Genomic DNA, 72,089 nt, shown 5'->3' on the forward strand with positions numbered 1-72,089 from the left:
GGAACAGTTGTCTCCCTTTGAAAATGAATGCCATTTGTAAAGAAATAAAGATAAACAATTGCTGAAAACTGTGTTCCACCTTGTTATGCGAAATTTTACCACTCGCACGCTATTGCAAATGCATCAAAACGAACATGTGTAACTGTTCTTTGAAAATGGTGAGTTTTTAAAGGCGTTTAACTGTCCGGAAGTGGAGCCCCTTTAGGCAGCCCTTTTCCGGAATTCAATGTTTATATCAGTATACTGACACTTGTTTCTTAAAGTAATATACATGTTTTACATGCTGTTCAATTTTCATGTCAAACAACTCTTTCTTTCTATGATTTGGTGTTGTTTGATTTTTGTTTCTCAAGGCCTCCATCGAAACCTTAACTAGACTTATAATTCGGTTTTGATGTCAGCGATGTTTTTGTACTTTTAATAATGGAATAATACGTTATTTAGGTAATGGTATCCAGTATAATTTTTAATAGGGGTTCTTTCTTAGCAGACGAGTCTATAAATTCAACTCACAAACCGCAAAATCAAACTATAGTGCCTTTAAGGAATATAGATAAGAATGTTTGTAAACATTTAGTAATGAAATAACTAATTCGGCGTGTATTTTTGCGTAAACGTGTACTAAATGTTATAGCAATATATTACGTCAAGATACAAGATTATGGCTCAGTTTGGTTGATATTTGGAAAAACAACAACTTTATATAGGCCATTTAAAGGCAAGATGATACTATACATTATTATATACATTTGATACATTTTCCATTTATTGTATCTTTATGTAGATATATTTTAGAAAATAAGAGTTTACTGTTCAGCTAAGTATATGAGCCGTGCCATGAGAAAACCAACATAGTGGCTTTGCGACCAGCATGGATCCAGACCAGCCTGGGCATCCGCGCAGTCTGGTCAGGCTCCATGCTGTTCGCTTTTAAAGCCTATTGGAATTGGGGAAACTGTTAGCGAACAGCACGGATCCTGACCAGACTGCGCGGATGCGCAGGCTGGTCTGGATCAATGCTGGTCGCAAACCCACTATGTTGGTTTTCCCATGGCACGGCTCATATTTTTTGCCCTATCTGCCTTATAAGGCATGACATTATCAATAAAACACGAAGGGAGGTTTCTTACCCGCATACATGAGGAGCAAGTGATTTGAAGCGAAGTCGTACACTTACTTGCATCCTTAAAGATATGAAAATCGTATTTTTTTATGTTTAATGTTTTATTGCACACTCGAGTTTGGGCTAGTCATTTTGAAATTATCCATGTTATATTTGACTTCCTCTATTGATGTTTGACTGAAAAAGGGTTATCGTCTTAGTTTTTAATTTGTACGTTAGATTTTATTTATAAGGGTATTAACCGTTTCCACTTTGTTCTCAAACTTCCCAGTAGTAATGTCCTCCCTTTGCAGTACACAAGTCACTGTCATTGCATATATCATGTGATGATTACTAGGTATATGTTTTTCTTTTATAAAATGCAAAGAAAAGCATACAGTTACAAATGAATTGTTATTCTTCATTTTCATTCAGTCACACGCATTTGTCTTGCCTTTAACTAGTGTGGTAATTATCTGGCTATTTCTAACCTCTTTTTCTTTCTACAGATTCACACAGAAACTCACTGAACTCCAATTAACACAAATCAGTGTAAAAATGTAGCGCGATGTTTAATGGATTCGACTAAGACATGTTTTACTTGTGTGAGTACGCATGTAGGTGTTTGCGTGTGTCCGTGTACGTCCGTGCGTGTGTATGTGTATGTGTGTCTGTGTGTGCTTATTTATAGGGGCCATCAGTATCCCATACAGGTGATTCCTCTCTGGGAGGATAGCGAAGGATATATGACTCCCCATTCCAGGAGCTTCCCATGATCTTAAGCGTGCAAAGTATAATGCACCAAAACACGGAACTCTTATCCTATGAAAGTAGTTTTAGTCTGAGGAGATAGGACTCGAAGTCACGATCCCAGATTTTGTAGTCAGACAAAGTCACCGCTGTTCCACAGAGTCTGTTCTATGTTTTTATTGACAAAGCATGGATTATCAACGACTTCCTTTGGTAGGAAATAAAGTTTGAACTCAAAGATAAAATATCGAATCATCATAAGTCTGAAAAAAAATTTTTTGTCTCTTTTGTATAAGTAAAGACTACTGCCAATGAAATTGCATTGGTTCATGCAGAATTCTAATCAAGTATGTCCAAGAAGTAAAGAACTTCAAAAAGCGAAACGTAGCAGGCTCTGTCACTTGATTAATTATGTTTGTGAAAAGGAAATGACCTAAACAAGACCCACTCCGCTTCTCTCGGCTAAAGTAAAAATGCTTTTATACAGTACCATAGGAAGGAATCTAGAATCCGAAAAAACCTGAAATACGAACAACACTTTGTCATCAGACACAGGACAATTTTATGGCTTCATACGGCATTATTATCAAGACATCAAAGCAAATAATTTATTCGTTTTATTGCCGTATAAAGGTTATTGTATCAAAAGGTAGTTTGTACTTTTGTCGCGTCGTTTGCATCTGTGCAGTTGTGATATCTGCGTTTGTATATCCAGATCGCATACGATATGCATGACTTCATTAAAATCCACCATAAGCCCACAAAGTCCCAAGAGATACAAAAAACACATGACTATCTTAAACTTAGTTAAGCCTTAATATATTGCGAAGCTTTGTGACATTCGATTGTGCAGTGCGGAAAAAATCTAAAACAGTTTCTTCAAATGATGCGAATTTGCTAAAAATAACAACGTTTAATTTTGAAATAACATCGTTTTATTTCATTAGCATTTATAGTTTACACAAGTGCAGGCTAATCGTGTACAACCTTTCTAAAAGATTATTAGTTTCAACAATTATTAGCCAATAGGGCACGACCTTACTACACGAATAAATAGTATACATAATTACTGGCCAATAGTATGCGACATTACTAAACAAATTAATATTTTCCAGATCAATAGCCAGTAGTGTGCCACTTTACTAAACAAAACAAAAAGTTTCCATATACAAACATATACAACTGGTATTAAACATGAGTCAGATATTGAAAACTGTGTATGTTTTATTTTGTATGTTTTATTTTGTATTATATATTCTGGATAACACCGCACAGCAGTGCAAGGTCCAAGTACTAAATAGTACTAAATTTAAATGTTAGTCGCCACGTTGAAAGGGACAACTTTTTTTATTTTTTTCTGGACTTTGACCTTTTTTCAGTTAAGACGTAAATAACTTTCGTGTCTGTTCTGAACATACTTTTAGAGGAACAAAGAAATAAGACCCATAAGAGCGTTATAAAATGAAAATGACGTGAAACAGATGTCAAACATTTTCAAAATTAAACAAACATCAGCAAACATTTCCATTTTTTACATGTCGACTAACAAACGGCCCGTCAGTATACGCCCAGTTAAATTATCACTTTTTACACAATAATATAAAACGGAAATTCACAAATAAATATTTTGTAACATTCATATTACATATATACACATTACTACTGTACAAAATTATAATATAACCTATATACATACAAATTAGTCGTTACTATTTTAACATTAAAATATTAAAAAGTCGTAAAAGTGACACAGTATGTCAAGACGAAATATTAATGTTAACGAGTTGGACAAGCAGTTCTGTTAATGAAATTATGAAAACTTGCAAAAAATTTTAGCCTAAGGGATAAAACATATTTATCAACGGTTTAGGTTCAAATGAAAAATATTACCAATTTTACCACATCAACCCATTGCCGAAAAACAACCAAAATACACTAAAACGTCTATGGAAAACGTTATGAGGGAGGAAAATAAAAACAAAATAACGCCCTTGTTGTGCCTTATCGAAAAAGAGCGTTTAATATAAGGACAACAATATTATCTAGTAAAAATGAACGTGTTCTCGTTTTCTAATACACTACTTTTATTTTGTGTATTTTGTGACTTTTTCTACAAGTAAGGTGTGGTAGTAAAACGGATAAAATTAAATCTTAGGGTAACGTAATATTTTTGAAATTTTGCTATATGTAATTTAAGCACGCTGATCAAATTTGTACGCTCAATTAAAAAAGTACATTCAGTATTTTTAAAGATATTGACAAAATAGCGAACGGCAGTTTAGCTGTTTTGATCAGTACATTTTTAATATACTATATTTTTGTAGACAACATAATATAATACAGTGTTTTCGACAACATACAATGGTTATAAGAGCCGCGTAAGTCAAGGTATAATTCTTAAACCTAATTCAGATATTTTGGAATGCCATGCATGAGAAAAATATCAAAGTAAAAGAAATAGAGTTCTCATACCATGATATATCTTGCAGCATTATACAAAAGAAATCAGGCCGCTTCTCGAAAATGGTTATAATGGAATAACATAAATATAATGATGAACAAATAAATTACAATATCCAGATATAGAGTAAGAATTTTTTTATCAAGCATTATTTTTGGGGTTTAAATATAATCTCATTGTTTCTTGAGTTTCACGACGTTTCAAAAACTTTTCAGTAGATCTCAGAATCCATTGAGGAATCATAGGGTATTTCAATTGTAAAAGATAACCCGTTGAGCTAAATTTTTGAATAAGTTATTGGCCTGTTTCATTTAGTATTTCCGCTGTATACGATTTTGCGTATAAATTTGGTTTATAATCGTTTCATCGAGTACAGGAGTATAAATTTTGGGTTCTCGTCTCTTCGCAGAGTACGTTGGTTTAAAAACGTTGATAAGTTGCGTATAAATATTGATTTGGTTGAACGCCGTTTATTATATACGATGATGCCTTGCATCTACATGTCAATTTTCATAGAGCACAAGTAAAGATTTGGTTAACAAAACTTTTCATAAAAAATGTCAGTAATATCCGATGATCGGTCAAGCTAGACAAAGTGTTACTAGATAAAGTGCCAGAACAAGTTTGGATTAAACTTGAACTCGCGGCACATTGATTTGAAGTTCTGTCCTCCCTTTAAGTTGTCTAAGACGGGCGGGCCTCTTCTGTAACACAGGGAGACTTTGGAATGGAGGATAATAAAAGTAAAAACTGTCGTGATAGTACAAGCACAGGACTGTCGATAACTGCAAAATGTTTTGCATATTTGTCAAAAGGAAAATGGAATGTCAGATGTGTGGTAATTCCCTGATCGGTTTATGTAATGTCACTGTTCTCATTCTAATACCGACATAAATATTCCATACATTTCATCCGGAATGCACTCTTCGTAAATGGATATCTGAAATTATACAAATGAAACACCTATCAAAATATATGCATGAATTATTATTTATTCTTCCGATAACTACAAAACGAATGAATTACAATATAAATGGAAACATGTTTTTATATAATCTAACTGTATTATACAAATCGCTTGGTAAGGTAAGGGACGGCTGTCATAGTGTCGTAAAAATGAAAAACAAATATGCTTGAAACATCAGGTTAAACCGTAATCGCGGCAAATATAATTGTTCATGCAGCTTGTTATTCACTTCTTTATGACCTTAACTATTTCAGGCTGCAAAACAAATCGAGTTACCTCTTTTTCAAAAGCAAAGAATGAAACGACTTAATGTATGTTACAGATACTTCTAATAGCTACAGATTTTATCAGTTGCTTAACAACAGAAGAATCTTTTTGACTGATATGTCTTTAAAATAACAAAATTGTATAATTTATTATGTTCGAAGATTTTTTTTGCCGCAAAAATACAACTTCCAGATTTTACAACATATTATATATGTCTGTTCAGAATGTTTCCTACAAAACATCACAGATTAGTTTGAATAAAGAATTCCTGATCTACCTACCAACCCCGTTGAAGAGAAATCAAGAAGACCCTTTTAAAAGTCATTTGCCTTAGGTAGTGTTATTGATAATCTACCTTAGTAAATCACAAGGGCAAAATCCAAAAGAAAAACATCACATTTGAAGAACGCAGTGCTATTAAATATGCATTTGAATAATTGCAAAATGTATTTATTCTAAAGGATTTACATTTAAAGGTTGCGACAATGATACATATTATTTGTATTCAATTTTGACGAGATATAAATAACTTTTGAAACCTCTCAAACGTGTTTTGTCAAACATAACTGCTCATAACAATAGCATTTAAATGAATCATGTACCATTCGGAAATTAGAAAAGTGCATCCTTCCGATTATACGTTGGATATCTATATCAAACCGTAAATTATGAGACCGTCTCAGATGAATAACCATGCATTATAGATACCGCGTCAATAACAACAGAAGTGATTTGAGTACTTACCAAGCGTTTATATGCCTAAATATATATATAAAAAACTTTGCTTACATCGTCAAGTAAACCTTTAAACCCGTCTTTCCCACTACAGCTTCCTATTCCAATTGGATTTGGCCGAGTCTCAATACCACCTGAAACAAAGAATTTATTTGACTGATGCTGATCGAAGCTGACCACTAGTGTATGTCTTAAATGCCAGAAAAAGTAGAATCAAACCATAGAGCAATACAAAAGCTTAGAGCGGCAAATTGGAGGAAAACACGTTGTTTACAAATGTACCTGTAACAAGCAATGTCTCATTAGAAATTCCGGTTTCAGGATTTGACTTTGGATTTTATGCTACTTGTTTAGTTAAGCAAAAACAGTAAATACTTTGTCCTTTTTGTGAGTAAAAACCTATTAGCCAAACATCAACCAGATTTTGTAAAGCAAATTTAAATACAACACCTTCACAAACTTTACCGACATTACTGAAACCGTTTTTCACAAACTTTAGCGACATTACTGAAACGTCTGAAGTCTCTGCTATAACAGAACTAGTGATATTGAGATTTGCCTAAAGGGCCTGGAAAGATGAGTGAAACGGTTGTTATATTAAATATGTCACTGGCAATCTATTATATAAAACATAAGTATACAAACCGCCAGCAAAAATATTTCTTGCCCTTCTGTCGACAGAGCCCACTATTCTCTCTCCATCATAAATGAAATCGACATTCGTCCACTTACTTGGCTGTGAAAAAAGAGAAAGATAAAAATGTCAAATTTTTTACAATGTCATGTTGGATTTGTTGGATTTTAAACAATTAATGGTGGTTCGTTACATTTAAGCAACATTTTTCTCCTGTAGTATATTCTGTTCGACATTTACTTAGGGAAAAAGAATCGTGATTACGTAGTGTAAGATCCCTAGCATACATAAATGATGATTGATTTCATAAAATTTTGTAATTTCTCCCCATGAAATATGATAGTTAAAACGTATTTTTTTTTTAGTTTTACATTAGTCTTTAAATAAGATGTCAGGATGTTTTAATTGACTGAATCAAAAGCCAAGTTTTAAGAGCTTCTGAATTCATTTACTTTGTTGCAAAGATGGCAGAAGTGGGTAGGGTTTTTCCACTTTGCATCTCATCTGATTAAATTCAATGCGCTATTACGGAACGTACTCAGACAAAGCAATTAGGATATTTTAATTGGATCAGTTTTGGCATACGGTGGAAGTTCATATGTATTCATTAGTGTCAGTTACGAAGTGTGAGCGACAGATGATGTTTGGCAATTGATGGATTACCTGGTATATTATAGTAAATCGTTTCGAAGGTCCTTTATACGTATTGATTTTAAAGACAACTTCGCTAAACATGGTATCTAAAGCTATTTCTATTGATGGCTCCTGACCACCTTTGGGGTTACAATTGGAGAAAATAATCTGTTTCCTTGGAGATGGCGTTGTACTATAAAACCGAAACCTAGAAATGCAAACAGAAACAGGATGAGAGAAATAAAAACAGTGGTCATTCTGATGATGTATTTTCATATTTAAACATATAAGCATTTACTTCATTCAAATCTTTCTTGACAGAATACCATTACATCGTTATCAGACCAACAGCCGTAACTTCTAATACTGTATGGATAAAGTGGTTAGTTTTGCGACGTGGAAACTGTTGGATTTCAGCGAATTTAAATACACGCAGAATTAGAAGCAGACATAGATTATTGCCAAACAAACCTTCATACAGAATAATTGGTATTTGCATACATTTGCCATTTCCAAACGTTTTGAATTAATTAAGTATGAAGTTATGACCTATTTCGCTTTTTCAAGTAAATTCTAAATAATTGGAAATATTTTTTTTTCTGGAAATTAGCAAAGCCCTAAACTAACTCAAATTGATCACATTTAATTTTAGGTGGTTTCGTACCCCAACGCAAAACAAGTAATTTCATGTTATCAGATATGTTGAAAGGTTGCAGCAAGATACAAGAAGAGACCCAACTAACTTATAGATAAAATGAAAACTCATCTGACCAACTGATAATTGCTTATACCTAAACAAAACATGCAATTTTCGCGAACCTTTCCGCAGGCTAAACGTCGTCCATGAGGCAAAGATTAACATAGTCAAAATTGTAATAGTTTCATCACTCAAAATATGTTGTGTTAAATATGTTGTGTTTAGTCTTATATTGCAATAAATATATAAGTTGGTAAGGATACATGAATGAGAACAACAATTTCTAACCTTATTGCAAAAACGACAGGGAACATGAGATTAGCATATCTCCAAAGTACAAGTTTTCCGCCTCCGTTATAAATGGCTTCTCCTTCCATTGTTGCAGATACACCATCTACACCTACATGTTGCTTTGTATTTGACGAGTCGACCATGCTGCCTCCGTCAAACGTTAAGGACAACATCGGCAAACAAGACGCTACTGTGAAGTAGAAATAAATCCTGGTTTACGGCACCAAAATACTTCCTATAAATTGACATGTCTCATACTATGTGTAGTACTAATATGAAACAAACCTTAACACCATAATTTCCTTAATTTCATTAGTTACAATTATAAGTTAAATAAAATTGAGTTTGATAACACCTTTTTGAAAATATAATAGTTAAACTGGATGGAATATGGTTGCCCGGAAAAATTATCAGTTTCAGTCTATTATCAACGTCTTGTCTAAATAAGGAAAAAACTGTCCTCTTTCTGAAATGAATTTTGAATCCGTTTCGTGGTTGTGTATGAATAGGTAGAGACCGAACGTTAAGACATTCATATTTTGTCAGAGGAGGGGGATTTATAATAAAACGAAGCCAACATTTATATATGCAATAAAAACATGGAAAGAAAACAAAGGTTCTTATCGGAGTCAGTAAAACAATAATTCAAAAAGTGATATAGAATAGGTATTAAGCTATAATAATATTAAGTACGAGCTGTCGGAGGACAGCAACACTCGACTATTTCACAGCCTTGTAAAAGTCGAAATCGGGGCATACTTTTGTAAAAATGCAAATCATAGTTATGGAACCTGTACAGTCCATGTCAGATCATTTGCGAAGTTCCAGTTTATTCCCATTAGTGGGTAATTGGTTATCAATTTAAATGCAAAACGTAACGAAATGGAGACGCCGACGCAGCTGCACCGTAATCTTATGTCATCACATCATGCATAACAGGGGAATAAAACAGCCTTATACAAAATGTAAGTGTATACATGTGACACCACAGTGATACAGTTTGTGTTATCTTTTATAACTGTGCATTTTTCATAACACTCACAATTGGAAAAGAGAGATACATATATTCCGAAATATGTGCTCCTGAAATATGTCTTCCTTTATTTGTCTAAGTACTTCTTAATGAAAGGGTATGCCCACATTTCAGCTAGAAAGAAATTCACAACTAGAGACAACTGACTGAGAACATAACCGGAACTTTATAATATGGACATAATCATTAAATTATATTTGAATTACAGAAAATGACAGTGATTTCCCTATTATTCCAGAAGCTGACATGCTAATATTGAAATATAATTTACAGCAAATAACAACTTTGAAGTACACTTTCTAACCATTATTGGCTTTAGAATGTAGCTGATATAAAAAGAATTAAACATGAACCTCTACCAATTGATTGATAGTTTATTTAAATACAATCACAACTACCTTTATTGGTTATATTGAAAAGATAAAGATATAGAACAGTCTGTCATACGATGTTATTTCTTAAATCATCAAGTATCTAAAAGTCGTTATTAAAGATTGTCACTTTAGCTGTTTGCTCAATAGATCAAATGTAACAATTTTAATCACTTCATTACAAATATTAGTAGCATGCAAGAGTTATAGTATATATAACAACCAATCACCAGATGAGTAAAATGCAAATGCGTGTGGAATATGGCTTATGAAATGACGCTCTGTTATAGCGCAGCATGCATTTCCGCACGTAACAAGTTACGAAAAGAACAAGGTAATGTATCTGAAAGTTTTGTATATTCGACCTGATAATTGTGAATTACATTTTGTACAGTTCATTAGCGATCATTTCATTAATTTTGTTGATTTGATTTTGCGGTACTAAACGTTAATATGTACATGTATATTGTTTTGTCTCTACTTGTGGAAACAGAATAAAAATGTTTGATATTTTGCAGCAGATTTATAGAAATTGACTTTAAGCATTATTAAAGACAATCGCCAAGCCTCATCTTTTCCGACAATTCTATATTAAATATTTAAAATTATGACCAAAGAAAACGTTGACACAGCAAAATAAGACGGTCTATTTTGCGTCAAAACTTCAAACAAAATTTTAAAGTGTTTTAAATAAACTCAATTATGTCCATGGTTATATACCTACGGAAACGTTAACTTTAACATTTAAAATATTACAATTATATAGACATATCAAAATGCCAATCAGTCTATTTAATTGCTTGTCGATATTTCTTAATTTGCATTTTGATTTACTTATACATTGTTCTTATTCAATTAAATGCCACAATCAATTTATATGCTGATGATATCACTTATAGTTGACATTATAAACAAGCAATAAAGCCAAATGGTAAATTATATAGGCTTATATTTTTATCGTTGAAAATTACGCCCAGACGGTAAAATTAATTTGTGTATATTCTTTAAAGTGTATATTTTACCATGATATGAATGCTGGTAATAAAGACCTAAAATTGAAATATCCTGGCCCACCAAACAAAAGTTTATTAATTCATTAACAGAGACTAATCGGAAAATTATTCAAATCTTGTGTAAATTTAGATATTATGACAATTTGATACGAAACTAACAAACTTTTCTAGAAAGCCACAACCGTCTATGCTCTTTGGCAAAAAATAGTATAATGCTGAACGGTTGCATAACGTGGAATGATATTAAATGCCTTCGGTTGTATTTAATGTATTATGATGTTATAAATATGTATTACATGCTTAATGTAATTATAATTATATCAAACTAAATTAAATTGAATTTGACGCTAACATTGATTATGATTAGATCTGCTGAAATTTAAAATTGCATCAGTAATACATAGGGTATGGATACACGACTATATCTACTATATTCGTTATTGGGTCTATCTACTTCATTCCCTAGAACTAGATACCCGTGTATATTCACTACATTTTCTTATTGTTGCGTTTAACATTTTTATAGGTAACATGGCTACTTTCAAACTTTTGATGGGGAAAAGTCCTAGTTGCTCTTAATGTCAGCATATACATTTCGTTTGCCAACTTAATGGCGTGATCACATGACATGAAAGAATTCAAAATCCCAAGCGAGGTTTGCAACCACAACATTTGTTAGGGGAAGCAAACGACTTAGAATAAGACATTCCCTCTCTCTATCTGTTGTGTGTCATACAACTCAGTTAAAGCAAGGGGTAAGAGGAAGGCGTTAAACGCGTTATTGACAACACTTTCAAAATTCTTTCAGCGATATAGGCTTGATGATGGCTTTCAGGCATTCATTGTGCTTTATATTGAGATGTCCTTCGTAAATAGTGTCAAATTACTTGTCAATAAATGGACAATTTTTTTATTGGACATTCTCCAATAGTGTTCTTGTACTTTTTACCAATTTGTGATGGAATGATATTTCATTAAACTTTAATTACGCGAAATATTATACGTCTAACGATATGCTATATAGAAACATTAAAACATTTAGCGCAGCATTAACGTCTTTCTGCCTTTTGTCTGAAGATGGCACTCATTGATATCCGTTCCGTTCCGTTTTATCCGTATTTGATTTCGACATTTTCGGGCTGTTACGTAAACCATTACTCGTATCAACTACATTAACGACCCAAGAAGAATGTCAAAACAATAGACGAGAATACGAATTTGCATGAAGTTCTAGGTTGTATCCATGCGACCCTAGCTTCCGTATCTAAGTCCTTCATCGAGTTGTCAAGAAAAACTAATCATTTTAAAGACGGGACGTGGGCAATGAATTGTTATGTTTTTAGATATCTTAATCTTCATTTTTTATTTCATTATTTTATTTTACCTGTGATTAAAAGTTGTGTAAATAATAAATTAAGACTAAGATATTTAAAAACATAATAAAGTATTGCCCTTCTTTACACGTCTCGTATTTTGTAACGCTGTGTTGAGAAGAGCAGTTTTAAATCTGTTAGTATTTTGTTCCGAAGCCAGTTATGAAATTCAATGTCTGCCTATATCTTTCAATATATCCTGACCTTTTCCATATTTAAAGTAATAGTGTACGTATCTTCTTCGCGTGTAAAAGCATTTGTATTACTTGTTCTCATGGCGTGCCTCGAGCACATACAGTTTCTTTCATCTGAAGCGGTGTTGAAAGACAACACTGAATTTGAATTATGTAAACCAAGGAACGTGTGTCTTCTCTTAGGGCAGGTAAGATTGTTTGAAAATAAATACTGGTAAATATGAACGTTCTGAATAGGAAATATCGCTGACTTAAGAAACGGAATAATAATATGTTTCCCGAAATAACGAAAGCATATTTCCTAGAGAAAAAACTAATAATTTTGTTATTACATACTACACGTATCTAAATTTAAATAACACAAATTTAGTTTATAGCCCTAGTAAAGTTGAATCATTTGTCATTGATAAGTTTGCCAACGCACCGACCTTCGAACAAATGTCGTCACAAATGACGTCATGTGACGCCGTAATTGACACCATTCTCGATTGAAACTGCACGTCATAATTCAAACTTGCTGACGTCTCTTGTAATGTTGTAAGTACATGGAGATTAAAAACCAGTATATAATAAACCTAAAATGACGATTTATAGCATTTAAAGATCAACAATATTGTTACATGCACCATGCAATATATAAAATTCAAACATAACTGTTCTGTTTTTCCTCCTATTGTGCCGTGCAATTCTACAATAATCTATATCTATCCATATTCAAGGTCCCACAAAAAGCATGGAATGCATTTTCAAAGATACATAGCGTCTTAGATTTCATATCAAATACCTCTGGCAGTAGCTTGCATAGCGCCGCTACAGGAGCACGATGTTTCGTTACTGCAAGTGCAATTGGTGAGGCCTCAAAAAGAAAAATGTAACTCATTAGTCAGCTGTTTGTTTTTCAAATTGTGTGTCTAAATCTAAATATGCCAATGCAAAAACTTCAAACCTGCTCTTAAATTATTCAAAATTAACTGACTGGAAAGCTCGGTTAATTGGTAATACTGTTTTTGTGTTGTTGAATGAGGACTGGCCAAAGTTTTTGCATGTTGAAATTGCTATCAAACCTTTGCCATTGACTAATCGTCACTTACGTATAACATATTTTGTAAACCTAAATTGGTTTCAAATCTAAATTCAAGGTTTTCATATTCCTGGACAAACTGCTAATTAGTGGTAAGCGAAAGCAATTAAGCTTTGACAAATGAATATTTGTCTTACAAGTATAAGCATTTCCTTCACGACAATGGCAAAGATTTGCTACGATAATCCAAATATTTTATATTCAGTAAGTGTGCGGTTAGTTTCCAATGGTACATCTACACGTGATCCAAATCTGTACCTCCGGGCCGTGTTTCACTGCGTTCAATTGACACATCTTGCACGCACGTGCATGCACGTTCATTGAATAGCGTTCCGGGTGCGCAGGGACGCTCAATATTAGCGTTTCCGTCAAAATATACTGTTGGAGAAGCTGTTTTTCGCAGTTGGCAGCCTGAGAATGGATTGATGAATAAGTAAGCGTTCCCAATGCTTCAGTTTGTAGCTTAATTCATCCATTACGTAACGATGCTTTTCTTTGATTTCCCGCTAAATAAGGACAATCCACTTTTGATATTATATATGAGTGTAACGAATCATTTCAAGGTTGACAAAAGAAACTTTCTAGTACTTTAAAAATTTCTTGTGGGAACTGATTTGAAAGGGTAGTTTTAATTGTATTTCTGTACAATCCATTCTGTGCATTTGAAATATTGCAACTTTGACTTCATTTGTTCTGTTTCTCAATTCTCATCTTTAGAATTTTAAAAAAAACACGTTCTTATAAATTGCGTGTGATTTTAACAGAACAGTATTGTGTGTCATTGGTCAGAATAATTCAGACGAATTGTACTATAAACAATGTACAAATGATAACAGATACAACATATATTAACGAATCAGATAGTGCGTCATATCATCATTGTAGCACAAACGGTCGAAAACACTGTTACAGAATTGATGAATCAAGCTGAAATTTTAATTCTTGTCTTGTTGTCATTTTACATCACACTATGTTTGTTTCTGTCGAGGTCGATCCAGAATTACATTGACATTACTTGTAATGATCATATCAGTCAATATATCTCAGGTAGATTTATTAACTTTAATACATTATTTACTATCCAATCCCTGCAAGAAAAATGCAACATTTCACCCAAACCACACTTATCTTACTTTTGTTAAAATATATCAATCTTTAAATTAGTGTATATAAACACAGTTATAGGCATCAAACGGTCACTATAAGAACATATTACAAATGAATTTTCAAACTCATGTAAAACATAAATACCAGTATTTGTATCTATTTATTTTTCATGAAAATAATTCTGGACCAACTGAAAAAAAAATATAAAGTATATGCCATCATTTGGCTTGGCTTAAATTATTTCTACCTTAAATTCTTAGAACAAAAAGTATGCCAAACATTTTGTGAAACAACTGACAATTAAAGTCTCTGTGACGCTTATCTTATTATTATATATCAAACTAAAATGAAAGAAATAAAGAATCTACATATGAAATAGAGTTTTAGAAAAATATTCAACGTTCATTTCAAATTAAAAGTGTGATATTCAACTATATTAGATACATAACCCACAATATGTTAACTAGCTCAAGAAAGAAAAACATTATATACATTTCTAAAAGACACTTTCTCACACTTTATTTAATCCTGAACGGTTATAAGCTTACTTCCAGTTATACCACTACTGTTACGCTATTGCATTTTCTTTATTTGACTTGAAAGGATACGCTTCTATAGAGATCCATTATCAGTATCAGTAGGTAAATGTTTAATATCATCAAGAAACTACTAAGTAATAATATTTCAATCCTTGTGTCAATAGACTGAGAAAGAACAATACCTGTTGGACCTTCCTTTATAATCGTACTCGAACATGTATCTGTGCAATTTGGATTCTCAACACATCCGACAGGCTCAACGAATCCACCCATTTGCGGGCAGCACTCGCTCTGCGCGAAAACGCCTCCACCTTCACGTGCTCCACAGGACCAGTAGTGCTTACAGTGACCGTGTATGGCATACCATTTTGTTCCAGGTATCCGGCAGCGATCTTTGTGTGGAAAACAAAGTCAGTGTTTAAAGATCTTGTTGATTTTATCAATACTTATTGCATAGACAATGACACTTTGAATCTGTGACGGATTAATTGTTCTAATCCTTAAAATACGATGATTACGTATATAAGAATATTGATTTATTGAGAAATAGCAAAAACAAATTTTCCGTCAACAAGATGGAATCTATACGCAATAGTAAATTAGGCAACACCATCTCTACCTGTTGGGCAGTCTGCATTCTTTGGATCTACACAAAGAAATGACTTCCTGTCAAAAAAGGAACCAAGTGCACATTCTCGACTAAATGCTCGAACAGATGTCCCTTGTTTTACGCACTCGATGTAGAAATGGCAGTGAACAGGATCCGGCAATAGGCAGCGGTCATTTACAAAAACGCAACCTTTGCAACGTTCTGTTAAAAATATAGATGATGAAAACATATAGAAACAGCTAAAAATCGTTTATAGTAAGTTGCACATAGTTAAAACAAAGTAGATTTTGAAATGAGTTTGAGAACATGATGCAAATATTTAGTATAGAAAGGGTATTGAATAAAAGTTGTCGCGAATAAAATATTTAGAGATGTACATGTAAAAATAAAAATAAAAGAAGGATGGATAAATAGTGTATAAATCTAAATTTCTCCAGACAGAAAGCTATTGAAATATTAATCAAAAATTACCATCTATTTGTAAGTTGTTCTGCTGATTATGTACTTGTGTGTCATCCCCCGTCGGTTTGGGCGCCTTTGTCGTGGGCTCTATGTTCGGCATTGGCATAAAGGTATGACGGACCTTGGTGTCGAATATCGGTGGTGGATTAGGATCGGCTGTGGCCGGTAATGTCGGTCTAGGCGAAGATGTAACTGGCCGAACAGTTGTTGCAATTGTTTGAATATAAACAACTGTTGTCGGTGTAGTAATGACAGGCACCGCTGATTTTGGTGTCGCTTGTGTTGTTTGTGGAGCAGGAATTGGATCTAACTTATATGGCACAGATAAATGGCCATGTAGATGCTGTAAATCTGAAGGTGCACGCCAGTGAGTTTGTGTCGGTTGCGGCATTGCTTCTTTTCTTTCTTGGTTTTTTCGTCTCCTCATCATTGCCGGTGCCTTAAATATTTGTATACTTGACACTTGTACATTTGGTTGATATCTGTGTTGCATTTTGCTGATTTGATTATTCCGGATTATTTCAGAGTGCCCTATTCTCGAGGCAAGTGGGAACTGATTACTTTGTCCACTGAATTGTTGTTGCCTGAGAAGTTCTTGTTCTCTTTGACGTTGTTGGTTCAGCAGGAGTCTCCGCTGAAGTTCTTGTTGTGAAGACCGATCTTGTTCTTGCTGCTTGAGTAGTAGCTTTTGATTTTGTTGCTGTTGTTGTTGAAGTAATCGTGAACGTTGTTCTTCTTGCTGCCTGAGGATTAACTGCTGTCTTAGCTGTGCCTGTTTTTGTTGCTGCTCAAGTAAACGTAAACGATCTTGTTCTTGTTGCTGAAGAAGAAGTTTGTTATTTTGTTTTTGCTGTAGTTGAAGTAAACGTAAACGCTCCTGTTCTTGTTGCTGCAGGAGGAGGTTCTGATTTTCTTTCTGCTGTTGCTGAATTAAAGCTAAACGATATTGTTGACTGACAGGAAGGGTTTTACTTTGTTTTTGTAGTTGCTTTTTACGTTGTTCTTGTTGTAAACGAAACACGGCTTGTTGTTTCTGCAATTGCTGTTGTTGTTGACGCAGTTTTTCTTCTTGCTGTTTAATAATTTGTCTTTGAAGCTCAATACTAGTACGCTGTATGGCCATATCACGGTTGGTAACTGGCCCTTGCAATGCTGAATTAACATTTTGATGCAGGCCTCTTCTGTTAAATAACGTATTGACAGGCGAAATTGGTTCGGTTTTCACTTGATTTCTGTTTATAGGCTCTTCTATTTGAATGTTTATATTTTTGATCGGCTCATGTTTAGCTTGACTTGCTCTTGTTGACACTGTTCCTTTAGCAGTTGTCTTAGCTTCTGGATGATACCACTTTCGATTAAATCTTTCTCTTAAACTAAGCCCGGGACTTTGTTTTTTAATTTGGAATGGTTTGTTGCCATAAACAACTGGTTTGAAACTCGCAGTTGTCAGACTTTTATACGGGTTGGATGTCTTTTGTTGACCTCCCCATTGGTTTATATTTGGCTTTAGATTTATGTTCATACGCACATTTCGTTCGGGATTTACGTTGTAATTGAGAACAGATTGTGGACTTATGTTTGACTTGAGATTTATTGGCCTTGTATCGACTTGACCTTGTCTTTGCTCCTTTAGAATTAACCGTCCATGTTCTTGTTGTGAACCAAATTCAGACACAGCATTTGGTTTTACATTTATATTATTCATCCAGGTTTGCAATGCACCAGGAACATTCTTTCGTCTGGGAAGATTTGCTGGTTGAGGTAGATTTTGAGACAGTTTAGTCACCGATGGTTTTGGGGGTAATGTAGATTGAGAATTTCCATTTGGTCGTTGAATTTCATCAAGATGCGACAATAAATATTTCGCATCATAAAAATGCCTGGCCGTTGTTGGTTTTATAGTACTTGCATAAAATTTTGGAACAACTGGTTTTGTGGGTGAAATATCCAAATGTGATAGAAGATACCTGGAATCAAATGAATTCTTCATTGTAGGTTTCTGTGTCGTGCTTTCAGGCAAGTGGGATAACAAATATTGTGCATCATAAAACTTTCGTTGACTTGGCAATTGTAGTGGTTTCATAGTGGGTTTGGCTGTAGTTGCATAATATGAATGCGTGGTACCAATATTGCTTATACCGTATTTCTTTCGCAGATATTCAACAAAGGAATTTGATCGCATATCTTTCTGTATGCCTTTATTTTGTTGTTTGTAAACAGATTTTAATGTTGTTGTCGGTTTTAGTGTTGTTGTTTCTGGATCTGCTTGAAAAAAAACTTGAATTCCTTGAAATGGCTGGTTGGTGAACTTTCTATTGTTTGACATGCGGAGGGCATAGGCAGCTAACTCCGCGACGTTCATGTGTCTGGGACTTAAAGTTGTTTGATGTAGTGGCATCTGCGTAGTCCATCTAGCATAAGGTGACGCCGTCGTTTCAAACCTCTGCACAGGCCAGTTAGTACGCCTGTCAGGTCGTGTCGGTACCTTGATCGGTGGAGGAGGGGCTTCTTTTGTTGTAGTGACTACCTTTGGCGTCGTGGTTTCAGGATATGGAAAATGACCATCATGGGGACCATATGGATCTGTATAAACTGAAGGTCTGCTTCCACCTGAGAATATTGGCGGGGGATGATCGAGCGTCAGGGTTTCACCTATAAAGATAAGGTAAAAGATATTTAAACTAAAAGCTGCCCATCGATTGCTTTCCGCAGTTCAGGAGCCTGCTGTTTTGAAAATTTGAACTAAGATAAAATGAGTTTATTTATAATCCCTTTAGTAAGTTTTGCTCATAAGTATGATAACACATGTATCCTACGTGTTAGTTTGGTTTAAATGCCAAGTAATTTTTTAAGAAAAATGTTTAGAATCTGTTTAGACTGTACCTTTGCCAAACTGAAACAGAACATCTGGCTATAAGATATTGCTTATATTTAGTTAGACCTTGTAATATAAGATATCTGGATTATCGAAGCTTTCGTAAATTGTATAATTATTTAAGAGTTTCCACGAAATCCACATAATCATAAAAAAGCGTCCGTGATGTTATGACAACACACAAAGTAACATGTTCCTGTTAAATAAACAAGACGCTTCCATATCAGTTGATACACGTCGAATGCATGGTATAGATGAAAACAATCGAAACTATTTGTTTTGTCACTAGATTCATACAATATTTGTTTTCCTTTTCGTTAGTATTGTCTGTCTAGCATATTTCTTCATGTATTCTCAGCTATGGAAATGTTACAAAACATATCTATTACATGTTTTTGTCAGTGAGTTATCGGATTATTAGAGTGAAATATATCTGGGACTTTCACAGTGATAAATATCAAATATATTTTTCACTGGTAAGAATCTATGAAATTGGTGAATTCAGTAAAACATGAAATAAAATAGATAATTTGTTTGTTTCACATGTAAGATCAAAATATCTTTCCTTCATGAACAGCATATCTTACATTTTCACTATGTCAATCGTGAAAATACTGCATCTGGTGTTATATATTTAAATCTTACACCGAAACAAACAAATATTCTCTATGTATATATCTATATGAACTTTTAAATTTACCAAATACTACTATTATTCAAATAGGATATGTTGTACCAGACTGCTTAGGCAAGTGTATAAGACATACCATTCAAACAAATATTATAAAGTTTGATGTTCACTCAATCTGACTAAAGTACATCTCCTATTACGCTACGCTAAGGATCTGAAGACTCGTTCTGACGACCCTTTTGCTAGCCAATCAGAGCTTAACTTACAACATTTTGCAAATCTATATTTAGCCTGGATTTTTCATATTTACAATGCTTATGACGTTAATTGTCAGATAGCCTGTTAGCTCAGTCGGTAGGGCATTTGCTTTGTACGCGAGGGGTCCCGGGTTCGAGCCCCGAACTGACCGGAATTTTTCTTGCTCTTTGACACTCGAACAAGTCGTCTGACTGGTTCAAATAAAAATAGATTTGCGAAAATAAAAATAGCAATATTGGAAATCCAAAATATACAGAAGACGAATGTGAATGGGTCATTCTCAGATCTTCGTTTAGAAATCAAGGACTTTAGTCAGATTGGATGTTCGCTACTCAATATAATTCGACCAGTATGATAAATAAATGCTAAAAATTTGAATTTCAAAACATAGAACTTAGTGTGTATAACATCAGTTCCTATTTTGTTTACTTTTTTAAAGACAAAGCACCTGGTAGTATAAACAAAAAATGCATATTTCACCGGACGTTCACTAACGCAGTAAGGTTAGCTGTATGCTGCGTTATATACGCACCCGAATAGAACTACACATTCGTACTGGTTTAACATTTTCATATATACTGATATCTCTGTTATCATGTCTCACAAATCAGAAGTGGCCGTTTAGTCTTTTTAACTGACTGGGACCAGAGAAGCTATATATTTTCTCAATGAAAGTTAACTGGTTCTCGAGGATACAATGCATTTTATGGAGATAGTGTGCATTTAGGGACTTGATTAAATTCAGAACTGTCGACATTGCCATACTTGAGATTCGCGTTGATACAAGTTCGCATTATAAATAAATGTAGGTAGAGAGAATTTATACTAGTAAATTACTACCAAAATATACCAGACAGACAACGGCAAAGCGCCTAGTAGTTCAATTTCTCCGAGATATTATGAATTTTATAGAGAAAGTGTGCACTTAGGGACATACGTCGCTGCATAATTATACAAACGTATGTATGTAATACTTACTTAAATTGTTCTTTGTTTGAATGTATGGGAACCACATAGATAATGTGTTTTCGATTAAAAAATAGGCAACTAGCATAGTTACAGATTTATTACTGTAGGCACTCAACGACGGTAAATTTGTGACGTTTTGAATAGATAGTTAATACTATATTTTTAGGCATATACATGCAAAAGGCTTGAGTTTAAAAACGACGATGAAGTGCATCAGAATCTAATCTCGATGGTCATGATGATTATGATGATGATGAAAAGTGCTGTATTTGCAACGAATTTCCGCCTCCAGGACTTGCGGAGTGCATCGATATTATTATAGTTAAGGAGGCAGAATATACGAAGTGCGGACACTTTTCAGTTAAGATTTTGTTCTTCAGTGAGAGTTGTTAGTTAGAAAACATGGAGAGTTGCTTTGTTCCAGTTATTGTAAATACGTTCCAAATAAGAAAATCAAAAATGTTAAAAATAGCAGTTATGTACAAATGTATTATTATCATTATTATTATTAATATTATTATTATTATTATTATTATTATTATTACCAGATTTATATAGCGCTTTACATGTAGCAAACGCAGCCACACAGGGCGCGAAATGTATCCTCGACTAGTACAGATACAGAGGGATCTGACCAGAAGGACGGAGTGAGATAAAGCCCCCAGAACATATAGAGGCAGACTTGTCCGGCTAACTTAGCCTAGCTCTTTGCGAATAGACAGCCTGGTTCTTTAACGTGCCCGGTGTATAGCACCGATACACGCAAAGCTGTCTTTCCCGAGAAGAATAAGTACAGGCCTTTAAGAGACACTCAAGAGAATCTCAGAAATTTCCAGTGTCTGGACCGGGATTCGAACCCGGACCTCTGGATTGACAGTCAAGCGTGTTACCACTAGACCACCGGCCCACCTGTAAATTGTTATTGAAAACAGTTCGTTTGACAAATTTAATGGTTTGATGAGACTTCTACCATATTTTTTTATTTTTGACATTCTGCAGTCCACGACTTAAAGAAAGACAGTAATCCCCAAAACGCAAAACTTATGATAGAATTGATAAATAACACAGGCTAGTTAAAAACACAGACGTATTACAATGGTACCAGCTGTAGACAAGAGGTGTGCTGTGATTTTTTTATAGAAAAAATATCTAAACATCATAATAGCACTGGGTTCCATCCTACGTCTCGCTCATTTCAAATACACCATGACTCATTCGCATGTAGGATCAAAACGAATATATGTCTGATATAGTTGTCGCAAATTGACCGCAATGGTTGACCTTAGGCTGATTATTCATATCGATTATTTCATTGTAAATATAAGGGGTGCAGTAAATCTATATCATGATAAATGTACGTCAGTTTGAATGCAAGGAAATGAAGCGTTAAAATGCGTACGCTCCTTTTCAATAATACGTTGTGCCTCATTATGTATTATAATACAAAGGTCAACCATCGGGGTCAAGTTGTGTCCACTATAAAAGATGATAAAACGAATATATAAACAAAAATGTGTGACAACATTAGGTTGAATAATTTCGTAAATCGATAGTATTATTAAAACCCCGAACATCAGGCGGAAATTATAACATCACAGACAGTTACGGTTATGATATATATCTGACTATAGCTACATTTATATAATTACGCTTATTTAGAAACAGGATTTCTTACCTTTTTCGGGAACATGCTTGTATATCGGATCCTTTGTGTCAAGCACGGGCTGTGTCGTAGTTGTGTCATACTCAACAAATGCAGTCGGACTTGTAAATACATCATACGGAATAACAGTGGTAGTTTCGTACGCAGGAACAGTTGTAGGGACATTATATTGTTCAGGAGTCATTTCTGTAGTTGTTGTTTCGGGTACGACACTGTCCATTGGAGGTGAAGACCCATCTAAAGTTCCTAAACCAGCTAAAAGATCTGAGATTTCAATTGTTGTTGAACCAGGCGCGTCAATAAAATCAACCGAGGGTGTATCTATTGGAGGAGGTGGTAGATCAACAGGCTCTGGTATTGCTGGAAGGTCTACGGGAATTTGAACTGTTGTAGGTACCGGACTATCTGTTTTCAAATGAGTGTGCTCAATAGACATATTCCCTGTATCACCTATATGGATATCTACAGGGTCAATGTATGTTTTGTTTATCGCGATGGTATCGTTTGTATCTGTAGGTGAAGTTATGTTAAAGTCCGGCAGAGAAGAAATGTCACTGACATTTGTTCCAATGTCACTAACTGCGAACTCAGATTCTAGTCCAGGATCAAATGCAATAGGTGGTGGTGGTAAATCAACAGGTGCTGTTTCTGATAATGGGTCTGATAATGGATCTGATAATGGAACAATAAACTCATCTAAAGATAAGGTTAAGGATCTATCTGCCGGAGTGTCTGCTGGAGTTAATGGAGGTTCACTTGCAGATACGTTTTGAGTTTCAATAGCAGTAATATTATCCAAACTTTCATTTGAAGTCAAATTATCATACTTATTATCGGTTACTACATTTGTGTTATTTGATACAGTATCATTTCCAGCCGCAGCAGCTAGAATATCTGATATAGCTTGATCCGTAGCAGCTATATCTGTCATATTAACTATTTCTGTATCATTAGCAACCGATTTAACACTAGATATGCTCGTGGAGGTATCAGAAACATTATTATCTGTAATACCGTCAGTCACATTTGCAACAATTGTTTCATTTGCTCCACTTATATCAAACTTATCACTAGGTGTAGATGGTTCAGGTAATACTATGACAGAACCGTTTGATCCGGAACTAGACACATTAATTGGCGCAGATTCGATTGTATCTAAGACTGGTGCGTCATTTACGGTTTCATTTGTTGCTGTTGAGTCATTATTCCTAGAAACTGTTGATGTATTGCTTTCTATACTTGCAGGCGGATCAGCAGGTATGTCTGCCTCTGGTGATAAGTCAAATGGCGGAGGAGGTGGAAGGTCGATAGCAGGCGGAGGATCTGTAAGAAATAAGTTACAATAAACAAAATAAATCAAGAAAAGTAAGTCATTGCAGTAGCGAATTGCATTAAATTGATAATTAATAAGGAAAATCAATGGATCAAAGTTGTAGCTTATTACTGAAATTCATGTCTTGAATTAATAGTAAACAAGTGAAAGGAAGGGTTTAAAGTAATATTTAACAATTGCAGTCAAGGATTTTATGTGGTAGTCAACAAGTGACATTAGCGATTTCAGGAAATATTCAACATTTAAGTAACAGTCAACTGCTGATAACAATGATTTTAAGAAATGAGCAATGGAAATAAATTAGTGAAATCAACTGTTATTTCTATTTTGAATCAATGTATATTGTAATTTTTAGAGCTATCAATTTATGATCATCTTCTTTAATGTCAAGTATGTTTACTTGCTATTACAATATAGTAACGGCAATATTCCTATTAGGAGCCACATCCAGCATTTTGTGCATGTTTGTCGGCTTGTGCCGATATAATTTACTCATACATACCCACCGAATTTTACAACATGACATTAGGGACACTGTAGTAACGCAAAATAAGAATGGCCAATATACTGAGTATAAGTATCAGTATACTTTGCTTAGATTTTTAACCATTTGTTAGCCGTTTCTACCTTGCTTTTATCTTTAGCAGTATCCATTTTATTCAAATGGCACGATATCAGTTTTGATCTCTTAGTCGAATCTTCTATCTCAAAGAGCAATTGTCAAAATATCTCAAGTTCAGCCCTTTAGGAACGTTCTTTAAATGTATATTGATCATCGGGAAAATAAGAAAACACTTTGTCAACAGAGAGAGGCTTAACTGACGTTATTGTTTACAGCTTTCTGTTTGAAAGAATATCAATGATCTAGGCTGATGTTAATAATATGACGTCTTCATGTGGTGAAATTTAGTTGGTTATGGTAGGTTTATGATTCATTTAAGTAAATTAGGAATTCAAGACGCTAAAAACAGGAATAAATATCTAACAGGGAAAGTCTCGTTCCACAAAAACGCAGCCTCCGCAAACCCTAACCCAGGAAGCGGACGTACACACGACCAATGCACACAAACAGTGGCTCTCTCACACACATAAAGCACTCAAACTAAGACAAAACGAACAAACAAAGGAAAACTGTGTTTTGTACGTGATATCTGCTCTCAGGATGGCCTACAGGTCATTACACATCTCCGGGCAATTATTGTGTTATATCGGGGACCAAACGAAGAATAACCTGTTATTTTCGAATAGAAACGGGGTACATTCTAACCAATGTAATGAGCTGAATAACTTTTTAGCCCAAGATGCCATTTTTATTGACTTTTTTGTTGGGTTTAACATCGCAACGATACAATCATATGTCATATGGCGACTTTTCAGCTTTGATGGGGGAGGAAGACACCAGGGACCCCTCTGTGCATTATTTAATCATAAGCGGGCGTCTGGGTAGAACCACCGGCCTTCCTTAAGCCAGCTGAATGGCTTCCTCACATGAAGAATTCAACGCTCCGAGTGAGGCTCGAACCCACATAGGTGAGGGACAAGTGATTTAAAGTCAGCGGCATTAACCACTCGGTCACGGAGGCCCCTCCTCTTTTATTGAAATGTTTAAATTAAAAAGAGAGCTTTTAGAAACTTAAGTTTGAAATATTTCGCGTGAGGAAATTTTCGCGATTGCACACTCAAACGACAATTCCGCAAAGTTATGAATCGCGAGCAGACGACTGTACAAAAGTAACGGCGATTTCTCTAAATTTCTTGTGATCCACATTTTCTTGATCTTGTAAAGTCAAATTAATGTATCGGCAATAGTTTCTCATTTGCGCTTAGGTAGTAGTTTTGGATGTATATACTTCAGGGTAGGAGTTTGGGACGTATGATGGTATGCTGTAAGAATTAAGTGAGAAAAATGTTCCGCTGTAACAAAAATGGTCGCATTTTAAACCGAAACTACGTGTGATAAAGGAATTTTCGACTGGTAAGTGGATTTTTGCTTTACAGTTCACAAATTAATGGGCCAGTGCTCTTGTGCAAAGCCTATTTTAGAGCAACATTGTTTTTATAGCCTGTTTCCTGTAAAAAAAAATTAAAATGTCTTTAATGTTTACATAATTTTGCCCTTTCCCTTGTAAATATGACATTTCTCTGTATGTTGTAGAATTCATTCATGTAGATATGCCCTTTCCCCAATACTGATGGTTCTGCTTTAACTGCCCAGAAGTTCTGACCATTTTCTTTTACATTAAGCCCCTATTTGGTAGAGTGAAAACTCATTAAGCACATGTAGTTTGACTGTAAACGTATGCTTGTTAAAGCGAATTGTTTTTCTTTCGGATATTCATATGATTTTTAGCGATGATTATTGATAATTTTCTTAATTTGAAGTGTCATTCATATAATGGCTAGATCTTTATTTTGTCAACGTGGATTGCATTTTAAATGACACATCTTTTTGCTTAAATGTTCGTTAGATAATTAGTTCACATAGTGCCTTTAATGAACTATTTTGTGACATCTCATCGTCCTTTTATCTGCCCTTTCGTCCGTTCCTTCATATTTACCTAAAAGGCATTTCCTACATCACAGTCGAACATATATAAATCAGACACAATACACTTTGAAAGTTTTATTTCTTTCCAACTTATCTAATACAGATGGGATCATTTATGAAAAGTCCAACATTCTTTGAAAAAAAGCACACGCACACACACATTCCTTTAGCTTCAACCGAAAGCTGACTGACAGCGATAGCCATGAAATTTATATACACGCGGCACAGTTGACTAAAATGTAGCACGGAGCAACTTTTAATGTCTGTCGTTAATAATTACGCTAGTGTTTCTTTTATCTGTTTTACTGGCGATTTTTTGAGTCAAATATGCCTCAAACATGAAACAAAATTATATTAAATATACGCAATAACTACGATTTTGAAAATGCAAATGAAAATGTTACTAGCTAAAAAAAATAGCGAAAATTGAAAACTCTCGAACATTTCCTAATATACCGTATTCAATATTTTGAACTGCTGCATATTGATGCATGAATTATAGATTTATACACAGTTTTATTTCTGATATGACCTTTTATCTTATTCTCGTTTGTATTACATCACTTTTATATTACATGTTTATATAATTTATGTGGTCGTTAAACAGCATTAATTAGGTTGAATTGTTGTTCCTATTAGATGGTTAAATATGCCCTGTTAACCTATATTACAACATGTAAGTATTAACGAAGATATATATGTCAAGCTGTTATCATTGACAAGCCTAGAAGAAGGAAATGTCAGTGTACAAGTGTGTATCTTTAGATCGAGCTAAGAAGTCAAACAGAATAACTTAAATGTCACGTTTTATCTTAAAATTGACACATTCTTGAAATATTTCGCGTAATAATATTAAAAAAGTAGCTTGAATAGCCTGGAATTGACATCCGTAAACAGACTTAACGTCATGACGTATCAAAGTTACACAGCAGAAAAGTTCTGGATTATCCTATCATTTGTACTGTAACGGCATATATTTTACATAAGATAAGTTTTTGAAATAAAAAATCATATAATAAGGAACAAAGGGCAACCATCAAAACAATATATTTTTAAACTTCTGGTACAGGGAGTGCAAAATGTTTTTTTTCCGGCATGAAAACATCATCGGAAACCCAAGTCCAGAGTTAAAGAATTAATGGTGAGGCTGTACGAATGATATAAATAAACATGTATAAAAAAGTAACAATTATAATGAGAAAACGTGGGAGCCATGCTAAAAAGTAGTAGTATATTATAAAAGAACTTTTGCAATCTCATTAAAATAGGAAATAAACGTGTCATCTTAAAGTTACCAGCTTAAGCATCTGTCTGTTAAAATTTAAATCCATACAATGCATCCTTATTGTTTTTTTCAAAAACGGTTAAAACTTTTTTTTTACAATGCATTGGTTTATGATATGCGCTCATTAACCTTTATGTCAAACCTAAATAAAAGCTATAAGAATCTCCATTTGGAATACAGAACTCAGCCAGAACTCAGTTTAACAAACAGATACAACACTCGGTCTGACTGAATCAGTATTAATTTAAGATTATGAAACGGGCAACACCATATTTATGTGAAACAACTTTTTCTTTCTATGATTTGGTGTTATTTGATTTCTTTTCTTTTCAAAATGTAAGGCCAAGTCTTGAGGCAATGCAAAGACTTACAACAGCTTAGAATTTATCAAACAAACATTTTTATCCTGTTCTGAATATCGAGTGACCTTTAACTATACCCAAAATAGGTGGGGAGTGTGGGGCGGTCAAAACGCCTCCACGTTGACATGAAATCATTTAGTCAAAATAAACAAGGAGTTTTAACAAAATGATCATAGTTTGCAAAGTTCATATCTAGTTGTTTTACTTTACTAACACGTCTCAGACAAAGACATGTGGTGGAGTTAACAACAGCACACGAAGAAGAAGAAAGATTACGTTTACACTGATTTGGTTGTGATCAGCCTATAACAACATTAAGGTCAAGAACTGGGAGAGTGCTACTACTACCAGATACTTGTTGCTGTGATAGTAGATAGCACCATTGGAAATATAGAATGTAACCAAGTTTAACTGTTGCGAACTCTTTTCAACTGAGTTTGTTTATGTAAGACCGTACTGTAAGTTCAGTAGTGATGTGCATGAAGGTCTTTGATTAAACAGAGCGGCATATTAATGTATAGTCATAAAATGTTCCTTATAGGCCTTTCAAGGTGATAAGCGCGTCTTGCATATTTGAATTTACTGTCGAACCTGCGTTAAAGACCACCTCAGAACAGAGACCACCTGGCTCTGAAGACCACATGTTTTGTTTCCCATTTTAACATTTACTGTGTATTTTAACCTGTGAATAAAGACCACCACTCCCAAAAAACCTTACATTTTGGCTCTACTAAGGGTGGTCTTTTTGGACAGGTTTGACTGTATTTATATTTTTTCTGTTGTCGATACATCGTAGTGGTCATCTTGGACATGTTTCTTGGGACCTGATCTATTCAGTTTTAAATACCATTAAACTGGAAATGTGGTCTATAAAACTGGAGTGTCACTGTTGTAAAGTTATCAAATCGGGAGAAAGTTTTCATTTTATAGCTCCGCTGTTGATGGATACTAACAAAGGAGTTTTGGAGACTTAAATTGTCTTTTTTGTATCCTAATTTGTCACCATAAATCATAAATTCCTGTTTGATAATTAAATTAAGGATAATATAAATCAGGATTGAAACAATATTAAATGTGTTAAAATTATAACGTATCAACATTTTCACCTTCCTTAATTAATTGTTAATTTATTATAAAATCTATATTATTTTACTTTGACACTTTCGTTGTAGTAATTGATTGCTATTGGTGAGAAAAATTTGAAATAAACCCAACAACTTGAGGCCTGCTCTCTGTTCTTTTCTATTATCAGTTCTGTAATTAGAATAAAACACGTGCTTCAGGACGTGCAATGCTTGAATCTTAACAAGGAAAACATTGACAGTTGCATGTGCATTTAGTTCATTTTCTGCACACAAATGTAATTGATCGATTCAACATCACTTTGCAAGTACAACTGTGTATAAATTATCTAAAGAAATAATCACATCAATCAGCATTTTTCAAATACATGAAATAGTGTCTAAACACTAAACTTCTTTGCAGGTGAAAGCTGCATAATAGTTTGCATACATATGATAAAAAGTTTTTAACTCAATGTTGAAATTGGTATAATGGAAAATAGATTATCTTTAAAGTTAGTCAGCATATAAGGAGCTTCTTGTTCTTGCATGGGCCTCCGTGACCGAGGACGATATCCGGCTGGCTTGCGGACGGTTGGTAGTTCTATCAATGTGAATACCCGTATAAAATAATGCCAAGAGAGGCAATCTGGAAAACCTCTATATGGCAATAAACTTTGTCGATATGACTTTTACTCAATATTGTTATGCGTGATCTTTCTTGTACATTGAACAAGCGAAATGCAGAAAAATAAACTCCAAACAACTCGGAATAAAATAATAGGATGTGTCCTAAAGAGAGAACAAGGTTATACATTGATCATATGCACATTAGTCGTTTCGTTTTACATATTAAGGCTTTAATTTTAATCAGTGTTGAGAAGACCGTCAGTTAGACTGGCAAAATGGATATCAAAATATGTTATCACCGTTAAATAAAGTTATTATTATTTATTAATCACAACTACTTATATTATTATCATTATTGTTGTTATTATTATTATCATCATCATAATTATTATTTTATTATGGGATCATTATAATTATCATTTCGTTAGCATTAGCCTCATGTATTGTATAATGTCTGTCTGTTTGCGCCATGCAAGTTGTATTCGAAATTTTACGGATCGCGGTATTATTTTCCATTCTTTATCTTATGTAAACTTAATGGTTTGTTTTTGGATATCTCACATTTTAGCCGACTAGCAAGTTAAACTAGAATAGATCACGTTGTTATTTTATTTTGGTTTAACGTCGCACCGACACAAATATAGATCATATGATGAGTTTCCAGCTTTGATGGCGGAGGAAACCCCCGGGTGTGCTCGTAAATAGAGCCACCAACCCTCCGTAAGCCAGCTAGATGGACGAAAGCCTCGTGGTATGTACTGGACAACATATGCCATTGTAAATGCGCATCGCAAATAGAAAAGCACTATCACGGAGACCCGTAATGTTTACATTTTTTCTCTCGATTGAGTTTGGTATACTGTATATGTGTTTATATATCATGCAAGCTGTATTTCGAAAATCACCACTACGGAATCAAATTCGCGAATACGCCAAGCAATTTTTATTTCTGACGTTACTATTTATTTTTATAATTTAAAACGAAATCATTCTAGGCAAACCATGACTTATAGAAAGTGTGCTATAAAATTCGTATTATTTTAAGATTTATGTCCGATAAAGGAATACATTTAGTTATGTCTGCACTATACAAGTTTTCGAAAGTTGCTATTACTGTGCCGTTTCCAATTTGTCTCACATTAGCGTGAGCAACGTTTCAAAAGTCACTGAAACGTATCACTGTATTGTATATGCGCCAAGTCAATTGTTTTTAAACATCGATATTTTAGTTGTGCTCAGTAGATATGATATAGTATTAATTTTGAGGAAATATCTGTGTGTTAAAACAAATATAAATGTATACTAAGAATATGGGTATACCCCATTTATGTTATTACCATGATTTATCCTCCAGTGTCAGAAGCTTGAAATCGACATATAACCTAATTTTTGTCGTTGTTCATCTAACCCTACCGCCAAGCTCAGCCGTCAATATTCTATAAAGTTGTTGGGTGACATGTTGTTTCTCATATGTACGCATTACACTTAAAAATTATTTACACTATTCAAAAGATGTTAGATAGTGACGAAAACTATTTTCATTTGTTAACTTCCTTATCTTAAATGTCTGTAATCAATATTCAGTTTTTAAAATGGCAGATTTAACATCAATGTCTTTAATTGACATGTGATATTTGAACGTACATTAATTATTTGTGTGTACTTAAGTGCATCGTATATGCCACATGCATTTCACGATGATTTACCGCAATGAACTAACACCACTCTAAACGACTAAGAACTTCCCATTTTTTGATCCAAAGCTTATATCACAATATTACATTGCACGCCATTTGAGAATTATAAGGGTCTTACCAGTTTTCCTGACCTTGAAAAGGTAGTTCTATACTTACTTTGTAAGTATATATGAATTAATTTTATCACATGCTTATAAATAAAATCTGTGTACGTAGATGATTTTTCTATTTTTGATAATCAACGAAACTAAGTTTGCGCACATTTTCAAAATTCTCTATAGCCACTCGAAATGGAATTTAAGTTATTATAATCTTCGCAAATGTGTCGTTTTTAAGCCTCTTCTAACACATGTTTTTATTTAAAAACGAATCATGTTGCACTTAATAATATAAATCAATCAAGGCATGACCTGTCAATATACTTCTTGTCTTGGTTATTTGATTCCATTGGTTTTCCATCTGTGCTTAGCACTATTACAAATATACAGCGTAATACATTACTCAAAAAATAGTACATATTATTAAGGTATGATTGATAAGTGATACAAACGAATTCAATGATAATACAATATTAGAATTATCAGAATAGTATTTTTTTTTGCAGACGGTTAATATCATAAACTCATTGATTATATCTCAGTTATATGGCGTATGCATGTTATATTCGTGATCTTGCTAACCTGACGATGTAAGATTAGGATAAAACAAGAAAATGGATAATAACCAGCTTTTCTTGTTCAATTTTTTCTAAAATTCAAAAAGGAAACACGTGTTTAACGTTTCATGTGTTCTCGATATTAAATACAAATTGTCAATATGCCACAACTTTTTTTACGCATCACAGTTTTTGTATAACACGCTATTGACCAAACTGGTTTAACAAAGTCATGAAATATTGCTATAAAGTTTAAAAACACAAAACATCATTTTTCAAAGTTTTCAGCAAATCAAAATTTATTACACATTTAACGTCAGTTGTCATGTATTTAGAAATCTGAACAGATGCCCAGAGACAAACAATCTAATGAATAAATAAATACTAGTGGTTGTCCTTAGTGTTTACTGTTTTGTACCTGGATTTTTGGAGGAAAATATGAAAAAAGAAACCTATGCGGTTGTCATAACAATAAAACACATGACCATTCTTGTCATCTGTAATGTCATTATTTATATTTTTACAAACAGATGCAAAACAAACATTTATAGCCAGCGTTTATGTAAATGCAGAATTGTTAAGATGGTGTTGTTAAATATTTTACGTATCAAACAATATCTTCTTGAGTCACCAAGGTTACAAAACTTAATTTTGAGACCATTCTCAGAATGAAAACTTCCCATTGATTAATATCAAAAAAGAAAGTGCTAAACAGCCAATCAGATGCTACAAAGTTTAGTTTTATCTACAAATAACCTATGCCGCTGACGTCAAATCTGTCGCAAATTGGAGACAATTCACCAGTCTGTAAACTTTGGTTCACTTACAGCAGTTATAATTTTCTATTACATAAATATAACACATAAAGTTGAAATTAAATGTTAATTTGATGATTTTGTAGTTGTCTATTTGCATGGAATGTGTCTTCTAGAATGGCTTCTTGTTTTATCAAGGGAGGTAATTATGATTAAAGACGATTATTTACATTACTACTACTTACAATTCGCATAAACTTTTGTCAAGGCAAGATACCTACCTTAGAACGAAGCAGAAGTTATTGACTTTCACCGTTAGAAGTATAAAGGTCGAACTTATGTATTAACCATCTAATTCATACGAATGTCATAAGTACTTTGTGATTTTTTTTTCATTCTGGCACATGTCAGTCGTGGGTAGATTCCGACATAAAAATCTCATGGTAATTAATAATATGTGAATGATTATTGACACATTAATTAGTATCTATCTTATTACAAAATCAGAAATAAATGTTATTTCAGCCCACTCAAAAATTATTATAACGGAAATTTAATTAATTTTAGTTTAAGATTAGATGACGCTAGACTTGTTACATATAATTTTATGTGTCAGTTCTATGACAGGAGGTATTGATCATTCACATGTATTTAGCATTCAGGCTATGACAAGTACACTGTTAAACATGATCATACATGTATCTTTATTAGATTTTAATTAGGACTTTATAAACACAACTTATGGGACATATAATTATTGATTAATATAATCAAGCCTACTCAAAAAATACATAAACTGATAGCATTGTTCAATTTGTAACTATTTGCCTCTTATAATAACTGGTAACAACTGATTATTGTTCTCCTCTTGTGAATACCTCACATGTGGCTATGTAAACTGTATTTTGTCTAATGCCAAAATAAAACGTATGTATATTTTTCTTTTGTACTTTTCTCGCGACTCATTTAAACGCTCGTTCTGAAAACCGAAATGGAGTAATTAGCCCTTATCATGCTTGACACAACTTATTCTGCCTTTGCGACCAGTGTAGCTCATGATCAGCCTGCACATCCGTGCAGTCTGATCATGATCTTCACTGTTTGCCATCCAGTTAGTATCATTTTGGTAAATACCCCTTTTAACAGTTAATGGTACATGTATTGTTCAAATTGAAAGATGGACAAGTTCGTTATAGAAAAACAGGTGAAGGGTTAACCATTCTGATTATTAGATAGTACTAACCTAAAATATAATAATGCTTTTATTTACTTCAGAACGGGATCTTTGACTAAACTTATATATGAATTCTATACAAACATATCATATTCAAAATAAATTAATAAATACTACTAAATTTGAATAGTAATAATGCTTCCGACCTACTTCCGTTTCAAATCTGATGACTAAATTTGTTTGAAATTATTTATAAGCATTTTATCCGTGATATGTATTGAAACACCATCCTTCAGACATTTAATCATATTCACGTTACATAGAATCAGTACATAATATAAAACAAAACGATTGATTTTATAACATATTATTTTCGTTGGGTTTAGGTCACACCGACTAAAATAACAAGTCATGTGGGGACTTTACAGCTTTAGATCGTGGAAGAAGAGCCCAGATGCTCCGCCAGGCATTATTCCATCACGAACAGGCTCCTGCGTAGAACCACCGACCTTCCGTAAGCTAGCTAAACGGCTTATTGGACAAATGATCGGTGCTGGGTTTAGAATCACACCGACACAATGTAGGTCATAGGTCAACTTTTCCAGCCTTTGATCGTGGGTTCCCCTCCTGATATAATTTCAGGGTGAGAGGCAAGTGATTCGAAGTCAGCAACCTTGCCTTCAACCGCTCGGCAACGGAAAGCCCTATTAGGCATACTTATTCATATATGCCCCTCTAAAAGTAAAATATGGACTTGTATCTCCTTGTTGAATTTAGATTATTAGACCTCAAGTCGGTATGCTATGATAACCTACTGAAGAAATAGCATTGTCCTCGAAATGTGACAATAAACAGTGAGACAAAATTAGAGCTGCTTGAAAGAGCAAAAGTATGAAAATGTCAGAACACCAGCGTCCTTCAGTACAAACGATGGACGGCTAGCTAACATGAAAACTTCGATAGTATTATGTTAAATTCGGGGCGAAAATTTTCCCAATAATAGAGTTTCTTCAAACTTTGGATACTGATGGACAATCATCTAAGAAACAAAATTATGCAATAAAAATCACAGGTCACGAATCACGTATCGAAGAAGAGTTATCTGCCCTTGAATACGTCATTTTCTCCAAAAATGCTGTTTTCAAGGGCAAATAAACCCCCGTTTTCAATACCGGTGATCTATGATTTTTTATAACATATATTTGTTTCTCAGATGATACCTTCAATATCCAAAGTTTGAAGAAATTCTGTTATTGGGAACAGTTTCGTTCATCTCAAATACAGGGAATTCAGGCATACGCCTTTAAGAGATTGGGACACATAACATTCAAAGGAGGTGCATGTTATTTGAAGGGGAAATGATAGACCAAACATGATTTACGTAAATATGCAATGTAATGTGTTCAAATAAAGGTCATCCAATTTCAAATCACAAAGAACATGGAAATGAGCTAGTACAAATTAGTTTTGCCTTTTCTCCACAAAGCGGGGCGAAATAGGCACGAAATTCTCGATCAGAGGAAGAGGAAGCCTACATACGTGCCAAGTGTGAAGTGAATATCTTATATTGTTGTTAAGTTACTCTCTGGACGGCACAATTTGACCTTGCAGTAACTTTGACCTTTGACAACCGACATCGTTCGTGTGCTTGAAAATTAAAGCACGAAAATATAAATTTCATGTTCTGGTTAGAGACGGGGTGAGGGTAAGGGCGTGGGAGGGGTCGGGAGGTGTGAATGGGAGTAATGTAGAGTGTTGCTTCCTTCAAATTACCTCATTCAAGTTGGAAGTCAATACCTTGAATTGTTCACGTTATGCTCTGTACACAAAATATGACAGAAATATTTGGCCTTGCTGTGAACTTGAACTATGACATACAGACCTGGTTCATGTACTCTGCACATTGTCCCATTGCCACCTACTTATATGCCAAGATTGAAGTAAATACATTGATTATTAAGTTATGCCCCGGGCACGAAATATGAACGTTTGGGCTCCATTTGTGGCATTGACCTTTGAGCTACCGACCTGTTTTATGCACTCTGCACACTATCTTATTGCCTACTGACTGTATTCCAGGTTTTAAGTCCATACATTGAATGGTTATTGAGTTATGTTCCGGACACTAAATATGACGGACCTAACAGACACACACGCCTGTGCGATCACATAATACGTCCGTTTTTCAAAAACAGACGTATAAAAATATAAGAAAAGGGATGGCATTATCAGTAAAAAGTCCTTGTGGTATGCAAAATATTATTAGACATATCGCGATGCAGTTTTAATCTGAGACGGATCTTTCTAATTGTATTAAGTATTATATCAGCTACCGTAGTTGAGCATTATAACATATTTGGAAATCCTTAACAAGTTTCGTTTGACATTTTTCACTAATAAAAATGAAAACCACAAACATGTCATTCATAATTATTAATGTCAGTCAGGCGCATGATAAACTTAACATATGTTGCGTAAAAACTGTATGACTTTCAGTGCAATGTTTATATTCTAATACGCTATAAACGCTTATACAAACAAAAGCCTACACGCCAATTTCTTCTTTAAAAGCTTATTTTTCTGGAGACCTTTCATATGCAAAAAATGAAACAAGAAGAAATAAAAAATTAACGGAACTTTAATGTTGATTGTTTCATAAGATTCTTTCAATCTTTCATAAACCGATGAGTCTTGGTGATCCTCAATATGTTTCTTTAAGTGTTTTCTGTCCTGATTACCTATATAATTTTTTAAGCCCCATATGGGTAACCCCTTTTATTCTTTTACATAAATGAAACATTAATATACACATATACTATAATCCAGTATACAAAATCAGTGCAATAAAATGCAAACAACACAATGACACGTATCCCTATTTAGAATGAATAAATAAATACAAATCATTTTTATCAACATTTTATTATGTATCGATTCAATTGTAATGTTTCATATGTATGTAGAAGGCAAATTTTCTTTAAAACGGAAGATCGGATGTTGATGGATGAAAAAGGCTATGGATAAATAAGACAGGAAAGAAAAAGAAATGTTTCCATTTCTTGAAAAACTGTATTCGTTTTATGGTTAAAAAGAGGGAAATTTTGGGGTATTATATTCAGCTAAAAAAGACCATTTGGATTTATGTTTGTCTAATCTCTATTTCACTAAAGCTTTTCTTTTTTGGTTTCATGGTTCTAATTCGTCTGCATATTTTGTTTGCAAATGTGCATCATTTCCTTATCCTTATATACATTTCAGTAGCGTTTTATGCTTGGGAGATGCGTTTTTGGAATGTGGCTGTTTTTATTGGACTTTTGTCTATTCTTTTTGAAAAGTACGGAAACTTTGGAATGACGTTATATGCTTTCTTTTTCTCCTGAGCAAATAAGATACAAATGTTTTATGATCAGTTTGGAAAAGAGCTTTTCATAATGACTGTTGCTTATTTGTCGTGATGTTGTTCGTGCAGAATATTGAAACACATTTGAGCACAGACGTATAAAAGACATGTGTGATAATCATCTAGTTTGTTCTAGACAAAGAAAAGCATTAAATTTAAACTTTATATAATTGCAACCATTAAATGTCACCACATGCTTAACTTTAGTACCATTATGTTTATGGCATTGTTTAAAACCTTATTTATTTTTCTCAGACGGTTAAAAAAGGTCAGAAATTAATAGAACGTGACATTTCTAGAAAATAATATATACGTTATTTTGAAATCATTTGTCTAATTCTAAAAAGGAGAGAAAACAAATACCTATACCTTCTGTATATCTAAAAAACGCCGGTGTCAAAAATGGAAAAAACTATTTCAGGCATGTTTCCTTTCCATTAAATTTTGCAAAGTATTTTACATTTTGCATTGGATTTTTCTATAAGTTACAGGGACTTTTGCCAAGGAGGCAATACAGTTTTGTTAAGAGACATTGAAGGCTTTAAGTATCGATACATTTCAACCATATCGCATTTCATATATCTATAAAAGGAAAAACTATTCCATAATAATTACTTTGTAAATCAACATTACAATTAAATGGTTAGTTCATTGCTCCTTTCATCAGGTTTCATACAGGTACATGGATAAATGCCAAGAGGGGCTTATTATTTCATTGACGTTAAGTACTAGATCTAACTTGTATGCGAAACATCTTGTATATTTTGTTAGTTGAGATTGTTCCTTTCGAGCTATTGATGTGAAAATGATATTACGAGATGTAAGCGTGATAACATTTAAAAGTGACTCATACTTGTAATTTACAAAACATGTGAATGAAACAATTGAACAATTAAATAAATTGCGTACACAGAAACTGTATTTGATTTTAAGGTGTGTTTTAATTCATAATTAATTTGTCCGCATGCTTTGCCAGATAAAACAACAAAAATACATACCGCAACAAATAATTCTGTATGAATTAAAGTAATGAAAGTCAATTTGAATCATATATTAACCTTCGAAACAATCGGTTCAGTACATAAAACACTCAATACGCACTTCAGGTAATGAAACATATACGACATTATGAAGTTATATTGAAAACATTAACTTTAATATGATATATTAAGTACAAATTCAGCCTTGTACTTTTTTTTATTGCAGGTGAATGTTATATGCAATAAATGACAAACAGTTGAAATATTTACATACTGGTTTAGAGGTATAGTTGTCCAACTAAGGATGTGTGGATTTATCAATATACAACGTGTCAATGGAATCAAGAAAGAGAAGGAAACCACAGCATCGTGTGTCCTTTCTGTCACTGTAGTGAATCATTGCATCTGCTACTTTATCCTTAATACAGTTGCACTAGTTTTGTATTGTCTTGACATTTTCTAAATAATTTTATGCATCGTGTGTAAACTTATGAACGGAAGCCGCACCCAATCCCAATTACTTTGATATCATTAAAGAAAATTAAACACAAATAAAATTTTATTGTGTCAGCCAAAAGTTTCTTTAAATGGCATGTGTTAATTAGAATACAAAGCTGAACGAAAACATTAAGTGTTTTTTTTATTCTATTTTATTCTTTTTTATGTGTAAGGCTGATTCTTTTTTATTATATAATCCAAATAACTAAAACCAATTTCATCAGCCATTCTAATTTTGTCAAAATCTATTGTTCGACCGCCATATAACCTGTACCTATACTGGAGAGAATTTCCATTAAGCTTAACTTGTCAGTTTATTCAACTTGTCTATGATATATAAAACTGTTCAACTGTCGCTTGCTGTGGGACATTTTATAAACATAAGTAAGTGTAGACCGTAACACCGATGTTAAACTTTCTCCAAGTCTGTTGGATTGATGATTATCAGTTTTGTTTGCCAAAACAAGCTAACTGGGGTGCTGTTATAACAAGACGTACATAAAATTCCGATTCAACTCAAACCTGTTCAGGGCATTATCTCAAAGACTTGTATAAAAGCTGTAAAGCTCCTTACTGAAAAGACATATAGTACATTGATACATTTAGCTTTTCTGACAGGTCACTCCAAGATTAAGTAACATTTTTGTGAATTTATTAATTTACAAGCGTTGTTGTCTGTTTTGAAAATGTGAATACTGTGATGTTCATTAGGAAGACCCTCTAAGTTACACGTATATGAATTTAACCTTTACCCAGCTAAATTTCTAAAATGAATTCGTCCACCATTCAATTTGGGCAGTACCAATTATTATTCAAAGGGGTGTTCACCGAAAAATTACTGACCGAATAGCGAACAGTGCAGGCTACGATCAGCCTGAGCAGGCTGATCTTGGTCTGCATTGGTCGCAAAGGCAAAATCACTTGCCGCCAGCAGACTAAAGGTTACATACATTTCATTTAAATTCAATTATTTTCCAAAAGTAACTTGGATGCACTGCTTTCAATAATAAATGCTAATAAATATTCATCATTTGGTTGTTATCTTGATTTACTAACTCAAACAGTGTATTAATTGCACTTATCACTTTCATGAACCTTGGTCCAACGTTTTTTAATAACAATAAGGCTAACACAGACAAAGAAAGCCAGTAAAGAACCTGGTAGCCTGAGTTAAGGGTTAAGATACCTAACCAAGAATGAGATAGAGCCGGTTGTATTATGTCATTAATACAATTACTTTTTTTCTCACACCAAAAGTAATTGCTATATTCAAAATATTATCCAAGACGATAAAGTGTATAATATAAATGAACTTTTAGTGACTGTAAAAGGTCAAGCATTATATCAGTGAACATCAAACATAACACAGACACTAGTAAAATACTACAACTAGCATTCCACACACACATGATTTGATCTATCACCAAAATAGTCATATTTTTAGAGTAGTTTAAGTTTTTTTTCTGTTAATGTTATTGCTCATCTGTACCTATGAAGTAAAACGCACAGTTCCGTACCAGTAAAAGTTTATATATAAGATAACCGGATCTGCTATTTTGAATTGGGTTCAGAATGCTCCAAAAACAGACAGACCCTTTGGCTGCTTTGTGGGGCTGTTGGTATAATAAAGGTACTTTGCAACAGAACGTCATAGAACAGGCAAGCGCAATCTTTTTATCTACAAAACTAGGCACACATTTAACACTTATGCAAGGAATGTCACTTTATACCCAACTGTATATAATATAGAGGCGGTAGAGTAAAATTATCAGCATTAGAAAGCTGAAACAGGGGACGGGGAGGGGTGGGGTGGGGGGGGGGCGTTGTGATTTCGTAATATTGAAGTTTTCCATTATATCCCCTTTTCCTTTTTCCATGCATCATCAGGTAGGGTTGCCTTTTAATAATGCTTTCGTGAGGAACATGTTAATACGCTCACGTTGTAAAATTTGCAGGGGTAAATATTGAAAGCTATTAAATAAAAATATCTGGCATGCGATTGGTTGAAAGAAGTTGGATTTACATTTGATATAGCTCTAAATATTAAATGAATGTTTAATTACCTTGCGTCGAGACAGTTGCTGTAGAAACACTAAATATAATGGTGAGGTATATGAACTTCATGGCTGGTGCGTGTGCGGATACCGATCTGAAATAAAAAAAAAAAATGATTTTACCAAAACTTTTTTTTCAGAAAAAGCATGCAAATAAGGACCACCCTTTCTTTCACCTTTTCAGAGATAAACACTACAATCATCATGTGAAAAGATATATACTTCCTTACTGCTACAGAAGTAGATACAAGCTGAGTGTTTCTGGCTTTGGCGTTAAAGCAATTATTTTTGTCGCATGTGTACGTTGAATTCAAGTAGCTGCTTTAAAGTTCCAAACGTGATTCATTCATTTTTTTCATTAAATATGTACATAACATGTTGTTCCATTACATTAAGCTAACTAACAGAGGTCTCTTTTTTAAACAAAATGGTTTCAAACCAAACGACGTTGCAAAATCATATGACAAATCACCAAAGGGATTAATTCACCACTCTCAAATTGAATGTTGCAATCTAGCTGATGGTATAAGCAAACAATTAAGAATACAATAAAGTTTGTGTAACTGATTCTATAGCAATTGTCATTGTGGGATAACTAAGCAAAACCATGAACAAAACACAAATGACTCAGGAAATGGAAAGGTATTCGGTATGCCTACCAAAAAGTTACGAACTATGAGAACTGTCTTGTAAAAATGGATGTCATGACTTTTTTACTACTCATATCATATATTCTTTGTACACGAAATCCTATATGACTTTTGAGTTTGATAGTGGAATACCAATTGTCTTTCCTCACTATAGAATCATTTCATGACCTTAATTCCTTCGGTCTGACCAAACAGTATAATGTCCCGATGTCTTTAAGGTTAATATTATAATGAATAAATCAAATCATTGTTCAGCTAAGCTTCTATCCACGGACCCTCTAAAGTACAGTGAGGTAGAGGTATAATGATAAAATCAACACTTTAACTAACACTGAGTTTTAAGCGTCCGGCATAAGATCTGGTGCTATATAATATTTTATATTTTTATTTCTGGGTTTAACGTGTCCCCGACGCGACTTTCCAGCTTTGATGGCGGAGGGAGACCACAGGTGCCCCTCTGTTCATTGTTTATAATTTGACTGGGATACAATGCGCCTTTCATTTAAGAGTTATATATGTAACCTCTTTATACCAAATAACGATATAATTATCGTATTTTCAAAATAGGGTTTGCTGTCTTATAAACCAATTTCTGTGTACTTGAGGTACACGGAAAAGTATTTAACCATTACAATGTTGAGAATAATTGCATAGATAAGCATCAACTGATGCTACCTTAATACAGTTCAAAGGGAAGTAGAGATGTAATTCTGGGTAATAATTATCTATCAAAATGCTAAGCAATGCATCTCTTTAATCACCTTATGAAGACACAACTGGGCACATACCGGTCCTCTCAATATTAAATAAACATATTCCTTAATCTAGTTAAAATAAATTACTTTTAGCTCGATTGTGATGAAAGCTTGAAGCTTATTTGCAAGCTTACGCTTAAGTCCGCTTCCTGGAAAAATCAGTACTGGTGTTATATGTGAAGTTGAGGCCTTGATCTCAGTGGGGCTTGAACCAACGACCTCTGGGTTTAGCGGGCGATACCCTAATCACCAACCTACTGGTCCTAAATCCAATAATATAAATAACTAATGCTCGGCAAACAATACACAATAGGATTTAGTTTAGAAGACTTTCGTCCGTCAAAGTAAAAAACAGACGCGGTTATCATTTGTTTGACGTAAGGTATTTTAAGCTAATTGCCGTGTAAAACTTATAACATTAACACTAATAAATTTAGGTTAGTTATAGGAGTAGCCTGCCATAAATTATTTTCTGGTAATTGACCTTTCTGGTTTGCTATTTTTAATGTCTATGGCATTTGTAGCGTTTTAGATTATGCACCCCGTTTTCTTTGCTATGTATTCGTAAATGAACCATGATGTTTGATAATTAGCGAAGTTTCTGTAGAACAAATATATGTGAGAATAGATTGCTTACGATCAATTTAGCGTTTTGCAAATTAAATGCTCATTTTACAAATGGATAAATGTAGAAATAAAAGTAAACAACAAAATACTTAAATCCATCTGCTATCCTTGAAACGTGTTTTTAAATTCGAAATCTTATAAATAATCCATGGCATTAAAATGCATAAACATAAACAAAAACAGCATAAGATACCTTCCAAAATCGTAATTTTCTATTATTCAAAAGACGCTTATCCAGTTATACACACGTCAAAATCAAAATTTTATTTTTCATTTGAATTTCTAGCTCCAAATATTCGACCAGTCTTTTCGCCAATGACACTTAAACGCCACCGCCCCGTATTCTGTAATGAATGGTCCGTCATGCAACGTCAGCTTACGAAAGTTAAAATGGTAATTCCATGAGCACGATTTTGTTAGGCCACAGTTTAAACGTTACGTTAGGCTGTCAAAATATAAACTGGTGGTTGTAAATGAAGTCGGGATATAATTAAGTAGCGTAATTAAGATATGAAATGAAAAAAAAGGTCTACAATAAAAACGTCAGATGCATTTTACATTTTCACTTTGAAATACAAAAATAGTTCACTTTGTGTTAAATTTAAAAGACAGTTGAATTCTCCTACTTTTTTTTAGCAATTTTTGATATGTGTCTTCTGGCCTGTTACGTCAGACGCTTTATTGTGATTGTGTTGATGTTTTGTCTTTTCAACGGCATTGCGTACAATTTTTGATGGTTCTTATGACTTGTATATATTTACATGAGCATTTTTGTGTGTTACATATCACGTCTGCTGTTACCATTGCATGACTTAATAGATTTGTTTGGCCTTTACTTTGGAACGTGGTTAGATTACTAGGTGTGTAGCATGAATCGGTTCAGACAAGCCCTTGGAGTTTTAGCAATTGACCCTTCCAAGGAGGTTACGTACTGTGTTTTCTTTGCTTGTTCATTACACCCTTCTTGTCAAAATGTTTTACTTTCTCTTTGCATTTTGTTTATAGTTATAATGTACACATTGGCGATCGATATGCAATATATTCAATATATCATATTGCACTTAGAAAGAGGCTATAATATTTGCTGTATATGTTTTTGCTTTCATTTGTGGTGTGTTAGCAATGTAAAGTCATTTAAGGTATTTGTTAAGTTATGTAATGCTTGTCTTGTCTGTCATTTTGTGGCAGTTTTTGTACAGATTCAGTGTTGTTTTCTGTGTACTCCGCATGACCAAATGTTGAAAGTAAAAAAGTGAATTTGTTACACAAATTCGTTATAGCTGGAGTTCATTTAAAAGTCCCATATACTTTATGTTCATAAAAAGCGACATCTAATTTAACATCGTGAAATACAACTTAAAAGCTTGCAAGACTGAACCTAGACAGAATAGAAACATCTTGATTGCCAGTTTCTAACGTTCATTGCATTGGCACTTTTTGATGGGGGATTTATGAATTACCTGCATATTACCGCTTAAACTGAAGAACGGGTATTGATGTGTGGTTTTTCTCATATCCCCTAAAAAGCAAAAGATAACAGGTAGCATGTGTACAAGCGATCAATGGCAGTTTAACCTACAATTTTGTCTTCGTAGACGTCAAAATGGCTTTGTAAAAACACAATTCATTCAGTATACTTTTTTGGTACAATACTGCAGTTGTTCCTGGTTTAATGAACCTCAGATAGATCTTTCTTCACACATGTAAGTACACTATGTCTGTTTAAACCATTTTCTTATAAAATTTTAAAAACTTTGCTATATGTTGTCGGGGGATGCGGATGTTTCGCTTTTGCATATGGGGCTAGTTATTAATGAAATATTTATTTCAAGCTATTCAAGAAGTGTTTTATTACAAGACATCAAAAATTAATTTTCAGTTTGACTTAATAGATCAATTAAGCTGTGTTGAATCTAGACCTGTCATATAGTACAAACTACGGACAGGCGATTAATATAATAGTCATGTAATGAGATTGAATGGAATATATTTTCAAATGGGGCAAATTTGGCTTAACATCAATACAGATACGACAGCATTTGAAAAACGATATAAGCAAGTAACCTTTAGCCTGCTGTCAGCAAGTGTTTCTGCCTTTGCGACCAGTGCAGACCAAGATCAGCCTGCACATCCGTGCAGTCTGATCATGGTCTGCACTGATCGCTATTCAGTCAGTAAATTTTCAGTGAATACCCCCCTCAAATAATAAATGGTACTGCCCAAATTGAATGACGGACCAGAAATTCAGAAATTTAGCAGGGTAAAGGTTAAAAACTAAGAATGAACTGCTACATACATTCATTTACAAAACTATCTAAACAAGAAGTACGAACATAAACTCAAATTAACGAATTCAGATATGAATAAGAATATGGTTTTGACAGAGAATGACAGGAAAATTTATGGAAACTACTTTCTTGGTGCGGTTGTGTAAACCCGGAATCGCCTGTCGCCGTCGCCTCAGGAACCCCGGTCGGGTGGCCTCTGGAGGCACTGTTCGGACTGAGTCATAACATGCAAAGTATGTGGCATCATAACATTTTCAGATCATAACATAAAAAGCATGTGGCAACAGAACATTAATAAGATCATTAAATGAAGTTGTGTCCGGAGAAGAGGGAATCAAAGTCTATTTTTAGAAATCTATATATCGGTTGTTAATGATGAAGATTTTTTGAAGTTATTGAGTTTAAATTATATATTCAATAACTGAGGAAACTGCCGCGGTCCGTATTCGTAAATCTGGATGGAAATCATTATGAAGAGGCAACAATCAAGTTTACGATAAATAGGTGAAGAACAAAAATACCTTCAAGAACAATGACAGAACATAATATATGATTCTAATTTATGTCCGCCCTCAAATACCAATGTCTAATGATGTATTTAATAAAATCTGCTCTATTTTTAACACAGTAGTCAACTAATGACCCAGCCAATATTTTATCTTTACGCCATACGGAACTAACACAATCGAGACGATTTATCAAGGTTAGGTCGGGTGAAGGAATGTCAACCCAGTGTCTATTATCTAACTTTAGAAGATTGTCAATTATATTTATTTAGAGCTTTGTTTTATCTTTTTAACGTTAGGTCTATATGTTGTCATTTACTTTTAAAACCTTCTATCTAATCGTTTTAGTGACATACTTACGGAAGAACGTTACTGCAAAGTAACTCAGTCACATATCTCGAAATGTCGACGTGATAAATAACATAAACTTCGCATTTATGCTCATCATTACTTATAATTATTAAAAACTGTGGATAAATTATGTTTTGATAATCCCACAACGAATTCACATTTAATTTCACTAAATGCACACGAAAGACAGAAATTCTTGTAAAAATATACTCCAATTTTTGTCAAGTTTTTGAATAGCTTTCAACATCTTGAGGGTCTCGGCTAATTAGCTAAATTGCTTGTCAATTATTTATTCACTAATACATAATTATAATTATTTGGTAAGGGAACTCTTAGGAGAGATTCCTGTCGGTAAAAACAAGAGCCTTCAAAAATATATAGAAAGAAACAAAAAATATTTCATTATAAAAAGATATGGAAAAATGGTTGCAGCGATCTTGAGAGTAAAATTTGCCACAAATAAAACTGTTTCACTCTTGTTAAAGCTTTTTTTTTATAAAACAGTCTTTGCATTTTTATTGAATGCAGTTAATTTTTTTGATACTATTAAGGTGATCAAAACATGAATACCGGCTGAAAAATAACAAATGTCTTTAACAAATTTTGTCTTGTATGCATTTCAGCTATAACTAGCCTCAGTTGAATGTAGTCATAGATGTTTTTTCTTGTTAGTGAAACGCAAGTATATAGATTATTTAACATGTCTATATTGTGAGGAAGCCATTAAGCTGGTGTACTGGTAGTTTTACCGATGTATCCGTCCGTATGGGAAACAATGCAGAGAGGAACGTCTGTGGTCTTTCGTCACCATTAAAAGCTGGAAAGTCGTCATATGACTTAACTTACGTCGATGTGACTAAAAACTAACCAAAACAACAAATCTCATTAATATTGCTCATATTTTACAAGACAATTAAGTGCATTTTAAGGATAAAATCTTAAATGGTTGAGTATCTTTTGTCATTACTCTTAAGGAAAAAACACATTCTGTACTGTTTTGAAAATATAATTTGATTATGTTAAAAGTTTAATAGTGCAATCTGCAAACTGTAAGTCTAAAATCAACATCATTGTATGTACTCTATTGCTTCTCAGATATTTACAAACTGATTAAAATGCTTCCATTTTATCAGTGCAGTCAGCACTTAAGTCATCATACATGTAAGTACTCAAAAACCTCGGATAGTTTAAAATTGATTGAAAGGTTTCATTTTAATCTTGCAATCAGCTTACGACCAGCATTCACGTATGCACTCGCTGATATAATTTGATTGACATATGCTGGTTAAATTTGTCAAGAGTGACTTCTAGTCGCATACTCTTATTTGATGGTCCATTGACTTGATTTGTCTTTCCTTAAAAGGTGTTTGTACTATAACTAAACATAATGAATAGTATTACTTGGTTTGGCATTTCAAAAATAAAAAGGAAGAGTAGTCTCACTTGCAACATTGAGTATACCAAACACCGGCACAGCTACACACCGTAATCAGGCCGTTAATTCAAAAATAATCCGCCAATTTAAATTTGCTGTGAAGAATATTTCAATGAGATTTCAAATGAAAGATCATTGCTACCGTATATGTGAACAAGTACTTTCAATGGTGTGTCGTCTGTTTATCTTGGAGATACAAACTTTCAAACATGAGCATTCCCATTTGCAATGAGAAAAGTACCTTTTAGTGAAAAGATATGCAGCAAATAATTATGAAGTTTTTTTTTTTTCTTTTGTTTTTGGCACAGCCGTATTAAGCTTGCTTTTGCCTGAACGTTCAAAAGTTCCCGACAGCCAGTAAAAACGCTGTGTGAATGGCAAGTTATTTTTACATTGGGTAACTCACTTTGTTAGGCATCTTTTGAAAGAATGATATGGCATGAAAAAGTTACACTATATGGTTATCAGGCTTTCATGAAATTACGTAAATAGCCCATCAACATCAGCACAATTGTTTCCTACGCAAATCTGATATTGTCGGTACGCTTTTAACTGTACACATTCATTAATTCAATTAGCCTGATTCAACATGGCACTACTGTTTTCGCTGGTATATTACTTTCTTCATATTCAAAATAAAATAATATAAAATAAATAAATGATAATAATACATATATTTTTAAAAAGTAATATTTATTAAGTATTGAACTATAATTCCGTCATTAAAAACTAGTTTCTTAGCCTGGTCCTTGGAGCTATATATAAAGTGCCGGTATACCTCGTGAAAAAAACTCCATGGGCTGAGATATATTGTGCTTTGAAAACGTGTTCATTAATGAACGTAACTGATATTGAAGGACTGTTTTATAGGTAAATCAAGTTGTTTGCTAAATACATGTACACAGAACTGCGCCGACTAACTTTTTTAAAGATAATTCTTGTTTAACTTAAGCTCGTTTTTCTTTATAGTATGTGCTGTTTTATACATCTTTCTCTCTTATTTGGGAATGAAACACTGAGTTTAACAGCCAATGGCTAAACATAATAATCTTTTGTACAATGTTGTAAGTATTTGTTTCCCTATAGATTTAATTTTACACGCGAAGACACAATATACAATACCTCATTTATATTTCCTTCACGATATATATAAATAAATTAAGTTCTGGGAAACACTGGTGCATGGAAACCACAACTGAACACAAACTCCATTATACCAATCATTCAGTTGGGAATATTAAATAGACGTAAATATTTTCTTATATCAATTAACAATTAATTGGTTATATTTTTTAAAATTAATAATCAGTTTCATACATGTATTTGTCGTTTCCTGCTTCGTCTCGCCTTAAATGATTTCTTTTGGTGCTGTCGGTGAGTACATACGTATATTGCGCGATGGATTTGTATTTTTATTTTTATATCTTTACATAAATATATATATGTGTGTTTTATAATGTCTTCATATGGTAACTGTTAAGTGCGTAAGAAATTTCTCGGTGAGGAATAATTTTTACTATGGTATGGCACCAGTTATCGGATTTAAATTTTGCCATTTACCATGCAGTAACTGTTTGTTTCAGTAGTGTTTATCATTACATTCATTTCATCGGTGTGCAAGAGTTTGCATTTACACTTTCTTCGTTTTCCATGCGGAGTGTTGTTCAGGGTCTTTGAAAGTGACTTTCCTTGTTGGACTTTAGTCCTTGATTTTCACATAACGAACAGTGATGCCCCCTCCCACAATATTTGCCGTCAACAGCTACATATGTTAATAATTTATATGTATTTAAAATTGAATGCTAATTAGAATCGAACTTAGTAAATGGCACGAAGCGAATGACGTTTTTGCTTAAAGGGTTGACTGTGTTGGGTTTTACGTAGAGTTGCTCTCGATACATAAAATAAACGATATACCTTGGAGAAAAGGATGAGTGAGAAGGAAAGAAGTTTAGATGCATATAAATAAAAAAGAAAATAGCCTTCTTTTGCGTTCACCTCACGATATATGACAATTATTATGTATGGTAGAATAGAAGTAGACAAATTTACATGTCGATCACAATATTGTACTTGATAACAGAACAATAGATGCTAATTTGCATTTCTTGTCTGTAACCAAACATTTTGTACTACACTTTGTGCGCTAGGATGCCGGTTTCTATTTCTATTCATCTACAACAGGCCGGTCCTCAAAACAAAGTTAAGTATTTTGTTAATGTCATTTTTCTATAACTTTCCATTAAAAAATTTAATTCATACGTTTGGATAAAGATGGGTGATTTTACATTTATTTTTCAACGTTTGAAATCACATTATAACATGAGCTGATTTGTAAAACAAACAAAAACGAAAGCAAACTTAGTAGCAATGATCGTTAAAAACGCACTAATATAAAACACCAGTCAATATGCATGGGCGAACGCCCTCGTTGTTTAATTACAACACATATAATTAGTATTTATTGGTTTATATCACATGAATTTAAAAGAAAATGTCTTATATTTATTCATAAAAAGTGTATAACATGCATTGTATTAGCTTCTATACAGTGAAAAGTGTATCACAAAGCCCTCAATATATATATATTTTTTTTTGAATTAATGTGATCTATATGGTGAGGCTGAAAACATGTATTTCGCGCAACTCATTGTTGATGCTTTTGTTCAATCCCGTTTTCCGACAACATTATTATCACGGTAGCGATGCATACGGTAATGAATAAAAAGACATCCCATGCGGAATAAGTCATTTTTTAACGTTTTACATAAACTTACCAAAATGTAATATAGTGCTTTTTTCTGCACTTATGTCATTTTTCATTTAAAAACACCCAACTACATATAAATCAATATCTGTTTCTTGTTTGTATTCATGTGCTTACGACACGCTTTGCGACCGCATTCCTTTTTTTCTAAGTTATATCTTATCATATGCAGTTCACTATATTATGATTATGGTAGGGTGTGGTGTATCTTGTATTCAGATCAGCAGCTGTGTGTAACCGCCTTACCATTGAATTCGACCGTGAAGCTTATTTTTTAAATCATATATTGCAATAAACATGTCCGTCTGTCACGTTTTAATCATGTCGTTCTCCTTTTAATTAGTGTATACTTGAAAGATACGTCAGTCATGCACGCGGGATTTTTGGAGGGAAAATCTGGGTACCAATAAAGATAAAACTAGATACCAATATAGATAAAAATGGATACCAGCAGTATTTCTTATTGTTTGCATAACAATATTTACCCTGTTTCTTGAATAAAGGTCATCCATTTATCAAAGTGACTTTCCATCTTTCCATGGAATTACAAAATTTACGCTCCCAGACTTAGCAAATAGCAAACTGTTATATTTGAATTCAAGTTTGTAACTTTGTAATTGCTCATTTTCAACGGGGAACCATAATCTAGTTTGAATGATACATAGAATATTTTAGGCGGTTGTAAATTACGTAAAAAATTCCCCGCTTGTAAAGAATCAACAATTCTTGACCTATTGCCACTTATCCCATGATTCATTCATTATTCGAATTTTATAGATATTCAAAATACGTTTGTTTGGATATATGTCTCGCCATTTTATTCTCCTCCTTCTTTAATCGTTTCTGTCTATGTTTCTTACGGCAAGGCATCATGCCATTGTTTATATCCGGAAATGTATGTCTGCGAATGTGTCTATGTTAACTTTACTGTTTTTGTAATCGCTAAGTGTCGTGGACAACATTTATTGGTTCCGTGGTATTGCACATCCGAATCTTAGAAAGTACGACGATTATAAGTTTCTATTGCTTCAGTATTGAAAACAGAATTATTTGACCACGTACGAGTAGAACAATGTTGCTCTCTAACGAAATTTAGTTGTCCTGTGGAAAGTCGCATTAACATGTAAAAGACAAATTTTGACAAATTATACATTATTTCAATTCAATAAATCTTGTCTGATATAAAATGAAACATGGCTTTGAGGTTTCTATGCAAGTTAACGTGCTGAACAGTGAGGGTAATGTTATAAGGTGTCATTATCGTTTGGTATATAACACTGAATAAACATGAGGGCTGAATATAATCTTTATAAAAGTAAATATTATTTATGTAGAAATTATGTTGTGAAAAATATGGCCGTATCCATCACTCCCTGGGCCATATACAACGACGTCAATCAGTATAATATTCGAAGTTACACAAGGCTTTTAATTTTATGTTAAAACAGATAAAACAGTTATCCAAGAAATTTTATGGTCAGAAAATCACTACTTTCATTATTATACATGAACTAATTTGGTTAGGGCCACGAATGGAAGTAATCATAACCACTGGATTCGACGATATTTTCTTCTATGTTAAACAATATTCAGACCTTTGGCAAAAATATCTGAGGAAACAAATATGTTGAAAAAATGACAAGAACTAGGCATATGTTAGGTTCATAACAAATAAGTGGCAGCTACGTTATGAACCAAGGCATTATGAGCCTTTAAACAGGATAACGTCACAACAAGTTTTGGAGATCAATATTCGAATGAGGTATACTATACTTTTCCAATACAACTTGGCAATAAAACATTATAACTTACTGTTCAGCTTTGATCGATATTATTGGATTAAATAAAAATTCAATTTCATGAGATGTTTTATTACTCCACTACTGGTTAGATCAGTTTTCTGGATTACTGGAGTACCAGAAGGCGCTGTACCGTCCATAATTCCACCATTCTGTCGTTCCATCAGTCCTTCTCTCCTGCATGTTCTTGCTTGACCCAAAATTCTGCCATTTATCGAGTGATTTTACTTGGCACTAATGTTCCCTGATAAACGATATGTACTACACAACACTCAGACTCTAATATAGTATAAAGGTCGTGGCAACACTTAGAGGTCAAAGGTCAACAAGTTCTTTCCCCTTTCTATTTCGTAACCTAACCATTTGTCATTGGATTTTAGAATAACTATACACAGTATATGGAAAAGTATCTTTCTCGACCCGGTGTCAGAGTCGGCGTCTGCGTATTCACCATGGTAGAAGTTCAGTGTTGTTATATTTTCTTGTCCTTTGGGATCATGGAATCCATTCAACATATGTGTAATAGAGTTCCGCTTAAGCCGATGCTAGGGGGCGTGAGAGGTGTTGCACATTTCATTTCCTCTCATGAACAGACTCAATCAAACCGAGTCTGCTATTATTCTTCTTGGTTGCATTCTTTGCTTCCAAAGGACCTTTTTACAGATTTTATTAACTATCACAACAGCAATCTTTAAGTGCCGTGTGGCGGCTGTAAAAAGTCTCCCCGTACTTGGATTCAGTGTTGTTATATTTTCTGGTCCTTTGGGATCATTGAATCCACTCAACATATGTGTAATAGAGTTCAGCTTAAGCCGGTGCTAGGGGGCGTGAGAGGTGTTGCACATTTCATTACCTCTCATGAACAGCCTCAATCAAACCGAGTCTGCTATAATTATTCTTCTTGGTTGCATTCTTTGCTTCCAAAGGATCTTTTTACAGATTTTATTAACTATCACAACAGCAATCTTGAGGTGCCGTGTGGCGGCTTTAAAAAGTCTCCCCGTACTTGGATTCAGTGTTGTTATATTTTCTGGTCCTTTGGGATCATGAAATCCATACAACATATGTGTAATAGAGTTCCGCTTAAGCCTGTGCTAGGGGGCATGAGAGGTGTTGCACATTTCATTACCTCTCATGAACAGACTCAGTCAAATCGAGTCTGTTATTATTCTTCTTAGTTGCATTCTTTGCTTCAAAGGATCTTTTTACAGATTTTATTAACTATCACAACAGCAATCTTTTTTTTCAGATTTTATTAACTATCACAACAGCAATCTTTAGTGCCGTGTGGCGGCTGTAAAAAGTCTCCCCGTACTTGGATTCAGTGTTGTTATATTTTCTTGTCTTTTGAGATCATTGAATCCACTCAACATATGTGTAATAGAGTTCCGCTTAAGCCTGTGCTAGGGGGCGTGAGAGGTTTTGCATATTTCATTACCTCTCATGAACAGGCTCAATCAAACCGAGTCTGCTATAATTATTATTCTTGGTTGCATTCTTTGCCTCCAAAGGACCTTTTTACAGATTTTATTAACTATCACAACAGCAATCTTGATGTGCAGTGTGGCGGCTTTAAAAAGTCTCCCCGTACTTGGATTCAGTGTTGTTATATTTTCTGGTCCTTTGGGATCATGAAATCCATACAACATATGTGTAATAGAGTTTCGCTTAAGCCTGTGCTAAGGGGCGTGAGAGGTGTTGCACATTTCATTACCTCTCATGAACAGACTCAATCAAACCGAGTCTGCTATTGTTCTTCTTAGTTGCATTCTTTGCTTCAAAGGATCTTTTTACAGATTTATATTAACTATCACAACATCAGTCTTAATGTGCCGTGTAGCGGCTGTAAAATATCTCCCCGTACTTGGATTCAGTGTTGTTATATTTTCTGGTCCTTTGGGATCATGGAATCTATTCAACAAATGTGTAATAGAGTTCCGCTTAAGCCGGTGCTAGGGGGTGTGAGAGGTGTTGCACATTGCATTACCTCTCATGAACAGACTCAATCAAACCGAGTCTGCTATTATTCTTCTTGGTTGCATTCTTTGCTTCCAAAGGATCGTTTTACAGATTTTATTGATGCAATCTTATTTAATCTCTACTGGATTTGCTCAAACTTAAAACAGTTATTCTTCATCACCACTTGCATCACAGGGGCATAACTCTCACCCGAATATTTCAGGAAGAACGCCCAGTTTATACTTAGAACTTCTGGCAAAACTTTTGATGCCCTTTCATTCTGTTTCAATTATTACCAAATGGATATGAATTTCTGAATTTAACTTAAGTTTCTCCACATTACCAACCACATTGTACGACCCAATGGCCAAAACTCTTGCACTAATATTTCAAGGTTTATGCTCCCTTTTTACTTAGAATTTTATGTTGATTTACACTATATCTCTGTTATTACTGGATTGATTCAATGTCCACAATTTTAGCAGCCATATATTTTAGGAGCTGAGCCCATTTACCCAAAATTTTAGATTAGTATGGATGCATTTTTATTATATATGTAGTAAACGAATTTGAATCAGCTTAAAAAAAAAAGAAAAGCAACATTGATATTAACAACTTTTTATAAAGTAACAGACTGTTTTCCACTTTTATTGAGCAAGTATTGAATGATAAAATGTTCTTTTTATCAGGCAGATAAATTGAAAATGTGTCTTCGGAAAACTTTACTAAGACAGAGTTGTGAAAAATCAGCCTTTATATGCCCGAGAAGGTGTTTTTTTTCGTCGTTGAAATGTCATGTACAACATGGTTTTATATTCGGTGCTCCCACGACTTTCGTAAGCCAGTTACTTCCGCGATCAGAAGACATTTCATTTCATTCACGGGTGTTCCACATCACCCATGTCATGCCTTAATGGACACACGCAACTATAAGGTATTTGTTTTTTATCGATTTTTAATTATCAAACTACAATAAATACACGAATAGTTAGTTGTCATTAATATGACGAGAGTCATCAGGTATGTTTGATGTAGCGGGGACGTACCAGATGGGCTTTGCCTGCAAGTAAAATCACATGAAATACAAGCGCGGTGTGCAATTAATGATATTTAAACAAAATGTTATTTTTATCAGTAGTGAATTTTATGGTGGCATATTTCTGCCACGAGATAGTATGGTGCCATATTTCTGGCACCACGGGATAGCTAGGTAGCTATGGCGATAATTAAAAGAATTCCTAAAATATTATCTCAGTAGTCGAAAGTTTTCTGCAAATATTTTCTTTCGATAATTAACATTATCATCTCGATACTTTTAGTGCCCACAACTGCCATTTAATAGCTAGATAAAGAAATCCTGATATTTCGAACTTTTCTAAAAGTTTCCTGGAAATATTTTTGACCATGTTATCTCGATATTTTTTTTTTGCATACACGGAACTTACCACCATCATGCAGTAGATACTGTAGACTGCGAACTTAAAAGTCTGGCACCAATAACTGATTGATACCATCGTGTTCTATTTATAGCCATCTGGCAGCTGTGACGTTGCAGTAACGTAATTTTGCGCTTAAAAGTTTTCAGAAAACAATAAAAAATATCTGAAAAAGAAATAATTGGGATAATATTTTCAGAAAATTGCACGACTTTCCTGGAATGCTTAGAATATTATCGTGTTAGCTACCAAGCATCTCGTGGCAGTTTCGAGCTCTAACGCGAAATTTATTATGCTATTTATTAGTCAGATTACCTTTCTCGATACTTTCAGAAATTATCTCGATATTTCAAACTTTTCTGAAAAGTTTATCGCAATAGCATAAAGTTTCCTAGAAATAAAAGGCATATCGAGAAAAAAATAATTTATTGCGATAATGTTTTCAGAAAAATGCACAACTTTGCTGGAAAGTTAAAATAATTATCGTGATATGTTAGCGATCATCTCGTGGCAGTTCAAAGCATTAACGCGAAATTTTGCGCTAAAACATTTTCAGGAAATGTAACTTTATAAAAATATCTATATAATAGTATTCCTGGCTTAAATGTTTTCAGAAAAAAAAAATACACAAATTTCCTGGAAAGTTTACAAATTATCGTGATAGCTACCTTGCTATCTCATGGCAGAAATATGCAATCATAAAAAGCACACAGTTCCTTGAAAGTTTTCATTGTTATCACGATAGCTACCAAGCTATATCGTGGCAGAAATGTGCCACCATAGAATTTATACGGTAGGTCTGTACGTTTGATCAAACGAAAGTGATAGCGTAAAGTCATTTATCCGGATAACGTGGAATAAAGACAGGATTTGGCGTACAGGAAATGAAAATCATTTTATGAATTAATGGCAACCCGTGAGTAAATTCTCTACAACGACAACGTTCCTTCTAAGTTAAAATATAATATTAAAACATGTGACACCTCAAATAATTCAAAATAATGTCTTAAAACCAGCTTGAAATGTGCGGATCACTTTGATTATGAAAAGCACACGGACCTATACATTTTATTTCACCATATTATTTGTCATACATTTATTTACGGTTGTGAGAAGTTTAATCTACATTGTAGAAAAACTTCTTTTCGCAAAAATATTATCAAAATTGTGATTTTCCCATAGAAAAAAAATCAAGCACACGACCCTGTCTTTTTTTTTTGTTTGCTGAATATTCTTAGAATATTCTAAAGTTTTGAATAATCCGGGTTTAATCAAACTATCTATTGTAGAAAATGTTTGATCCGAACGTTCAGAACCCTACCTTAGGGAATGTTTAATCTAATCACGACAGGCATCACTTGAAATCGATACTGACCTATTTTTTCCGCAACAACAACGTAGTTTTATAATGTGTATAACTTTTTGACATAACGCATTGAACTTTTCTTTGTTTTTGTTTTTGTTTTTAGAAAACAACACATTTTCTTTGACAGTGAATGGGCCCCTGTGGCCGAGTAGTTAAGGTCGCTGACTTCAAATCACTTGCCCCGCATCAATGTGGGTTCAAGTCTTACTCGGGGCGTTGAAGTTTTCTTGTGAGGAAGCCATCCAGTTGGCTTACGGAAGGTCGCTGGTTCTACCCATGTTCTTGCTCGTGATGAAATAGCACACGCAGGGGCACCTGGAGGTCTTCCTCCACTATCAAAGCCGGAAAATCGCCATATGACCCTATAATTGTGTCGGTGCGAAGTTATACCCAACAAAATAAATAAATTGAAAACAGCAGCTTTATATTAAATTCTGATATTGCGTAGTAATTACATTAAGATCATTGGTGTGGTTCAAAATGTAAATGTCAAATTATCCGAATTTTTTTGACATATCGAATCCTTCATGGAGATAAAAAGTTTTTCGGGTACCAAAAGTCCGCAGATATCTTGGATGGTATTCCGAGGGACTGTACCTGTACTATGAAAGGAAATATTAAAGAGTAAAAAACCCATAAAATATATACTATTTGTCGATAAGCTTTAATGAATGCTCATAAACTGCGTGGAAACGTCAACAGTGTCTCCAGAAGTTGAATTTTTCTCACTTCTATGTTAAAATATTTTATTTTATTTCAATATATTTTCCATGTGGTATATTTAATAATATGACGAAATACTTGCTCTGTTTATATTATAACAAGAAATGCGGATATACTAGTACATAAGTGTTTAAACAGCACGTGAGCGCGAGTATCTTAGAAATTTACTTTTCTCTTAGTCCCTCCGATCCTGTAAGAGCTACTGTCCATGTTTGAAATTTAGCAGGCCCTGATATAATCTATTGTTCCGACTTAAATATGCATTTGAATTAGTACTTAGCTCAACGCTAACCATATGAGAAACATCAGTTTTGTAAGGGAAGATCATTAGCAACACTTGAAATCGATACTGACCTATTTTTCCGTAACAACAGCATAGTTTTATAACATGTAAAACAATTATTTGATACGACGCTTTGAACCTTTAGACTATGCAATATAGTCGTTTTGTTAACTATTCACAAGCAGCCCCATTCGTTCTTAAAGGTACACTCTAATTTATGCAACTTACAAATTAATTATGGTTATATGGATGTGATATATTGACTTTGTGTGTAACCATTTTACCTGTTAATGTCATAGTGCGACGATAAAAATATTATATTAAGGTTGATTTATAAATAAATTCTACATATTTTATAAACATAAATGTGTCAATCTGTCAAATTTCAATCATAGTAAACGCCTTTTATTACACGAAGAAGTTTCAATTAGGTGTCGTTTAATTTGATAAAATTGGTTATAGTTCATAAAAATAAATGTAGAATTGTTTGATAGCAAATCAATAAGATTAAATCGTAAATAAAAAGACATGCATCTGAACATTAAGTATATACTCAGTTCCAAAAGAAAGTGTGCACTTTTTAAGTTTAAATATTTCAAAAAATTCCCCGACGTTTTTGTTTCATTTTTTCATACACTAACTCTCAGGTATAACTCAAAATCTAAAATGCACACCAATTTGTTTACGAACTGATTTATATTTTGGTACCAAACATTGTAAGTTTTCATGAAAATAATCGAGAAAAAATAACAGAAAACTAAGTGCACACTTTCTTTTGGAACTGAGTATACATTGCATGTACATTTACGTAATCAGTACTTTATTTCTCCTGTGGCTGAGTGGTTAAGGTCACTGACTTCAAATCACTTGCCCCTCACTAATAGAGATTCGTGTGAGGAAGCCATCCAGCTAACTTACAGAAGGTCGGTCACGTGCTCTACCCAGGTGCTCACCCGTGTGTGTGTGTGTGTGTGTGTGTGTGTGTGTGTGTGTTCGGGTTTAACGTCTTTTTCAACAATTTTTCAGTCATATAAACGACGGTGTCTGCTTGTAGCAGTGAGCACAATGCCCAACTTTTTAGTGCTGCCTCACTGGATATCACGCCGTAGACACGTGGCATGATACCCCACTCTGTCACATTATACTGACACCGGGCTGACCAGTCCTAGCACTATCCCCTTAATGCGGAGCGCCAAGCGAGGAGGCTGCTAGTACCATTTTTTTACGTCTTTAGTATGACGTGGCCGGGGATCGAACCCACGACCTCCCTCACTCGAAGCGGACACTCTACCACTAGGCTACCGAGGCGGTTCACCTGTGATGAAATAATGCACGGAGGGGCAGCTTGGGATCTCCTTCACCATCAAAGCTGGAAAGTCTTACATTTGTGTTGTTGCGACGTTTAACCCAATAAAAACAAAAAAAAACTTGTTTTCTGTTTACATCATTTTGTGTTTACCCGTTTGAGCACATGAAACGCACGTGATCTATCGACCTTTTCTCTTTGTTCCTAACTGACGACCACAAATATCAAATAAAATGAGATATAACACCCCGTAAATTCATTTCTTAATAGGACTAGATGCAAAAGATATTGTACTTAATTTGAACTATCAATAGTGATAATTACTTTTTTGCTTTCGCAAATTATCTTCGCCTGCCATGATTTTCATTCTCGGAGACAATTTACGTATTTCAAAAGAAACGATAAAATCCGAATCGTACCCGAATATAAACAAGCAGCTACGGTAGACTGGTAGACGAAGATAAGTTACAAAATTAAAATTAAATAGCAACCGGTAAGTAATTAAGTAGAATTGAACTTAATTTTTACTCTTGTTAGTTTGCTTGTTCGGGCCGCTTGTAACGCTATTTTTAACCGGCACGGTGTATTTGATGTGTTTTAGGGGAGAGACTTTGGTGCGAAATATGTGAGAGATTTATTCAAGTCGCTTCGTACGCCGTTGCCCGCTTGTTGTATCTTAGCTTTGAAGTAAAGTTTTTCTTAAAGGTTATTTAACTGTCCAAAGTACAATTTGCGGTTCTGGAAGCAAAGCACATGTCAAAATGCTGTTTATGACTATGTTAATGGCTCATTGTCTCAGGGGCAAACAATTTCAAAATGATTTATGGGCAAAGGTTTTCCCAGAAATCATGATCATATATTTAATTATATTAATTAATTATATATTTAAGTGTACATGGCTCATGGACCCATAATGTATCCTAGATACGTTACTTCCATCTGTGATTCAAAACACTATTTTTAAGACAGGTTTCGAACAGGTACGGAACTAAATATCTTGTTGTATCCGCAAATGTATTTTTGTAACTGCACTTACTTACACACGCATAAAATCAATACTACTTCCTTCACGACAATGTATTTTTCTCAGCTATGTATTTAACTTAATACTGATGTATTAAACCACAACCCGCCAGACAAACTGCACCTTATCAATCATTTATAAATTTAATAACATATTGTAATTAAATTTATACCTGACTGCCCGAACAGGTATTCATGTATAAGTAACTGGCATCAACGGTCTCCCGTATATTAAGTGAACTGCCGCCATGGGAAATAGAGAATTTGAATGCTGACAATTATTATTCAACTTTACAATATTACACACTGTATTAGATCAATTGCAAACATCATATAAAACAGACAGAGCTAATACAAAACATAACTGAGCCAATATGAGAAAAACAGGGTCAATACGGAATTCAAGCATTTTGATTGGTTCAAAAGAGAGGGCCAATACGGAGAAGCCACTTCCGTTACATTTTTAAATGACGCCATTTTGTTTTACATCAGAGCTATAGATTACTTTTTTTCACATTTTGACAAAAAATCATCCAACATGTTTATTTAATAACCGGGATGTGCGTCTTCAGAGATTACAACGATACTTTTGCTTATTCGGTATTGTGTAAAATGCAGGTGTTTCCTGTCAGAAATTCTGGCAGTTGTCAAGGAAAATAATAAGAAAAAATGGAAAGTCAGATTAATTAAAAGGATGAGACTTATCTTTAACAGACATTTTGATAGTGTGGACTATTTGTGCAATGATAAATAGCGATTCAAATGCTGGAAAGTGGATGAATAAATTGGCGAACAAGAGTGTCAGTTGTGAACTGCAAACAATTTCGGATAAGAATTAAACGAGGCATGGGCCTATATAATATGTGCTTGGTTGGTTGTATTATCCTGATCAACACATATGTGTATAATTTTGTGTCTCGGCCTCGGGCCAATACGACAACCCTTGGACAAATAACAAGGCCAATATGAAATTGCTTGCTTAATAACATTATATTATTTTGCATATGGATGTGGATGTATTCGCAATAAAAACAAGAGGGCCATAATGGCCCTATATCGCTCATCTGAGAACCATTGCATTTAATGATAAGATCAAGTTTCGACAAAGATCACATGGGCATACACATTAAATATCATCAGGATAAAATAAATCTTGTAAGTGTCCCTTTTGACCGATGGGTCACATATTAGCCAGGGCCAATCTCCATATCAATTTTGAGGGTCCTAGGCTCAAATGCTGCATTTTTGTACGAGCATGATTATCTCTTGCCCTGGAAGACTTAAATACATTTAAAACCAATCTCATTAGATGCTGCTGAGGTATATTCATTTACTTAAAAAAAGGGAAGTAATTTGTCATAAATTCAGTCATAAATTTATCTACCCTGCTTGTCAGAATCCATCTGATGGCATAAATGACATTTCAAATCAGTATCTTCATTGGTTACTGAAATACACCCATTTTGACTTGAAACAAAGGGAGGTAATTTGACATAGAATCAGTCGATATTATCTACACTGATCGTCTCAGTCCAAGTAATGACAATAATGAAATTTTAAATTAGTCCTATACTCACTAAGATAAATCCATTTTTATAAAAATCAGGGGAGGTAATCATGCATTGCTATATGCATGTAGAAGATACAGAGTACAAACTTTTACAACAATATATTAGAAAAGTATTTGATATAGAAAAACATTCAATCAAGAGTTACCTAACGTGACTATTTCTTACCATGGAAGACATAATAACCTTTCAAACCAATCTCATTAGAAGCTGCTAGGTATATTCATTTAAAATATAAAAAGGGAGGTAATTTGTAATAAATTCAGTCAATATGTATCTTCACTGATTGTCCAAATCAATCTGATGGCATAAATGAAATTTCAGATCAGTATCTTCATTAGTTACGCAGATATACCCATTTTAATTTGAAATAAAGGGAGGTAATTCGACATAAAATTAGTCCATAGTTATCTACCCTGATTGTCTCAGTCCAACTAATGACAATAATGAAATTTCAAATGAGTCCTTTATGTAATTACAGATATAAGTCCATTTTGATTAAAATCAGGGGAGGAAATCAGATATAAAATAACTCCGGAACCTATGATTTGTTCTGACAGATTCATCATGGAATCCAAGATTTATTGATGCTGAAGATATTTTGCAAGTTTGTATCAAATCAAACCATAAATGAAGTCTCTATATGGCTGCAAATGCCAAAATAGCAAATTTTGGACCTTTAAAGGGCAATAACTCTGGAACCCATGATGGGATCTGGCCAGTTTTTGAAAGAAACCAAGATATTATGCCAATACAAGTTGTGTGCAAGTTTGATTAAAGTTGATTGCAAAATATTGTCTCTATCATGTTCACAAGCCAAAAAATGGCAAATGTACACCCTTTAAGGGGCCATAACTCTGGAACCCATGATGGGATCTGACCAGTTTTTGAAAAGAACAAAGATATTATACTAGTACAAGTTGTGTGCAAGTTTGATTAAAGTTGATTGCAAAATGTTGTATCTATCGTGTTAACAAGCCAAAAATAGCAAATTTTAGCCCTTTAAGGGGCCATAACTCTAGAACCCATGATGGGACCAGGCCAGTTTTCGAACTGAAATGAGATATTATGCCAATACAAGTTGCGTGCAAGTTTTATTAAAGTTGGTTACAAAATGTGGTCTCTAACATGTTCACAAGAAAAAAATGGCAAATTTTGGCCCTTTAAGAGGCCATAACTCTGGAACCCATGATGGAATCTGGCCAGTTTTCGAAAGGAACCGAGATATTATGCGCATTCAAGTTGTGTGCAAGTTTGATTAAAATCAGATACAAAGTGTGGTCTCTATCGTGTTCACAAGGAAATTTTGAACGGACGGACGGACGACGGACGAAGGTTAATCACAAAAGCTCACCCTGTCACTACGTGACAAGTGAGCTAAAAACAACAACAACAACAACAAAAAAAAAAAAAAAAAAAAAAAAAAGAAACAACAGAAAACAAAAAATAATAATAATAAAATAACATACGTTTTGAAGGCCTTTATCTGCTATATTTTTCATATGAAAGTTACAAGTCAACTCGTCGGACTATATTTGTTTTCACTTACCGGTACGTGAAAAATCAAAATAAAACAAAAGACTTGAAATTATGGTTATATTTAACTATGACATCATTGCAACTGAAAAACAAAAACACAGCTAAACGCAATTAAGAGGCAAAGAACAGTTTCGTATTAAGTCCTAAATGAAATGAGGAAATGTATTTTGTAGAGTATGATATTAATTAGTTATTATTATACGCGCGTTTTGGAAAAGTACCAGAAACTCCAGTAAACGCAATTACTTGTAAAACTATAATGTTAGCTAAAAAGAAATGACAATCACCTTTCTTTGACAAGTCCGCCAAACGACGAAATCATTGTTCGTGTCAAAATGTCCCCTATTGATGTTGAAATCTTGCTATCGTGGCATAATTGTGCTGCTATGAGCTTTAATTTGTTGTTGAAACGTAGCCTTGGCAAGCATCTCTACTTGTTGTCATTTAACTTGTTAAGATTTCCAATGAAATAAATGGATAAGAGGGATTTTGGCACTGGCTTTTAACATATCAAATGAAGAACATTTTTACAATGCAACGATCCGAAACGTACTTGAACCGAACCTACTATATAAGACAATCAAACAAAAGGTGAACTAAGATAGGTATCGGTAGGTGTTTCTTCACTGTGCTTGCAAATAACTTTTTAACTTGTCCAAACATAGACCCAAGGTTGGAAGCTGAAGGTAGATGATCAGTCTTGACTCATCGTGAACATATTTTTTAAAGATATAGATAAAGAAAAGAAAATGACACTTACTTTGAAAAAAAGATAGATTCTAGGAACACTGTCAACAGTTTTCGCCATTATTACGGAAACACACGTTTAAACGTACCATAGATACTCTGCACGTCGTACCACCAGCGTATGTCCATGTAACATCAGTTCTTTATCAAAATTCTTAAAATAATATTGGATACAATCGGTTTTGCATGGAAAAGTACGGGGATTGCAATTTATTTTAAGTAGGTCATAGTTAAGATATGATTTTTAATGCCGTAGAAGCTATCTACAATATATGAAATTATATATTTTTGTTATGTAAATGATAGATGACCTCTGCATTGAGGTATAACAATTTTCGTAGATTACTGTTTAGAAAGAAATTTGTAATTTTTTCATGAGGTATAGAATGTGTATAGTTCGTGACAAGGAAGTGTGCCTATGATTATAAAATCAAGAACCAGTCCGGCTTTGAGTAGCGGTCAAAGGTGGATGGCATGCCGAGTTGTTGTCACGTAGGCAACTGTATAATGATACCTAAATCAATTCACTATAGTTTAAAAATTATATGGCCACAGATAGAAAGAAAGAAGCATTTAAAAAAAACAACCGTGACCCAGTGGTCTAAGGTATTTTTAATGTAAAGTTTCTTAAGGGCGGTGGTTCAAACCCCATTGGTGACAACATTTTGTTTTTATTATATATGTAGTACGAAAAGAGAACCATCTGTTATAAGTCAAGATCACCGTAACTGAAATTTCGTCCATATTCTGTACTAAAAATTAATACTTTAATACTATAAACTTTGTTCACTTGTTATCCATCATCAAATTAGTGACGTAGGTCAAGAAAAATTATGGTCCGTTTTTGTCTTTAGAAAGTTGGTGTAACGGTTAGTGGTTTGAAATGCTTGGTGTTGCGGGAGTTTATAATTAAATTCATCTAGTATATTTCATCTAGTATATATTTGTTAAAACTGATTTAAACAGGTTTTCGATAGATAGCTTTTCAATACGCATCATTCTATGCATTCACTAATGTTAAGAACGGATTGGAAATATTACTAATTCTATGATACATTTTACTTTTAAATTACTAAAAAGTCTTGATTTTGCTGCCAACGGGTCTTGAACATGACATAATTAAAACATTTGAAGTGATATTTTATTTTAAAATGTAATCAAAATAATACCAAGATTTTTATTCTCAGACATAATGTGAGAAAAACCTATTGACTTTTTATAGTTTGCATAGCCAACGTCTCTACATGAAATAATAAATACAGTAAAGCGATAAAAAGAGTTTTTTTTGTTATAATATCACCCCTACTAAATGGGCCAGCCAAGTTGGCGTAAGAGACACCTATATACATTTAACAACATCATAAGATATTTAAACACTTGATCTAACTAACAATCTTCAAATAGCATGGTTCGTTTTTACAAGTTATTTATAAGTTTAAACTGATAAACATTTTATTTTCGTATGCTTACGACGTTACCTTTTTTTGTTAAGCTTTTACTTTACAATACAGCCTATGTCTATTATATGCAATTTGAAAATTAATTAGGACCATGCAGTCATGTTTTTGGCTTTCAATACAAGCTGTTGTATACAACTATCTTACCTCTAAATGTCAGAAATTGACGGTGAAAAATTATATCTGATTGATAAATATATTCTGAATATTTTATGAACATAAACGTGTCAATCTGTCAAGTTTTAATCATAGTAAACGCCTTGTAATACATGAAGACGTTTTAATAGGATGTCGTTTAATTTGTGATAGAAAGGGGCTAGATTTTAATACGAATACGTGTAAAAAATATATGTAGAAATGTATATAGATCATTTGAAATAGTTTAAAATCAAACTGATAATAAACTAAAACAAGATATCATACTTTAAATAATGACTAAAAAATAACACATTAAAAGGGATAGTCAAAATGACCGGTATGTGAGAAAAGCGCTTTACCGGACAGCATTAATGTGTTTCGTTATTTAAGTCTCGTCATTTTGCATCTCACTTACACATTTGCAGCATTCAAAGAAATCAATTTACATAATATAATACTGCATTGTTAATACTTTTATCAACTGTATCAATATTTTGTACGTCTTAGTAGTGTTGTTAATTTGTTTTATTTAATATTTTATGCTCTTCAGGCGAAATATTTGTGATCTGACAGTGTGGTATATGTATAATCCACAGAGATGAAAACTTTGGCGGTACCAACAGGTCAAGAAAAATCAATCAATCTTCCTTTGATTTGACAGTCGCATGATCCGAATGTATACAGCACAAAACTCAGTAAACTAAGTTAAAAGGTAACCGTACATAGAACGAATACTCACTCTCTTGGAATGTAGTTTTTACCAATAACTATAGTAACGATATGTGGAGATTTAAGGACGCTCGCTACAATTTCGTAATTTTGTTCTCAATAATAGATTTTGATGAAATAATTTGTATTAAAAGATCATGTTATGATGTATTGAAAAATGAAATAAAAATACTAGGTTACCAGCTTTGTTTCAATTTAATTTGCCCCTAGATATGTTGCTATCTTTAACATTTTTCCAAAATTCTATAATCCTAAAATATATTTCAGTAAAGTACAATAATCAGCATAAATTTGATATCTAAGCATTTTTATAACGGAAAACAATATATCTATTTGAAACATGCTCAGAAAATCAAAAGAAAATGATTTTGTAAAGAAAGGAATACTTGTTCAGCAGACCCAAGGGCTATTTTTGCATATTTTTGTCAATTTTAAGTTGGTACTTCTGCTGTTGTTTCGAGTTTCACATGATAGAATTTAATCAAACTCTGCACATACCCTGGGTTATGTCAACCTAATCTAAAACAGGAAGAAAACTGATAGGTCACTATATTAGATTTCGCTTAAATCGAATTACAACGAGGTGGGGTGTGGCGGGCATTTATACAACGCAGGTTGGTACGAAATACTCTTTCAGTGTTTGAGCAAATGACTAAGAGATATATCAAATTATCAAACGGCAGATTTCTTCATAAGCGGATTTTAAGGTGTTTCTGAAGCATTTTAATGTGATAGAACGATGAAAGTTTCCGCCTTTCTCCGAACAAAACCTATAGTTTACGAATACGGATGTACGGTATGGGTACGGTACGGGATTAGAAACAGCTGTGACTCAATGCAGAGTTGAAGCGCCGGTATAAATTACAGACTCAGGTATATATCGGATTGAAGCAATTTGAACTAAAAGTACTTTAAATGTATATATTTTGTAACCATGGTGATACTTACCCTAACCTCTAGTCAGTATATTATACATAGTATACATTAAATGCATGCGAACATACAATAATTTGTGAATTTCTGCCGTACGCGACATTAGATAATCACTTCCGGACATGCGCAGAAGATCGCTCCAACTCTGCAATGAGCTACATCGATTAGAAACACATCAAAATTGGCACGGTGTTGGGGTAAATATCGACCCGTCCGGAAAAACTGTAGCGAGCGCCTTTAACCTAAGGCTACGTTTCTAACAACAACAGCCATACTGAAGAATTGGGCAAAAAACGATTCTATTATCTTTCCTTGTTTATTGAGATCAACGCTATACCTTGTTGTCTCCCTTCGACCGTCTAGCTAAATATCGATCACTATCGGATATTTTTAGCGAGTGTTCAGATCGTTATGGTTCGGCTATCTCCGCTTATCGTATCACGGGAGGTGCCGATCTTTAAAAAAACAAGGATCATCAGCTTGGTTTAATTCTGTTTTTCAATAATGTAAAATACGGAACGGAAAAAAAGAAGACACTACGTTAATTAAAAAAAAACAAATCAAGTGAAAAAGCACATATCATGTCTATCACGAAAACAAATATAGCATAGCGTCGCATTGTAAAATACGGAACATTTTAAGGGAACTGACGTCGTTGTGTTTCGCGGATGTGCTAAAGAAAAGTGATTGTCATTTGTTTTTATCTAACATGAAGATTATTTTTACTAGAGAGAACGTCTGCATTGCATTTACAGAAGGTTCTATAATTGAATTTCGGTTCCGAACACATCGGTTAATGTGCAAATAAGTACATTTGTAAACACAAGATGCGTATCATAAAAAAAAGGAATATCTTCTTTCGGTGCTATTTTGTGTATGGTTTCTATGTGCCTATAAGATGGAATATACATTTTATATAAGTTTCCTCGTACATTTTGAATTCTTGACTACTTAGAAAAACACATGTTATAAAAAATATCGAGTGATTCGCTGCCGTACAATCCAGATATTATTATTATTTACCAGATTTTTATACCGCTCTTTTCATCTATTAAATAAACGTTCAAAAGCGCTGTACAAACTACATATCACAGAATGATATGGACATACAATACAACACAAAAATATATCAACAATAAAAGGTATTTAGTCTGACTCAGGTTTTACTCTACATTTAAATTGTACTAGATATTTTAAAGAACAATAAACAATAGGTAATAATTTCCATTGCAAAGCTTGTTTTTCAGTGCAAAGTGAGTTTCAATAGACTTTGAAGAAAAAGTGTGTTTTCAATGATCGTTTGAAAGCACCCAAATTTTTAGCGTCTCTAATGGTAGCCGGAAGAGCATTCCATAACTTCGGTGCAGCTGATGAAAAACTACGATCACCGTACCTCACAGTTGTGCTTTTTGGAACAACTAGTTGTTTTGAGTTGTTCTTGGATCTCAAATTTCTTGCTGGCTGATAGAGTTCCAGCAATTCTTTAACATAGATCGGTGATTGGTCATGCAATGCTTTGTATGTGTGAACTAGAATCTTAAAGTCCACTCTATGAGTAACTGGTATCCAATGCAGTTCTTTTAATACCGGCGTAATGTGATCATAACGCGATATTCTCGTTATAATTCGAGCTGCAGTGTTCTGAAGACTTTGAAGACTATTCAGCAAGACCTTCGGAACACAATACAAGAGCGCATTGCAATAATCAAGGCGTGATGTTACGAGTGAATTTACTAGAGATTTTGTAGCATCTGTATTTAGATATTTCCTGATGTGGCCTATTTGACGTAGCTGTCCGTACCCTGATCTACAAACTGAGTTAATTCCATGCTCATTTTGGAGTCTAGAAAAGCACCAAGATTCCTTACACATTTAGATGGTTTAATGTTCTCTTCTCCAATTTTCACAGTAACCGATTCAATATTTTTTTCGTTTCTTTGAGAGGTAAATACAATGACTTCAGTTTTATCGGCATTGATTTTCAACATGTTGCTGTTCATCCAAGATACGATTTCTGCGAGACAGTTTTCAACACAACGTAAAGCATCCTTTTGAGAGACCGGATTTGTTGGTTTGAAAGATAAATAAAGCTGCACATCGTCGGCGTAAAAATGATGATAGCGGTCGCTCAGATATGAAGTTATCCATTCAAGTGGTTTCCCTGCGATACCAAAGTGGTCGTGGAGGCGGTGCAATAGTGTCTTGTGGTCGATGGTATCGAAAGCAGCCGAAAGGTCAAGCATCACTAACATTGTTACATCATTTTGGTCAAGGGAGTTGAGAATGTCATTTTGAACTTTCAGTAATGCAGTCTCAGTGGAGTGAAATTTTCTGTATGCAGAATGGTGTTCTTCGTGGAGACTGTTCAAAGACAAGTGGCTTTCCAAACGAGCATCGACTACCTTTTCAAGTATTTTAGACACGTACGGTAAATTAGATACAGGTCTGTAGTTCTTCAGAACATTTGCATCTAGATCTGACTTTTTGATGAGTGGTCTGATCAACAAACTTTTGAAGGATTTCGGTACATATGCTTTCTCCAAAGAATAATTGATTATTTTAGTGAGAGATGGTAGCAGTTCTTCTTGTATCTAGATACTAGTATATATTTATTTCTATATCTTGTTTTGTCATGAATGATGTTTTCGTTCGGATGATTATACCATACCTGTAAACCATCAGTAATAAACACAGGTTTCTCTTTCAATTAATGTCTTTCAAATTGGTAGAAAGGTGTGTGTGTGTGTGTGTTCGGGTTTAACGTCTTTTTCAACAATTTTTCAGTCATATAAACGACGGTGTCTACTTGTAGCAGTGAGCACAATGCCCAACTTTATAGTGCTGCCTCACTGGAATATCACGCCGTAGACACGTGGCATGATACCCCACCCAGTCACATTATACTGACACCGGGCTGACCAGTCCTAGCACTATTCCCTTAATGCTGAGCGCCAAGCGAGGAAGCTGCTAGTACCATTTTTTACATCTTTGGTATGACGCGGCCGGGGATCGAACCCACGACCTCCCGCACTCTGGTAGAAAGGTAGCTCATCAATTTTGAAGTAGACTGTACTTTTGGGAAACGCATCCAAATACTTGCATATTTTGTCAAGATAACTAAATAGTCATATAAACGTTATCTTTCACTGGATTCCGTTTCCGAAGTAGGACCAAATTGATTGGATTACATTTTGCCTTTCAGCATGAAAAATGAGGTATGAAAGCAAAATCATTGTAAATTTGAGGTACTCCGGTATCAAGTGTTCAACAAAAAGCAATAGCAGATGCAATTCCAATTTTTATGTAACATCTGTACAATATGTTCTGTTAATCACTGATGTATTTAAATCATGCAAGACTGTTTCCAACATCTACTATTTAACAGTAGCAATGTGATGGTTGCCACATTTTACAGTTACATTTCTAGTGTTTCTGCCTCAACAAACCATGTATCTATATCAATTATTCAGCCTGAACAATTACAAATATCTATCATGTTTTTTTTCTTAATTCATTTTGAAGCTATCTAGATCTGATTAATAATCTTCGAAATACTAGGCACGTCAGTTTTGAACCTGATAATGATCTATATGCCAGAAAAGCATAGGGGTTGAGTATTTGATATTAGTAAAACGTTTTCTATGATGTTTAACCACGTGTGTGTGTGTATCTTATCATTATATTGGCACAGACAAAAATGCAGCAGTGTCATTGAGTGTGTATCTTATCATCCTATTTGCACAGACAAAAATGCAACAGTGTCATTGAGTGTGTATCTTATCATCATATTGGCACAGACAAAAATGCAACAGTGTCATTGAGTGTGTATCTTATCATCATATTGGCACATACAAAAATGAACAGCGTCATGTGAGTGTGTTTCTGATCATCATATTTCCACAGACAAAAATGCAACAGTGTCATGCGAGTGTGTATCTTATCATCATATTGGTGTGTTTCTTATGATCATAATTGCACAGGCAAATGCAACAGAACCATGCGAGTGTGTTTCTTAGCATTCCATTTGCACAGACAAATGCTACATGGCCATGCGTTTGTGTTTCTTAACATCACATTCACACAAACAAATGCTACAGAGCCATGCATGTGTGTTTCTTAACATCACATTCGCACAAACAAATGCTACAGAGCCATGCGTGTGTTTTTTGACGTCACAGATGCACAGAAAACTGTTACCGAACCATGTGAATGTGTTGTTTATCCTTACGTAAAGTACGCCACAGGGGTTTCAGTGTCAGAGTTGTTAAGGTCGCTGACGGTGACTCACTTGCACTTACCGTTAAAACCTCGCTTGGGGTGTAAAATTCTCTCATGGTTTTGTCTCTACCTGTGTAATAAATAATGACCGAAGGGATACCCTGCGAGTCTTCCTCCATGGAACAACTGGAATCCCGCCGTATAACCTTAAATTCTATCGGTATGAGTTTAAAATCCATCAAAACAAAACAAGAAAGCGACATAAATCTTTTAGTGTGCACTAATTAACACAATGACAGGAAAATGCGACAGCTTTGTTTATAATTCTAATTGTTTAT

The 72,089-nt window shown here is 34.0% G+C and overlaps 1 protein-coding gene across 3 annotated transcripts; it reads right to left on the bottom strand.

Moving 5' to 3' along the window:
- Positions 1-5,147: 5,147 nt before the first annotated feature.
- LOC123533672 (uncharacterized) lies at positions 5,148-43,599 on the bottom strand. Of its 3 annotated transcripts, none has more exons than XM_045315426.2 (12): positions 43,374-43,599; positions 41,158-41,243; positions 22,729-24,039; positions 16,330-18,972; positions 15,868-16,059; positions 15,431-15,640; positions 13,306-13,377; positions 8,535-8,727; positions 7,580-7,757; positions 6,928-7,018; positions 6,337-6,416; positions 5,148-5,253 (listed from the first exon to the last, which is right to left on the bottom strand). In XM_045315426.2, the coding sequence occupies exons 2-12, from the start codon at positions 41,216-41,218 to the stop codon at positions 5,188-5,190; spliced, it is 5,097 nt and encodes a 1,698-aa protein (XP_045171361.2). In that variant the 5' UTR covers positions 41,219-41,243; positions 43,374-43,599; the 3' UTR covers positions 5,148-5,187. The 3 variants fall into 3 exon arrangements, with proteins under 3 accessions (XP_045171361.2, XP_045171360.2, XP_045171362.2); XM_045315425.2 differs by lacking the exon at positions 13,306-13,377 and adding an exon at positions 13,861-14,013; XM_045315427.2 differs by lacking the exon at positions 13,306-13,377 and having other exon boundaries at positions 43,374-43,597.
- Between the last annotated feature and the right edge of the window lie 28,490 nt (positions 43,600-72,089).

Source organism: Mercenaria mercenaria, chromosome 12, assembly GCF_021730395.1.
Source record: "Mercenaria mercenaria strain notata chromosome 12, MADL_Memer_1, whole genome shotgun sequence".
NCBI classification, from domain to species: Eukaryota; Metazoa; Mollusca; class Bivalvia; order Venerida; family Veneridae; genus Mercenaria; species Mercenaria mercenaria.

What these genes read in the sequence shown, in the direction of transcription:
- LOC123533672 (XM_045315425.2), bottom strand. Translation starts at nt 41,218, where the DNA reads ATGAAGTTCATATACCTCACCATTATATTTAGTGTTTCTACAGCAACT. An exon ending in CAGTGAAACACGGCCCGGAG is followed by an intron (nt 8,728 to 13,860) that starts GTACAGATTTGG and finishes TCTACTTCACAG; the next exon opens with TAGCGTCTTGTTTGCCGATG. An exon ending in AAGAAATATTTTTGCTGGCG is followed by an intron (nt 6,417 to 6,927) that starts GTTTGTATACTT and finishes TCTTTGTTTCAG; the next exon opens with GTGGTATTGAGACTCGGCCA.